Source organism: Heterocephalus glaber, unplaced genomic scaffold (genome assembly GCF_053883595.1).
Source record: "Heterocephalus glaber isolate CG9 unplaced genomic scaffold, H.glaber_assembly_v1.0 deba00001460, whole genome shotgun sequence".
NCBI classification, from domain to species: Eukaryota; Metazoa; Chordata; class Mammalia; order Rodentia; family Bathyergidae; genus Heterocephalus; species Heterocephalus glaber.
The window spans coordinates 10,272,096-10,344,184 of NW_028258307.1; the positions used below are offsets into that span (position 1 = coordinate 10,272,096).

The 72,089-nt window shown below is 38.6% G+C and overlaps 1 protein-coding gene and 1 pseudogene across 1 annotated transcript; both read right to left on the bottom strand.

Annotated features, from left to right (window-relative positions):
• Positions 1 to 14,943: 14,943 nt before the first annotated feature.
• On the bottom strand, positions 14,944 to 16,212 carry LOC101699697 (T-complex protein 1 subunit zeta pseudogene; annotated as a pseudogene).
• Positions 16,213 to 22,379: 6,167 nt separating this feature from the next.
• Positions 22,380 to 50,027, bottom strand: Lpl (lipoprotein lipase). The gene is made up of 10 exons (XM_004848254.4): positions 49,574 to 50,027; positions 42,205 to 42,365; positions 34,999 to 35,178; positions 33,524 to 33,635; positions 32,963 to 33,196; positions 31,479 to 31,721; positions 29,143 to 29,263; positions 27,431 to 27,613; positions 25,913 to 26,017; positions 22,380 to 23,897 (listed from the first exon to the last, which is right to left on the bottom strand). Coding segments are annotated over exons 1-10 (1,428 nt in total). The 5' UTR covers positions 49,662 to 50,027; the 3' UTR covers positions 22,380 to 23,896.
• Positions 50,028 to 72,089: the final 22,062 nt, after the last annotated feature.

Here is a 72,089-nt window from a genome sequence, read left to right on the forward strand (position 1 = left end):
TCCTTTTACTTCTTTCTCTTGTCTAATTGCTGTGGTGAATGTTTCCAAAACTATATTGAACAGGAGTGATGATAGTGGACATCCTTGTCTTGTTCCTGATTTTAGTGTGAAGGATTTCAGTTTTTGACCATTTAGTATGATATTGGCTCTTGGTTTTTCATAGATGGCTTTTATCAGATTGAGATAGAGACCGTCTAGTCCAATTTTTTGTAGGGTTTTATCATAAATGTGTATTGGATTTTGTCAAATGCTTTTTCTGCATCTATGGCGATAATCATATGGCTTTTGTCCTTGGCTCTGTTGATATAGTATATTGCATTTATTGATTTTCGTATGTTGAACCATCCTTGCATCCCTGGGATGAATCCTACTTGGTCAGGGTGTATGATCTTCTTGATGATCTTCTGCATTCTATTCACCAGTATCTTATTAAGGATATTTGCATCTATGTTCATTAGTGAGATTGGCCTATACTTTTCTTTTTCGGTTGGATCTTTCTCTGCTTTGGGAATCAAGGTGATGTTTGCTTCCAGCAATGAATTTGGGAGTATTGCTCCCTTTTCCACTTCATTGAAGAATTTAAACAGTAGTGGCAGTAATTCCTCTCTAAATATCTTATAGAATTCATCATTGAAGCCTTCAGGGCCTAGGCTTTTCTTAGTTGGTAAGTTTTTAATTATGTTTTCAATTTCATCAATTGATATTGGGTTATTTAGAATTTTTATGTCTTCCTTTTTTTTTTTGGTACCAAGGATTGAACTCGGGTTCTTCCACTTGCAAGGCAGGCAGTGGAACCACTGAGCTAAATTCCCAACCACTTTTTATGTCTTCTTTGTTCAATGTTGGTAATTCATACGTGTCTGGGAATCTGTCCATTTCTTCTGTGTTTTCCATCTTATTGGTGTATAGGTTCTCAAAGTAGGTATAGGTGATCCTCTGGATTTTTGCTGGGTCTGTTTTAATTTCATCCTTTTCATTCCTAATTGCAAGGATTTGGGACTTTTCTTTCCTTTTTCTGATAAGGTTGGCTAAGGGTGTGTCAATTTTGTTTATTTTTTCAAAGAAGGAACTCTTGACTTCATTGATTTTTTTTCCATTGTTCTCTTAGTCTCCATTGCATTGATTTCTCCTCTAATCTTTATAATTTCCTCCCTTGTATGAGCTTTGGGGTTGTCCTGCTCTTCTTTTTCTAGAAGCTTGAGGTTCAGCATCAGGTTGTTTAATGGGGCTCACTCTGTTTGTCTAATATGAGTATTCACTGCTATGAATTTCCCTAGTAAGACTGCTTTCATTGTGTCCCATAGATTCTGATATGTTGTATTGTTATTGTCATTTAATTGAAGGAAATGTCTGATTTCTTCTTTAATTTCCTCTGTGATCCATTGGTTATTCAGAAGTATGTTGTTCAATTTCCATGTGTTTATGAAATTTTTGTGGTTTCTTTTGCTATTGATCTCCAATTGCTTCACACTATGGTCTGATAATATACAGGGGATAACTTCAGTTCCTTTGCACTTACTTAAACATGTTCTATGAGTAAGTATGTGGTCTGTTTTGGAGAATGACTCATGTGCAGCTGAGAAGAATGTGTATTCTGATTTTGTGGGATGGAACACTCTGTAAACATCTGTTCAGTTCATTTGTTCAAGAGTTTGAGTTCTAGTATTTCATCAGTTATTTTTTGTCTAGTTGATCTATCTACTTTGACAGTGGGGTATTGAGGTCCCCACTACTATTGTATTAGTGCACATATGACTTTCCATGTCCGTTAGTATTTGTTTTATATAGTTCTCTGCACTAGTGTTTGGTGCATATATGGTTATGATTGTAATCTCTTCCTCTTGGATTGTGCCCTTTACAGTGATGTAGTGTCCTTCTTTGTCTCTCTTAATCAGTGTTGGTTTGAAATCCACTCGATCTGCAAAGAGGATAGGCACTCCTGCTTTTTTTGTGGATCCTGTTTTATGGAGTATTGTTTTCCACCTTTTACCTTTCAGTCTATGAGTTTCTTTTTGAATGAAGTGTGTTTCTTGTATGCAGCACATTGCTGAATCTTGCTTCTTGACCCTTTCTGCCAATCTATTTCTTTTGATTTGTGAATTGAGACCATTAGCATTGATGTTTATAACTGATATATATTGACTTATCATAGTCATAACTTTTTGTTTTTTCTGTATTCTCCCCCCTTGCTTTTAATTTCTTGTCGTGCCCGATGGGTTCATTCTGCTGGGCTTCCTGGGGTTGTGATCCTTATTGTCTTTTCCTATGACATTTTTTGGAGTGCTGGTTTTGTGTTCTTGAAGTTCCTATGGTGCTCTTTGTCATGAAAATATCTTATTTCTCCATCAATTTTGAAAGATAGTTTTCCAGGGTTCATCAGTCTTGGTTGGAGGCTGTTTTCCTTTATGGCTTGCAATTCTTCCCTCCAAGCTCTTCTTGCCTTGAGGGTTTGTGTTGAGAAGTCTGCTGCGATTCTGATGGGCTTTCCTTTGTATGTGATTTTTTTCTCTTCTCTAACTGCTTGTAGAGCTTTGTTCTTTTGTTGGGTTTCTGGAATTTTAACAATTATATGTCTATATGTAGAAATTTTTGATCAAGGCTAGCTGGAGTCCTATATGTCTCACTTATCTGTATGTCAAGTTCTTTTCCCCTGCTCAGGAAGTTTTCTGCCATTACTTCTGTGAACAGTTTTTGTTTGTTTGTTTGTTTGTTTTTGGTACCGGGGATCAAACTTGGGTCCTTGCGCTTGCGCAGCAGGCAGCAAAACCACTGAGCTAAATCCCTGGCCCAATGAACAGTTTTTTTTTATGTTGTCTGCACTCTTCCTGTTTCTTCATTGACTCCAATCAGTCTTACGTTATTTTTCTTTCCATCATCTAGTAACTGCTGGATTGATTTCTCGTGGTCCCTTACAATTTTGAAGCAATTTTTGTTTTCCTGGTCACTAATTGCAATCTTATCTTCTATATCTAAAATTCTGTCCTCACATTGGCTCATTCTGCTGTGCAGACTTTCAGTGGAGTTTTTAACCTCCTGGAAATCTGTTTGCATCTGTTTTATGGATTCCATTTGTTTCCTATGTTGGGATTCCATCATGTTCCTCAGCTCCTCTCTAGTATTATTAATCATGTCTTGCAGTATGAGCATAATCTCTGCTGTTAGCTGAGAAATTATTTCTGATTTCTTTTTTTCCAGATCCTCTTTTGTTGCCAGTTCAGGGAGTACAGGTGTTTTAGTGTTTCAGAGTGTTCCATTGCATTTCCTTTTGGGGTTGCTTTAGGTGATCTGGAAGTCTGGTTTTGAGACTTGTTTATGTGTCTTCTCATTTCAACTTGGGGTTGGCGGGTGAGGGATGTGTGTTGCTGGCGCCCGCATGGCTCACCTCCCCTGGGCTGGGAGTGGTGATACACCAGCCAGGAAGCCTCCTCCTCTGGATTGGGAATGGTGATATGACGGCCCAGAAGCCTCCTCCTCTGGGCTGGGAGCAATGGTATGGTGGCTCAGAAGCCTCCTTCTCTGGGTTCAGTACATTTATATTTGTACTCTGAAATTTTTACAAGAAGCAAATGGATGATGCAATCATTATCATCAAAGGAACTTAGTATCCATCTGAGAGATATCAATTTCTGGAAAAGAGAATGGTTTAGGCAATGCAGGGCCACAATAACTGTGCAGTATTATTTTTATGTTTCTAGGTTTCCCGGTATCTTCAGCATCTTTAAATCTTTCCTAACTAATCCAGATGAGGGGAAGGGCAGTAAGTAAAGACAGTGTTAGTGTGTACTGTGCCTTTGCATGGTTACTGAAAGATATCTCTCTGGACAGATGAATTGCTGAAAAGTGCTCCCTCCTGAACACAGGAAGACCATGCGATGGTCTTTCTGTCTACTCCCATGTCTGGTCAAACTTACTGGGGCACCATGATCCTTGCACCTTCAAAATTGCCTACACAGGATAGGCACCTAGTAAATTTAAACTGATCTTTCATTTTCCTTCCTTTGTCCCTCAAGTTGTTAATATCATTTGTCTCAACCCATCACTGCTGGATTGCTTGCATGCCAGAGCTGTTAAGGTTTGCTGAATGACTGATTCCCCAAATCAGGGCAGCTTACAAAAGCTGCTGGAGACCCCAAGGCATTAAAACTTTGCTGGGAAAGCATTGGGCCACCTTTTCCCACACTATGGATGGCAACTTTTCTCATCCACTGATTATCATAGTTTTTCTGTCTCAGTCTCAGGTGTGCATAGGGCCTGGGCTGCAGGAAAATAGGAGAAACACCCATGACAGTACTTGTTTCTTTTTTTTTTTCAAGTATCACAATGTTTATTGATAGATACAAGTATATAAAATCAGGGCATGAACATGAGTTGATAAATTAAGTAGACTTAATTTCAATACTATAATAAGAGGGACCAATTCAAATACTCACCATTTGTTTCACACCCACAAAAACCACTTCAAGGACATTAACGATCTCTAAAACTGATCAGTTTTGAGCAAGTAAATCATGTTTCTTTTCAAAAGACTTGTGCACTTGCCCAGGCTCAAGGATATTAAAAACTAGCACATAAAGTCCATTACTAGAGGTAGAAATACACGCAATATATTATTACGGCAACAACCATGAATTACAGTTAAGTATTTTTCTGTAACAACAAAATGGATAATCAAATATTGCAACAACTCAACTATTACTGGAGAAAGTACATTTCTACAGTATTCAGTGTTGCTATTCAGTTTTCTAACTTAAAACACCCTTTAACTGACAGCGAAAAAGGTCCTTGCAATAGACTGCCTCTGCTTGAGAACTTATGATGTAATTACGGCATGCTGCTAATATACTATCTAAAATTAAAGATACTCCTAAAATATTTGATGGTAGACTATGATTAAGACATTACACTACAAAATCCTTATGCAGAAGGAAATCCTAATCTGACGTGATTCTGCCTTAAATATTATGAAAACATTACAGAGGAATGAATTTTCACAGTGGTTAGGTCAAATGCAGTTACATCTTAGCAACAGTATGTTTTGCACAATTTAAGGCTTTGGCTGGTTCTTTAGTCAGCTTCTTCCTCTGATTCTTCTTCTGATTCTTCTTCTTTAGCAGTTTCTAGCCAAGTCAGCCACTGATTCACCTGGAACAAACCCTTGCCTTTTCCTGGAAACTCTTGGGTCATATCTTCTTTCCAAGCCAAGAAAGCATCCTCTTCAATAATTTCCATGTTATAGAAGTGAACAAAAATGCAGAGTAACATGTCTTTTGGGAAGTTGCTATTATAACAGTGCACTGCAGAGAGTGTACAGGGCACTGACCTGTAGATCAACATGATCATGAAGGAATTTCTGCATCACAGGCTTGAAAGAAAGCAGCAGTTGTTTTTCCTGCTCTAACTGTTCTTTGGGAAGAGCAAAGGAAGAATCCGTTTCATTGCTGGGTGGGCTTATTTAGCTAGAAACATACTGTAAGAAGCTAATCATTAAGATGTTCACAAATCCTTTATCTACATGAAGTTTGGGAGAGATGTTATCTTTTATCCATTTATTTATGGTTTGAGGGGATGGGTCCAACTTTATTTGCTTCAACAGTTCCTTCTTCAATTTGAGGAGTGGGATTAAGAAACTCAGTCCCTTTCCTTCCAAAATCTCCAACATTGACAGTACTTATTTTTCTTCTCTGCCCTGGCTTCTCATCCTTGAATCATTCTTGTGTTTTCTAGCTCTCTTGCCTTAGGAGGAGATTTTTAGTGACAATAGATTTCTGGTGGGCCATCTCCAAGTATACCAGATAAATTCAAACAATCCTAAACCTTGAAGGAGATTTATAAACCCCAATGGCATTGACTTTGAGATCAGATATGTGTTTGAATACCAACTCTCCCACTTCCTAGCTATGAGCCTAAGCAAAGGCACCTCGATTTATTCAATTTATGAAGTATCTATCTTAGAATGCCATTGGGAGAATAAAAAATCCCCTGGCCTAGAATGATGCTTGGTACATAGTGGATGCAGAAAAATGGTAGGCACTAATTTTATTAAAGCAACATCTGTGCAAGGACTGTTATGCTTGTGATAACAGATTTTAGTGGCAATGCAGCAGTAGAAGAAAACAGTTTGAGAGAAGCCCACTTAGAAGAGTATAGGTAGTCATCAAAGGAACTAAGACAATAGGTTGGGTATTGTTGGTAACAAGAGGCACGCGAGCAAAGATGTGAGGAATAGAATTAGAAACCTAGTTTGAACAAAGAAAAAGAATAAGAGCCCAGGCTAAGGGCTGTGGAGCTTCCATGTCAGATTGAAGAAAAATAATTGGGATGAAGTGGAAAAGTATGGAAAGCACAATGGTTTAATGTCTCTCTGCTTATCTACTCCCTTTGGACTTGAGAATTAAGCTGTTTGGTCTCCATTAAGAGCCTTAACAAGCCCCAGGATTGACACAGCTCAGCCTGACCCAGGGAAAGGTCCTGGGATTGCATCTGCAGTGGCCACATTCTGTTGGTGTGAGCCTGACTCTGCACATAACATTTTCAGCTCTAGAGGGACAATGATGTGATCTTGTGGGGTTGTTACAGGGTTAAGAAAAGAAGATATAACACAAGAGCCTAGAAATGTAGCCTCTGAGTCTCAGGTGCAGATCATGAACTAGTCTTCCTTGTTTCCTCTATGATGTGACTTTTACTCTGGGACCACAAAGACTAAGGGAAATTTCACCATTGTTGGCTTACGAAGCCTAATTTTACAAATCTCAGTATTGATCTTACACCTTTTGGGATTTCTCCAGTGGTGAGTTTCATTTGGGTTGTACAATCTTCTGCTTCATGTTTGATGGGAAAGAAATTGTTTCAGCTTAGTAATCAAGACACTGCTAAAGTTGCAAAATATTCTAAACTAATTGGAACTTGGTCAGAGAAATGGAAGAAGTCACCTAAAAGGTTGATCTCATAGAAGTATAGAATAAAGTAGTGGTTTCCAGAGCCTGCCAAGGGAGCACAGGGAAAGGAATGGAGAGGGAATGGTTAACAGATACTGGGGTGCAGCCCAACAGGAGGAATAACTCCTAATGTTCTACAGTACAGTAGGTAACTTTGGTTGACCACAATTGATTGAATATTTCAAAGTAGCTACCAGAGAAGATTTTGAATGATGATAATACAAAGAAACGATAAACATCTAAAGTGATAGATATGCCAGTCCCCCTAAAATGATCCTTATACATTGCATACAAGTATGGAAATGCTACACTGTACCCCACAAATATGCATAACTACCACGTGCCAATTAAAAAGAAATAAATATATACTTTAAAACATCATGTATTAATTGATTATTCCTAAGAATAAGCTGATACAGCGAAAGGGACCACTTGATCAGACTGAGAATTGAGAAGGAAAGTAGAAACTAGAGACAGATAAGGTGATTTTACTATAAAGGAGATTGGAGCAATTGACTGATAGTTGGGGAAGATTGAAGGGAGTTTTGTGTTGTTCTTCAGTCGGAAGCACACATGCTTGTGTGCTTATAGAATGATACAATAGAGAGATAAAACTTAAGGGGTGGAGAGAACAGAGATACTCTAGGAGCAAAGTCATTGTATAGGAAAAAAGAGCCTCCTCCTGCCCACTTTGTCTTTGCAAGAATTTGTATTATAAAGCTAGGAAATAGCAAAGCATCACTTATAGCAGCAGGTGACATCTAAGATGTACAATTTAGTAAGTCATGCACGTGATAATGAAACCATTAGTGCAATCAAGACAATGAGCTAATTATCCAGAACTCCCAGATGTTTTCTCAGTCTCTTTATAGTCACTTCCTTCTGTCCTTCTTTACTCTGTCTTCTGGCAACCACTGATCAATTCTCTGCCACTCTAAATTAATATGAAAATATTGGAGTTTTATATAAATGGAATAATGCAGTATATACTCTTACACTGTCTGACATCTTTCGCACAGTATAATTATTTTGAGATTCATCCATGTTATTCAAGGTATCAAGAGTTCATTCCTTTTTACTTTTGAGTAGTATGACTATGGTACAATTTGTTTACACATTCACATGTTGACAGATGTGAGCTGTTTCTAGTTTAGAGATATTACAAATAGAGTTGCTGTGAATATTCATGTATAAAATTGATGGACTTATGTATCATTTCTCTTCCCAACCTATCTAGGAATGGGTTGGCAGTATGGTATGGTAAATATTATGTTTAACTTTTTAAAAAACTGCTAAACTGTTTTCCAAAGTCAGTGTGCCATTTTATATTTCCATCATTGTTTATGAGAGTTGTAGTTGCTCAATACTATTACTAAGCTATCTAATGATCTATGCTTTTATTTAGGGGTATTTACAGCACTTACTGTTAATGTGATGGATACAGTTATATTTAAGTATAGCATGTGATTATTTGTTTTTTTATTTTCCCAAGCTGATCATTGTTCCCACTTCCATCATTTTATGACCCTTTTTGCATTAAATGTTTTATTACCTCATTTTATCTTCCTTGTCTTGTTATTTTATTCATTGCTTTAATTTTACCTTATCACAATCTTCATTTTAAAGATATTATATGACTTCGTTTGTGGCACAAGAACCTCACAATAAGAATACACAGTGCTTCTATTCCCTTCCATCCTCTGGTTCATTGTTGTCATTTGTTTTCATTCTACATATTTTATAAATCCCCAAATTACTTTCTTTCTCACCTTATAAAGATTTCAGCTTTATTTATTGCACATTCACTGCTGGCAACTGTTAAGTCTTCGAAATACAAGGCTTAGTAAACATAACTTTATCTTCAAGGACTGGCATATTCAAGAAATAAACCAACTGGGTAAAACATTGTGTGTGGAAGCATGTAACAGTAATTTGAATTAGAAAAAAATGACATTAGAGAATTTGGGATGAATACTTTAGCACAAGCAAAGGGTGAGAGACTCCCTTAGCACTTAGATGGCTTACAGCCATCTTTTTACTTCAGACTCCTCCAGTTCTATTTTTGTCACTTTATATTGCCACTCTTTCAGTGTCCCTGCCTCTAGCTCACCATATTTCTACTCACTAAAACTTTCAAACTTTTGTTTGGAGGAGCACTTTAGCAAAGGTATTTCAAAAGTGTGAAAATTTCAACTGCTCCCAATATTTCCCTTTTAGGAATTTTAGGAATTTACTTTTAAATTTGAAAAAAATCGCCAGATGAAATTACATATATTGAATGTGCACAACATGATCTTTCAAAGTATATGTACTGTGAAATGGTTAAATCTAGTTAATTAATAAATGCATTGCCCACATAGTCACTATCTTTTGTAGTGTGAACACTTAACCTCCACTGCCTTTGTGTTTTTCAAGAATATATTGTCATTAACTATAGTCATTGTACTGTACAGTAGATCTCTTGAATCCACTCCTCCTATTTTACTGTGTTTATATATCCTTTGACCAGCATCTTCCTATCTTCCTACCACCACCACCACTCTAGATTCTGGAAACTATCATTCTACTCTCTACTTCTGTGACATCAACTTTTTTTAAAAAATTAGATTCTACATATAAACAATATCATAAAATATTTGTCTTTTTATATCTGACATATTTCACTTAGCATAGCATCCTCCAGGTTTATCCATGTTGTCATGAATGACAGTTTTTCATTCTTTTTATGAAACACTGTGTATATACATATTATGTATAGTTCTATATACTCCATTTCTTCATCCAGTTGTTTGACAGTTCTTTTTTTTTTTCCCTCCCTTCACGCCCTCCACCCTTCCCTATTTACAAAGACTTTATTTCCATTTTTTCCATTTCTCAGCATTTTTTCCTTTCCCTTCTTTCCTTTCCCCTGCCCCTCCCACTACCCCTACCCCTTTGGACCTTTTCTTCCTATTTTACATTATCGATTATTCATTCTAATAATTGGTACACTTTAGGTATACAATATAATGACATTCATCATTGGAAATTTGCACCTTTACATAGTCTCTCTTGGTTCTTATTTTTCACCCTTGTGCAGCCCTCGCTTCAACCCCTCCAGTCCTCCCTATTTACAAAGATTTTGTTCCTATTTTTCCATTTTCTCATATTAATCCCATTCCCTTCTATCCTTTCCCCTAGCCCTTCCACTTCCTTCCCCTTTGCCCCTTTTCTTCCTATTTCACATTACCTATTATACATTTAGTCCTTATTTACACTTTCAGTTTCTCGCACCAAAGAAACTATTCGGTATTTATACATGTGTGTCCTATTTATTTCACTTAAGAGTATTGCCTCAATGTGCATCCACTTAGCTATAAATGTCTCTAATTTCTCATTTTTTATGGCTGAGTAGTACTCCATTTTATTAAAAAACCATATTTTCTTTATCCAGTCTCCAGTTGATGGGCATTTGGGCTGTTTCCAAGTTTTAGCTATTACAAACTGTGCTGCTATGAACATGGGTGCACATATATCACTGTGGTATGATTCTTTTAATTTTGGGGGGAAGGTCCCCAGCAGTGGACTAGCGGGGTCAAATGGGACTTCCAATCCTAGTTCTTTGAGGTATCTCCATACTGATTTCCACAGTGCTTGCACCAGTCTACACTCCCACCAGCAGTGGAGCAGGGTTCTTCTTTCCCCCCAGCCCCACCAGCATTTGTTATTGGTTGATTTCATGATAGCACTCATTCTTTCTGGAGTGAAGTGGAATCTCAGCATTGTTTTCATTTGCATCTCTCGAATGACCAGTGATGTTGAACATTTTTCCATGTATTTATTTGCTATTTCTACTTCTTTGTCTGAGAAATGTCTGTTCATTTCAGATGCCCATTTTTGGATTGGGTCTTTAAATTTGGGAGGTCTGATCTTTTTAAGTTCTTTATAGATTCGAGATAGTAGACCTTTGTCTGAGGAAGAGCAGGTGAAGATTTTTTCCCACATTGTGGGTTGTCTCTTCACACTGGTGGTGGTTTCTCTTGCTGTGCAGAAGCCTTTTAATAAGAAGAGATCCCATTTGTTGATTGTTTGTGCTAGTTCACAGGCAACTGAGGTTTTGTTCATAAAATCTTTTCCTACACCGATGTCTTCAAGAGTTCTACCTAACCTCTGTTCCAACTGGTTCAGAGTTTCTATTTTAATATTTAGATCTTTAATCCATTTTGATTTTAGTTTAGTGCATGGTGAGAGATATAGATCTAGTTTTAATCTTTAGCAAGTTGAAGCCCAATTGTTCCAGCACCATTTATTAAAGAGGCTATCTTTCCTCCACTGAGGGTATTTGGTTCCTTTGTCAAAGATGAGATGGCTGAGTGTGTCTGGCATGGTTTCTGCATCTTCTAATCAGTTCCACTGGTCCTCAAGTCTGTTTCTTTGCCAGTACCATGCTGTTTTTATCACAGTAGCTTTGTAGTAGAGTTGCAGGTTGGGGATTGTGATACCCTCTGCCATGTCTCTGTTACCTAGAATTGCTTTTGCTATTCTGGGTCTCTTCTTGTTCCAAATAAATTTTTGGATTGTTTTCTCGAGGTCTATGAAGTATGCTACTGGGATCTCAATTGGAATTGCATTAAATCTATATAGCAGTTTTGGAAGTATGGCCATTTTCACTCTATTAATCCTTCCTACCCAGGAGCAGGGGATGTCTGTCCATTTTCTGATATCATCTTCAATCTCTCTTTTCAGAGTGCCATAGTTTTCAGAGAAGAGGTCTTTGATTTCTTTTGTTAGGATGATTCCTAGGTATTTCAGTTTTGTGGATGCTATTGTGAAAGGAATTATTTGTCCTATTTCTCTCTCAGTGAGTCTGTCATTGGTGTAGAGGAAAGCCATTGATTTTTGTGTGTTGACCTTGTAACCAGCTACTTGACTGAATTTGGTTATTGTGTCTAGAAGACTTTTGGTGGAGTTCTTGGGGTCTTCTATATAGAGTATCGTGTCATCTGCAAATAATGACAATTTGACTTCTTCATTACCTATCTTTATTCCTTTTATTTCTTTCTCTTGTCTAATTGCCATGGATAATGTTTCCAGCACTATATTGAACAAGAGTGGTGATAGTGGACATCCTTGTCTTCCTCCTGATTTGAGTGTGAAGGATTTCAGTTTTTGACCATTTAGTATGATATTGGCTGTTGGTTTTTCATAGATGGCTTCTATCAGTTTGAGGTAGAGACGATCTATTCCAATTTTTTGTAGGGTTTTTATCATAAATGCATGTTGGATTTTGTCAAATGCTTCCATCATGTTCCTCAGCTCCTCTCTAGATTTATTAATCATGTCTTGCACTAGGGGCACAATTTCTCCTGTTATCTGAGAAATTATTTCTGATTTCATTTTTTCCAGATCCCCTTTTGTTGCCAGTTCAGTGGGTCCAGGTGGTTGAGTATCAGAGTGTTCCATCTCATTTCCCTTTGGGGTTGCTGTAGGTGATCTGGAAGTCTGGTTTTGAGACTTATTTAGGTGTTTTCTCATTTTGACTTGGGCGGGGGGCTGTTAGCGCCTGCACGGATTACCTCCTCTGAGCTGGGTGAGGTGGGACAGGGGCTGGGAGCAGCGGTAGGGATGGTGACCCAAAAGCCCTTTCCTGTGGGCTGGGAGCAGCTGGAGGGATGGTGACTGGGAAAACCCTTCCTCTGGACCAGGATCAGTGGGACTCAGTACCTTGGTCTGGTGGTCTGCTGTCCTCTGTGTCTTTGTAGTGTGGAATCAGGTGGCTGCCTGTCTGCAGCGGGGTGATTTGGTATCTTCCGCGTGACTCAGGACCTCGGTAGGGCGCGCACCCACCTGCCTGTCTGCAGCAGGCTGATTCCCCGTGTTCTGTGCGACCTGTTTGACAGTTCTTTTGAAAAATATCTGTTCAGGTTTTTTGTCCATATAAATTGGATTATTTATTTCCTTGCTATTGAATCTTTTGAGTTCCTTGTATATTTTGTATAACAACGCCCTACCAGATGTGTAGTTTGTAAGATTTTTTCCTACTCTGTATGGTGCCTCTTCAATTGGTTTACTATTTTCTTTACTATTCAGAAGCTTTTTAGTTTTATGCAATTCCATTTGTCTCCTTTTTGTTTCTTTTGTCTATGCATTTGAGGTTTTATCCAAGAAAATCTTTGTGCTGGCCAATATCATGGAGCTTTCCCCCTGTTTTAGTAATTTTATAGCTTTGGGTCTTATGTTTACTTCTTTAATTCATTTTGAGTATTTTTGGTATAAGGTAAGAGATAAGCATCTAATTCATTACTCTGCATGTGAGTAATCTAGTTTTCCTACCATCATTCTTTGCATGTTCTTTGCACTTTTGTCAAAAAATCAGTTGACTGTAGGTGTGTAAATTTATTTCTGTGCTCTCGATTCTATTCCTTTGGTTTATGTGTCTGTTTTTATATCAGTATTATGCTGTTTGTTTTGCATACTATAGGCTTGTAATATATTTTAAAGTCAGTTAAAAGCAATGTCTCTAGTTTTGTTCTTTTTGCTCAAGACTCCCTTGGCTATTTGAGCTCTTTTGTGGCTTCATAAACATTTAGGAGTTTTACAAAATTTCTGCAAAGAATGCCATTGGCACTTTGATAGTGATTACTTTGAATCTCTTGATCACTTTGGGTAGTTTGAACATTTTAATAATATTTATTCTTCTGATCCATGAACCCAAGTTATCTTGCCATTTATTCATATCTTCTTCACTTTCTAAGTATTTTATAGTTTACATTATATAAATATTTTACTTTCTTGGTTAAATTTATTTCTAAATATTTTTTCTCTTGTGGCCATTGTATATGGAATTGTTTTCTTCATTGTTTAGGTAGCTTGTTATCTTGTATAAAAATGCAACTAATTATTGTATATTGATTTTGGATCCTGTAATTTTGTTGAAATAATTTATTAAATCCATCAGCTTCCTATATGTAAGGTCAGTTTTCTATAAATAAGCTTGTGGAGTCCTTAGGGTTTTCTATATATAAGATCACCAAATCTCCAAAATAAGGACAATTTAAGTTCTTCCTTTCTGATTTGGAGCCTTTTCTTTCTGGCTTATAATTGCTCTTTTAGAACTCCCAGTATTATGTTGGATAGAAGTGTTGAAAGAGGATATCCTTGTCTTGTTCCAGATCTTACAGGAAAAGTTTCAACTTTCCACATTCAGTATGATGTTAACTGTGGGCTTTTCATATTTGGTCTTTGTTGTGCTGAATACGTTCTTAATTTTCTGGTCATTTCTAATCATAAAGGAATATTGAATGTTCTCCACACCTGTGGAAATGACAGTGTGGTTTGTGTCTTTCATTGTATTGCTGTAATGTATCAGCTTTATCCATTTGCATGCATTGCACCGTTCTTGCATTTCTAGAATGAATTCAACTTGATCATGGTGAGTGATCATTTCATTGCACAGTTGGGCTTGGTTTGGTAGTATTTTGTTGAGAATAATTGCATCTGTGTTCATTAGGTATATTTGCTTGGCTTGTAGTTTTCTTCTTCTTTCTTCTGTTGTGACCTCATCTGGCATTTGTAAAAGGAAGTCATAGAAATTCAAAGGAAACATGCTTTCAAAACCTTAAGTTACTCAAGTGTTTATATGAGCATGGACATCTAAACCTTAGATACCTAAAATAAGGAATTGTACAAGTCAATATATATTTAAAAGAAGAAATTTAAATTTCAAAGAAGAAATTTTAATAAATATTTAATAACAAGGTAAATAATATATGCTTATCTAATATGTACTTTTATATAATTTCAGTTAAATCAAAACATCCTGTTCATTAAGTAAAAATGACCTCTGGTATGCTCACACCTCAGTGAAATTTTTTAAATACCATAATTAACAATTCATAACTTCAGAAATTGAAAAGATGCCAGTGTTCTCTCCTTTTTTTCATTTGGGAAAAGAAAATGCCTTTGAAATTCATTTGAAGGTTGGACAAAAATTTCATAGCTGTATACTATGGATCACTGCGAAGACTTTTCAGGGATCTAATGACACAAAAAAAATGTCAAGTGAACCTTTTAGAGAAGACATTCAAGCCCACATGGCCCCATCAACCAGGACAGAGTTGGTGGCAATCACAGTGCAGGGGCAGAGAGGCTGTTTCTGCACACAATGCTTAAGCCACATGTCTACTTCTGCTGCTACTGTTAGCTCACCTGTGATCATGTCCACATCTACAGGTTAACTAGATTCTGAATGCTTTTCTTAAATTTAAACTGATGTTTCCCTAAAGGCTCAAACCAGTACTATTAGCAAGAATCTTGGAAATAATGAGCAATATGTCAACAAATGCTTGGATGTAAGCCAGCTTCTGCTCTTTACACTGGGATTATCTTTAATCAGGGCTTCTACCACTTCCATACCACTTCTGCTACACCAGCACCTGGAACCATATAGCCATCATCTGTAGCATTTCAAACAGCCCTCAGCCACCTCTAATTGCATCTTTGATTTGAATGACTGTGTACTTTCTTCATCCTTTGATCCATAATCTGACATTATGTGATTGTTACATTTCTCAATATTCTCTTCTGCCAATGTATATTCATAGACAAGTCCTGCATGTCCCAAATAGATCACCAAAAGAGTTTAGAACTTCCTAACACAAGCAAGAGTTAGTCTTTCCATGTTTTTCCTTTTAGCTCTCCAAAGAACTTTTATGCCTTCTTCTTCTAGAGCATCAAGGGAAAAGGGTCAGTTTGATTAATAATAACGAATCCATTATCTGAATCACTACATTTATTTATTAGTTCTATCATTTAAAACCACTCTGATACATTTTCTTTCAGATTTTACTACTTTCTCCTTCTGCACTCATAAAAAAGGCAGAATTCATTTCCACTTTTTCATATCCCAATGGCACATTATATTATACATGAGGATTTCCACAACTTCTACTTTTTTTTTTTAATAGAAGGATACCATTCTCTATAGTCCAAAACAAAACCTCTGATGAAGCTTGAATCAATTTCAGATTTATGCTTCATGTCCATGATCTCTACCATGAAGAGGCTGATAGGTTCATCTTATTTTTTACTGGCTAAAATGGAGCCCACAATAGTCTTTGTTGAGTGAGACATTAGCAAATTCAGCAGAACTATGCTGACGTAATAGAAGAAGAAGAGGAGCCCTAGCATACAGAATGCTCAAAACCAGTTCAGCCTGACAGGATGGGGTAATCTGAGTCTTCTGAATGCCTCACAATTCATTGTTACCGCTTTTGCTTTAAATAGTTAATTGCTTTTAAAAATGTAAATAAGAAAAGTACTTTTCTATTTGCCTAAATATGAGTAGATCCTGTGGTAGTCAGTCTTGAATCACTATGACAAAGTACCTGAGGCAGGATACTTATGAAACAAGGGAAGTTTATTTAGGTCATGATTCTGGAGAGTCTAGTCCAAGATTGGGCAGCCTCACCTGTTTGTTTCTAGTGAGGCTGTTAGATATCAATGGCAAGGGTGGGAAGCACATGTCAGAGCGAACTGTTCATGTCACAAACCAGGAAGGAGAGGGGGGACAGAGAGACAGATAGAAGCAGGCAGGGGGAAAGAGAGAGAGAGAGAGATTATCTTACAATCCTTTTCATGGGCAAACCTGTAATGACCTAAGAACCTTTCATAAGATCCGAACATCTAAATGTTGACTATTCCTGCAAATGACACCTGCTTGGGAACCAATACTTTAGCACACAAAATAACATATAGAAAGGTTTTGCCTCAGTCATAGAACAATATTAGTTCCTCTTAGGGAGACACTATCCATGTTTAAACCATAGCACTTACCATTTCCAGTGAGCTTCATTATGATATATAGATTTCATTTCTACTTGATAACATGTTTCCACCTTAAGGAACATTAGAATTTTTTGACATGTCTAGCTTTGTGAATTCCTTAGTGATGAATTCTTTCATTTTTGTTCGAGTGAAAACTTTTATATTTTTGTCTTCATCTTTGAAAAAATGCTTGTACTGGGTAAAAAATTATAGATGGTAGATTTTTCTTTGAGTACTTTAATGGTGCTACTTGAGAATGCTCATTCTTTTTCGTCTTTCTTTTCTAATTGCTTTCAGATTTTTTCCTTCCCATTTGTTTTCAGCACCCTGATTATGATGTGCCCCTCTTCCTGTACCTTAGTTTCATTGAATTTCTTGAGTCTGAGAATCTATAGTTTTCATCAGATTCGAAAATGTTTTCACCATTTTATCACTGCACATTTTTTCAGTTTCTTCAAACCACCCTGTCATGTGAAGTCTTCACTTACTCATGTAATAGGCCCCTTCAAATTCTCTCATAATTCACTGATACTGTTTAACTTTTGATACTTTTCATTCTCTTTTTCATTTTGTATAGTATGCCTTCCAGCCCATTACTCTTTTCTTCTATAATGCTTGGTTTGCCAGTAATTCAATCCACTGTAGTTTTCATCTCAGACATTATAGTTTTCATCTCTAGAAGTTTAAATTAAAAAATAAATCCCATGTTTTTATTTACCATGCTCAATTTTATCTACAGTTCTTTTAATATATGGGATATAGTCATTACAATTATTTTAATATCCTCAGCTACTGATTTTATCACTTGTGACATTTCTGGGTTTATTTTAACTGACTGATTTTTTTCCCCGGTTATAGGCCATATTTTCTGCTTTTGGCATTCCTGATATTTTTTGACTGGGTACAGTGTGAATTTTACTTTGATAGATGCTCAAAATTCTTATAAATATTCTTTAGTGTTTACTTTAGAGCTAATACTGTTCCCCTAGTGAAGCAAAACCCTTGTGCTTGTTTTTCCTGATAATCCATAATTGTGAGGTTTTCTAATCTGTAAGAGGATAGACATTATTTTTAGGCCCGAGTGAGCCAAAGGAACCATATCATATCCTTTATTCCTTTTAGTTAGTTCTCTCCTGAGCCTTTGGTTCTCTCTCTCTCTCTTCTCTCTCTCTCTCTGTCTCTTCCTTTCTGACACACGTACACACAACACACACTCCAGTACTCCACCTGAAGTCTCCAGCTTTTATAGTTTCTCAAAAGCAATGAAAGAGATTAGATGAAATTTGGAATCAAAAGGCCTGGATTTGAGCTGAAACACTGGCCTCTGCTGAGATGTAGAGGCCCAACAAAGAGCTGCAGGAATACAACTAGGGAGTCACATTTCAGAGCCTTCTCAAAGATGGCTCTTTCTAGAGATAACTTTCCCTCAAGTATATCTGTGAAGGAAGCTTTCTAATCATGGCTGAGTGCTGATGAGAATATTAAGAAAATCAACTGGAAGATTTTTTCCTGTTGAAATTCTGCTGCAAGGATACATTGCAAGACTTAAACAAATTCCACTATCCCAGACCAGAGCAAATCTGTAGTCTAAAGCAGCTTATGTGTAGGGTGGCAATGAGAACATCCTGGCACAGACAGTGCATTCCTTACATGCAGGGGGCAGAGTCTGAATGCTGATAAGGTGGTGGGAGGCTTAGGGTACCTGAGAAGTGCTGGTAAGAGTAACATATTGGATAGTGTCATTATGCTGTAATAATTCTGAGTACTAAATGTCTTTCCCTAATGAACAAAATAGATGCTGTGTCTAAACCATTAGTGACTTAATTGCCTCTAAATACCTTAAGAGGTCAGAGGCTTGTGAGAAAAGCCACTTGCCAATGCAATAATTTTAAGTTCATCTCTTCCTATTTTTTCCCTTCACATCAAAAAACTTTCCATATTTCTCAGATGAGAGCCTAGGCCCAGCTCAGCTTTTCTTTGGGTTGTTCCTTATCTCTGTGTTAGCCAGGTTGAGCAAGACAGAGTATTTACCACACCCAGCACAATGCCTGGAATGTGGGAAGATATTCACTAAGCAAGGCTAGCTCTTCTGAAATAATGACTGGCTTTTTTGTTCCTTCACCCTGCCCTGCATGTGGATATCCATAAAGACTGCACGGGGCTCTTCAGAAAGCTCCCAGCCTGGGACGTGAGGACTGCACAGTGCAAGCAACTGTAAGCCTGCCCCTCCTAGAAAGGAGACTGCCCAGTGTGTGCAGTGATGTTACTGGATAGGTGCTGGAATGGCCAAGGAGGGCCACCAGCTCAGACCCAAGGGACTTCCAGACCAGCAGACTCTTGTGAGATTTTGTGTGTGTGGAACCAGTTTTTTTGGAGGGCAAAGCTATTGGGGAGGAAGAAAGGAATTTAAATTACAAGTTAGTTGGTTATTCTTAGCCCCAAATCTCACTGGGATGTCAGTCTGACTCTTACCTATTATTTATAATCCTCTTTTTGTGAAAGAAGCATGCTACTTATAAACAAAAAAAATGAACAGTCACAAGAATAAAAACCATGGCACTGATTATCTATTATCTTTCATCTTACTGAAGGAAAGATAGAGAAAAAAGGAGGTTCCTTTCCCCTAGGTCTTTTAGAATATGGTTTTCTAAATGTTTGCTTTATAAGGAACAATTGAGGACTCCTCTACTGTGTAAAGCAAACTTCATTTTAGTTATCTAGCTGCACAACAAATTACCCCAGTGAAGACAGTCACATTTACTGTGTCACAGTGTCTGTGGGATGAGAATCTGGGAGCATTTGCTAAGATGGGTCATGGTCTCCACTGAGGTCAAAGCTGAGCTGTGGGCCACGGTCTCTCTCCCTGCAGCTTAGCAAAGTCTGAAGGAGCCACCTCAAAGCTCACTCGAGTGGCTGGAGCAGCTCTGAGGCTCCAGTTCTGTGCCACACAGGCCCTCTCCATGGCGTAGCTCACAACATAGCTTCTCTCCACAGAGTGACTCAAGACAGCATGAGAATCGCCCCGTGGAAGCTGCTCTCCTTCGGAACCCCGTTTTGGGAATGAGATGCCACATTCTGTGTGCACAAATCACTCTGTGAGGACCAGGTAGGGTGGATCACTTTAGCCATTTGGCAGCTGTTTACTCTCCTTCCCCATTGCTCTACATGCAGGCATGGTCTGCAGACAGGAAGTTAGTCTTCTAGGACAGCATGCAAATGAAATGAAGATCTGAGATGTGATGAACCAGTCAGCACCCGTGGTTCAGAGTGACTACTACTCACAGAGGAGATGAGACAAGATGGAGGCCAATCTATTCTGAGTCCAAGGCGCATGTCTTCTGATAGTCAACCCATCATGCTGTCTGTACATGAAGCAAACTCATAATTAGGCACGAAGTTTCTAATGTGTTTAGAAGGCAGGTTGATGTAAACCAAGTGGGACGCTGTGAGTTACTAACTAGTAAGGAACACTAGTTCCCTGTGTGTTATTAACAAGCTCTGCAACATCAGCCAAGTTACTTAACTTCTTTGGACTTATCATATCCACTAAAAAAAAAAGGACTGTATTTGGTGATGTCTACTAATACTGTACTGACAAAAACTTGTATTTGATGATACCCTGATTATAGTAGAACTTGCGCAGGGAGATTCAGAGTACAATTGGCTGTGTAGTTACCCTTCTAGAGTAAGGGAAATGCTTCACAAATGGGCCTGGAGTTGAGTTAAGGTTAAATAAGACATTTTAAATGCAGTGAGGTTGTGATAACACTCACTATGGCAAACTGCCATGTGCTGGACCCCTGAGATAGACCAATGCAGGGTTAGTGGGTGGTGGCTAATCCTGCAGATTCCTGGTTTAGTGGCAAGAGAGGGACTGCCATGCAAGTACAGTTTTTGTAGATCATAGATGCAGCTTGTGGCTGTGTCTGTTCTCACAGATCAATGTGCATGCATTTCTAAGAGCCTTACTGAAGTAAAATTGGCCACAAACTCACCTATCACACATTATATAACCCATGGTTTTAGAGTTGTGTGCAATCATCACCAAAATCTAATTTCCATCATCTCCAGAACACTTTCGTATCCATTTGTCATTAGTTGTTTTTCTAACTCCCAGGCTCAAGCAACCACTCAAGTATTTTCTTTCTAAGTTTGCATTCTCCGGAAATTCTTTATAAATGGAAATAGACAATATGTATTTTTTCTTTCTTTTTTTGCATCTGGCTTCTCATACATGATAAAAAGTTTTATTGTGTATCTATACTGTAGCCTGTTCTCAATAGTTTATTCTTTTTATTTCCTAATACTATCCCATTGTAAGAATATACCACATTTTACTTCTCTTTGATAGCTGGTGGACATTTGGATTGTCTCAAATGCTCATTATGGAGTTGGGGGCTGTTATGGATAAAGGTGCTATGAACATTTGTATAGAAATCTTTGTGGACCTATATTTTTGGACCTATACTATAGATGCTATATTCTTGGGTCTATACTTAGTAGTGGAATGACTATATCACAGGATTAAGCTCTATGGTTAACATAAAAAAAAAGTCATACTGTTTTCCCCAGTGGCTGCAGCAGCTTATGATCCCATCAGTGACACACATAGCTCACATTTCTCCATGGAAATTGTCTCTTTGATTATGTCATCTGGCCCACCAATGCCAGCTCCAGAAGACACTATCTTAACTGACAATGAAATTTTGGGTCAGTGGCTACTGAAACAACTGTAATTAGAGCTAAATTATTCATACCTGTATTAAGAAGCAATTCCTACTTAGTAACCTGAATGAGCTACTACTCCTTTTAATTATTGAGGCAACCCAATGTAAATTCCTATCCCAAACAGTTTCTTTTACCACATAAGTGCCACTGGCAGTGCGACCACAGAAACAAAGAAAATGTACACTACAAAGTGGCCAGAGATATTTTATATTAACCTAACATGTTATTATGAAAAGGAAAATCTTATATATTTTATTCAGGAAAAAAATAATTTTCCTCTATAGTTAGCTTAAAGGATATCTAAGGCTTTGAATAATTTTATTCAAATATGAAAAGACAAAATGCACACTAATTCTTCAAAGCTATATTGCTTACTAAGTATAGCAGTTACTCAGTCAAAACTGACTGGATGAATCTGCCCTAAGAATAAATTTACTTCTTCTAGGGGGCTAAAATGATACAAAATAATGACTTAGTGTTGTAATAAAATTCTGTCAATTTTATTAAAAGCAGATTTAATTTCTTGACATAGTTAAGTAAGTTTCTTTTTTTTTTTTTAAAAAAATGCCCATTTCATTGTATCATTTCATAAGAGTAAGTTGGCTCAGCAAGACCATCATGGATAAAGACACATACAAAGTTAGCACCACACATCTATAAATGCAGATGACTGTTACAAACTTTCCAATATGTACAGGCTCCCTTACACATCCACACAAATATTTACAGCTAATAAATAAAATATAAAGCCCAAGCATCATTGATACATATTGCTATATATATATAGCAAAGTCTATAAAAGCTAGAGTTTCCAGTGGCATGCACTGATTTGCCACATCTTTCAAGTTTATGCACCTTTGATCAAAACCCAAATCCAGAAAATCAATTAATTAGCAATAAAGGGGATGCCAATGACAAATCATACATCATTTTATTGTTGAGAGAATTCATTCCAAGCCTGATGGAGTTAATCACAGCATTTGGGCTACATTGTATAGGTATAATTATCTTTCTCCAATAAAGGGCTGATGCTCTGGCTCATCTGGAATTATTTCTACTCCAATATGACTCAATACATCCCTTGACTGGTCAGGTTCCAAATCATGCTGAATGACAAGTATACATGTGGGGGTTCATATGTGAGTATGTGTTCAGACACCCCACACTTTCACAGATTGGATTCCCAGCAATAACCTCTGAGACGTATGACTTTATCATTTTGCATTAACATATAGAAAAGCATTCTGAACATATGAGACCTAGCTTACAAATAATTGTTCACTCACTCTTGATTAGTTGTTAAAAACAATGATAACAGCCCTGCTGGCACTTCGTGTGGCTACGGCAGTCAAGGATTCTCTTCCTCACACACAATGGTTTATAAGCATTGCTTATTCATAGATCCCAGGAACATTTCTTTTTTCACTTAATAAAAGTGGTTCTTGTCTAAAATTTGTACTTTGCATGAAGCAATATTTGAACTTGAACACATACAAGCCAGAAATAAAGAGCTATGACTGAGCCATGATCACAGTAAACCTGAAACTAAATAGTAAGTATCAGATAGTAAATGATTCTAAACAGATATAGACAATTTGAAAAATCTGAAAATACAAGTATGATTATTTTTCTTTTTCCATAGTCCAAATTATGCATCAGCTGAGGATTTACAGGTTCATTTTCAACATCTATCCAGAGAACACTGTTAAAATATAATATTAATACAAAGAAAACAGAGGATAGAGAGATTAGGAAATAAAATCACATGTAACTTTGTCATGATGCACGTCAGGGGGCCAAAGCTCGGTACTTCATCAGCCCCATTCATTCTCCCTCTCTCCTTGTCACATGATTTGGTTAACTCCTGGGCCACATCCCAGTGGCAAGAGAATCATTCTAAAAGATCAGATATTTTCACTGCTAAATAAATGGATCTGAAATGATCATGCTACAGAAAATTATTTTCTATATTCTGACTTGAGGAAAACTTTGAGAAGGCTTCAGTCCCCAAAACCCAGAATTTAATTAAAATAATGGTTTTTAATTAAAAATACTATTTTAATTAAAATAGTGGTTCTAACGAATTTTCGACCATAGCCAAACCAGCCACACGAAGAAGCCATATTTTACTATGGGCACAAACAATTTTTTTCCTCAAGGGACAAAGCGCAGTGCTTTTTATGTCTATCATCTTTTAATGTTGGAGGATGTGCAATTTGGCCACTAGAGTCCTCGAATTGAATTAGCCAGTTTTTAGTATTTGAGATTGTCTCTTAATTTAACTAAGAAGGGTATAGCTTGGATTAATACTTAGGGAAATCAACTTTTAAACACCCAAAGCATTGGACATCTTTCATAAAATTCACTTTGTTCGCTTCATTCTTCACAGAGTTCATATGCTAGTCTTCTTTCTGCATACTTGCCCAGTGTCTGAAAAAAAAAAAAAACAGAAGGCAATTTATTATCTGCTTAGTGTTTTACAATACCTTCCCCTCTCCACCATTTTAATGATACTAAAAAGTGTCCAACTGGAAACTCAGAGTCAAAGTTATATGAACAAACCTGGGGAGATACTGATAATGAATCAGAGGAAGTGACAGGCCCCTAAGAAAAACAGACACTAACATCTGTGCAGCCTAGCCCTAAGAAAGGTACCATTTTCAGAGGACAGAGCCAAGTGATTTCAAAAGTTAGTGGCATTTCCTACTTCCAAAATTTACCTAATGAAAAGCCCGTTTCATTCTTTTCTTGTGATATGAGACTTTTGAGGAGTTAGCACAAGATGCTAGAAAAAGGGTCTTTTGTTTAACAGATTTCTGGTCACAGTGGAAAGAAACCTTAGAAGATTATTAATCTGATTCATAATTACCTCCTAGTTAAGATACATTTTTAATAAGGCTGCCTAAATACTGTTTCAGTAATCCTGTAATTAGACAAAGATGCATCATGATACTTTTTCTGTTGGAGTCTGGCAATTTATATGAATAGTATCACCAGAGGTGAGTTACAAAGAGCTGGAGTTATTTCCTGATTTGGGTGGCTTTGTTTTTACATTCATATATGGATTTAAAATTGCAAATAGTTTCGGAAGAAGGTGTATATGTGTGTTATTTGTGTGTAATTTAAATGCTTTCTATAAATTTTCATAGGAGAGTCTCCTAAGAACTGAAGCAAATGTGAAATTATCTCATGTCTCTGATGAGGGAAAACAAAGTAATGAACCCCTTAGAAGAAAAATGTCCATTTACATAAGAATTGAATTATTCTTCCTGGCTCAATGCCAGTAATCTCTTCCATCTCAAGTCATTCAGATGACTTCACCTTGTCATTCAAAGTGTCTATATCATAATTCCCTTTTTATAAAAGATGAAAAGTATGTAAATATTATATACGTATAAAGTATGAGTCAGTCAAAGTGTTAGTTGGAGTTGCCCACTAGCCATAGGATTATAGCAATTTTATTTTCTTTTTGTCTATTTCTCTTAATCTACTCATAGGGAGCATATATAAATTATGTTATGAAGTAGAAATTTAAATAGGGATATTCTACATTGGGTCTTTAATATACATTTTCTGTAAAGGGAATTCTTACTGTGCTTTTGTCTATAAAGCTAAGTAGGAAAAGTTAAAGCAAAAGTGTTTGCTTTTTCTGTTTCCAGATGACACTGTGGCCAGTCTTTGCCATTGTCACTGGCTTGTATGACACTATCTAATATTTCTCCTCTTTGTACATGCAACCCATTAGCACTTGGCACCTGTGCAAATGACATGTCCCAAGAACTCAGGAGGGGATGGGGACGGTCACATGCTTGGTCTCCACTTAGAACTGACGTTCTGGAAAGATTCTGCTGACAGCTGCCCTGGGGATTAGCCTTAAAGGTCAGATAGAAACAAGCCAGCAGTTGTTCTGAGATAGAAAGAAGAAGAGTCCCCCACTCTCTCATCCTGCTAGCTCCCCATCTTTGGGGGTCTGGTGGTGGGTTCTTGGGCCTGTCCCTTTGATTCTGTGTCCTGGAGTATGCTAGTGCTTGGAGAATCAGATTGTGTGGCTTAAGCTGATGCAATGAGATATTTTTGTCCCTGGAAACATCCTGGGAAGTTGCCATAGCTGTGGTTGCAAGTACCTACCCTGTGGTACATGATCTGCAGATGCATGTGCAATGGTAAAAGAGGTACAGAAGTGGAAAAAGAAAAAAGGGAGATTTGCTTTGAGAAGTAAAATAGACCCCAAATTGTTCACTAGGAATGAAGGCCAAGACAAAGAAAAGAGAGAGGTATTGCAAAAAAGCAAATGGGCCCATCTGCTATCCAAGCAGATGGGCTAAGAGAAGTGGCCTGGAGGCTCTGACCACAAGGCTCAGCTCAGGCCGCTGGCTACAGGTGAAGAGCGGAGCATGAGGCTGCCTCCTGCAGAGGCTCAGAGACCTCTGGTCCAAAATGCTTACCAGCCAGACTTCTTAATCAGAGACTTGTCGTGGCATTTCACGAACACCGCAGAGCCCTTTCCCTTCTGCAGTTTCGACACTTTCTCCCGGGAACAGAACATCACCCTGTGGGAGAAAAAGAGATGTGAACATACCATGTAGAACAATAAGAACAGCTGTTCTGAAATGTGCTGACCTGTTGGAGCTAAACAGGCCCTCCATAATCATCCTGGCAAATGGTGTTGGTATTTCCAACAATTAACTCTGGCCACATCTCAGTTAGAGGGTTATCAGAGAGCCTACTTCAGTTCAGCAAATGAGCAAGCTAACCAATCTAGGGAGGCAGGCAGACAGCTTGAAACAGCCTTAAAATCACCACTCTCTGACCAAGAGATGACACAAGAGCAACTTCACCTCCTCTCAGTGTCCACATTAGTGAGGTAGGGACTCAGCCTTTTCAACTGGCCCTGCTGGAGGTTGAAGGTTCTACGCAGCTTTTCCATCAACCGCATTCTTTTAGTATAAAAGCAAATGATGAAAGAGAAATAATTTCTCAATTCCAATTTAAGAGTTATTTTTATTAATGGTAATCACCTACTATAGTGTGCAAAATCTCTGCACATTTAGGATATAAGTTTGAAATCCTAGAAGGCTCTCTGTACCATTCATTTCATAGATACATGTGGGACAGAGCTGAGGAGACAGGATGAGATTTTCTGAGTCCAATCTTCTCGAAGAGGCTGGTTTCAAGACTTTAAGTCTCGAAGTTAAATTTCTGAGATTTGTCCCATAAACCTTCTGTGCTTGCAAGAAATAGTGCTAAATGAATGCTGAGATTTTAAACTTCCAATCCCAGATCTCCCTCCAAATAACTGTGACCAATTCAGGGATTATATTTTCTTTCTTGAAATGCACAGATCCTAAAGTTTCAGCATCTCTAATCTAAAACTCTGAAATCCAAAAAGTTCCCAGATCGAAAATTCCTTAAGCACTAATATGGGACTACAGTTGGAAAATGCCATACCTGACTGCATATGGGAGGGCCACAGTCCAAATGCAGGTGCACTGGAAATATTGTGTAAAACTGCCAAGGCTATGTGTGTAAGGTGTATGTGAAACATAGATGAATTTCATGTTTAGACTTGGGTCACATCCTTAAGATATCTCATTATATCTACGCAAATACTCCAATATAGGCAACAAGCCAAAATCTGAAACACTTCCGGTCCCATGAATAAGGGAACCCAACCTGCATGACTTCCCCAGTATGATAACAAAAGAATAATCCTGGGCTGGGAATTTAGCTCAGTGGTGCTGCCGCCTGTCTTACAAGTGCAAGGTCCTGAGTTTGATCCCGGTCCCAAAAATCAATCAATCAATCAATCAATAATCCTAAAACACAGTAGGTATAATGATCCAGGATATGCAGTACACATGAGATGTGCTGAAGTTTCATCTGAATGTGAAACCTCCTAAAATACCATCCCTGAGCAAACACATTAGCATCTCAAGTGAGTGGGCCAAAAGCAGTAGACTCACTTCTTTTGCGTCTCTCCTGCTTTGACTCTGATCCTCTCGATGGTGAAGCCAGGTCTGCTCCACCAATTTGACCAGGCAAAGTAGGAGTCACTCTTCCACTTGAGCTTCAGCATTAGGAGCTCTCCAATGTCCACCTCCGTGTAGATCAGGAAGGAGTACGTCTTATTTGTGGACACTTCGGGTCTGAATAACAATTCCACAACTTTGGTTAATTCTGGAAATCAACTTCTCTTGCCTTTTTTGTTCCCCCAGAATGTAAATAGCTTTATTGTTTGGGAGATAGTTTTAAAATGCAAAAAATGTACAACAAAATACTCGAGATGAACTTCAAAGGCATTTAGTATATTGTAAAAGTGCCTCTATCACTTTAATGTCCTTCAGAATTTATCCTAACATGAACTATGTAATACACTTCTTAAGAGAAAAAATCCACTAGCTCATCATTAAGAGACACTTTCATTTACATGCATTCCTCTGCAATTTGTACTGATATGTGAACATATCTCTACTTAACTACTAGCAAAGCATACATAGAGGGCCGGGGATTTAGCTCAGCAGCACCGTGCCTGCCTTGTAAGTGCAAGATCCTGAGTTCAATCCCCGGTACCAAAAAAAAAAAAAAGCATACATACAATTCTCTATTTTTCTTCATTTTTTCTTTTCCTTTTTGCCATGCTTTATCTAGTTTTCTGTAGTTATAATTTTTAAAGACTACATTGGTTTTATTGACTTGATAAACCACAATTCATTTAACCATTGTCTTAATATTAGATGTTAATATTAGATGTCTTAATATTAGATGTTAGTTTCTAATTTATGCTATTATATTTTTTAAAAATTGCTATTGTGTGTGTGTGTTACTGAAGATTGAACCTAGGGCCCTCACTCTGAGCTACATCCTTCTCCCATTTTATTTTGAGACAAGATTTTTTCTACCTGTAAATGTCCCATGCTGGGCTTAAACGTGCAGTCAAACCTGCTGAGCCTTCCAGCATGTCTGTGTTATCTATTTCTTTAGGATAAATATTTTTTAAAAAGATTATTCCATTCCTCGTAATTATTTATTACATCTATGGAGAGTTACTGCCTTTCTCTCTTCCTTACTTTGAGGTTCTAACAATGAATGACCATCCTAGTGTGGTAAAGTGTACTGCCTCACCACCTTATCAACATTGGGTATTTTAGAGGATTTGTTCATTTAACAACTATCAAAGTATCTCAGAAAATTGTCTTAAGTTTGTATATCTTCGATCCATTTTAGGAGTAATATTTTGTCATGAGAATTTTACTACTTATATCTTCTGTACTTATTATATTAACATCTTGTCAGTCTTGTTACTATTTATATCTTCTATATTCATTATATTAACATATATTAATGCAATGGCTTCCTGTTACTGGTATTTAAAAGTCAAACCTCTTGATGAAATTTAATTGCTTCATTTATTTCATTTGTATAAAAGAAATATGCAGTTATAAACTGACAAAGAGAAAATACGAATGGTATATGAAAATGAATTGATCAGTTGTAAAAATGTTTCTCTGAAAGATAAAATACAGCAAAGACCTCAGCTTTGAAATTCCAATTTCTTAAACTAGAGACTTGTTTTCTAGGTGTCCAAGTCCACTTCTGTTTCTCAGACTCAGGGTCATGGCAGAAAGTAGGACCATGGCCAACCCACAGGCCATGGGTACACCCCAGGGCTACTCACAGGGTGAAGGCGATGTTCTCACTCTCGGCCACCGTGCCATACAGAGAGATCTCGAAGGCCTGGTTGGTCTGCGTGTTACTTTCAGTCCCAGAAAAGTGAATCTTTACTTGGTAATGGAAGACTAGAGGGGAGGAAATTGGAATACAGGCTGATTAGTCTTCATGGAAACAGTCCCCAAACAATCAGGCACTTCAGACTGAAAGAACATATCTCATTAGCACCCAAACAGGAAATGCAGGTCTTGAATGTTACTCTCTTTCAGAAAAAATGTGGCTGTAGTAGATGGGAAACCCAGGTGTATCTGAACTGCCAGGCAGTCCCAGACTGCAGTAGTAGGGAAGGCAAATCAAAAACCCCCAACCCCAGTGATGTGTTCTCTGTGACTTCCACCTGCCTTGGCCATCTTGTCCCTTAGTGTCTGTACCAAGCCTATTTGACATTTCCTACTGCATCACCTTGAGGCCATGCTCATGCTGCTTCTCATTTCATGGTTATGTCCACACTCCCTTCCCTGACAGTTCCTACAGGTCAGAGGATTGCATCCCCTTTATTCCCCCATCTCTAGCACAGGAAGACACGCATGGCTCGTGACCAAGCTCATTTCACTGACCCAGCTAGCGAGGCCCTGAGGATTGTCTTGAAAGCCAGTTTCCAAAGAGCTCTGGTTTAGGGAGAGCCTGTGGTATGAGGAACTTAAACCTGTACATCTCCTCTCTGCTTCCCTCCATTTCTACTCCAAACCCTGAGCAAAAGGCACTGGGGAGAAGCTTCAAGGATAGGAAGGCAACAGCCTAAACACAGCTACTGTGATGGGGAAAATTATTATGATGCAATTTTTGGGTCAATTTTGGTCATTTTTTTCTTATTTGTGCTTATTAAATGCACTTTCTTTTAGGCTGGGACACATATTTCTTTGCAGGAAAGATTTATAATAGTGCATACTATATTCTAATGCTATTTTGAAATTTATTCTAATGAAAAAAATTTCAATACAATTTGTCTTGGGAGCTTTTGATGACAATCGCTATTTTGTTTGGCTACCATTTCTTTTTGTAATAAAAATAACTACCCAGGTACTAAGCAAAAACCAGAAAAACAAAACTAAACGTCCTGAGTTACTAAAAGGTAAAGCGAAATCAAGTTTAGGATTAAACAGAGTTCTTGCTGGCAGCACACAGACCACAGCAGGAGAGACTCGGGGTGCCCAGGTTCCCCAGGGGACTCTGACAGTCCTGAGCAGAGATGTGAGATGCGGGGCGAGGGAGCCTCCTCCGTGCATCGCACACACACCCTCGTTCTGAAGAGACAGTGAAACTGAAGATTTCCTCATTGCCTAAAGGACAGATGCTCCAATTTCTATGCCACCAAATGCACTCTATTCCGCAGAGTCCAACAAACTGACTTGCAAGCAGGCACAGGTGGCAGATATATTTTATTCCAGGAAACTGTTCTTTAATATCTGCCCTTCCCTCAGGCTCCACAGAAGCCAGCCTTTCTGAAATGATTTATTTCATTATTCCCTCTCCAGTTTCTCCTCCATTCCTTCAGGTCTTGTTCTAAGGAAGAGGTTAAGCTTGAAATTCAAGTGAAACAAGTTTATGGCAAAATGGACATATCTTTGTGGTTTTGGTATAGTCTTGCCTCCCAGGTACAGTTAAATTTTTTAATACAGATGGTTTTTTGCCTTCCTGTAAAGTGAACTTCAGAAGTAGCAAACTTTTAGGGCTGGGGGTTTAGCTCAGTGGTTTCGCTGCCTGCTGCGCAAGCACAAGGACCTGAGTTCGATCCCCGGTACCAAAAAAAAAAAAGAAGTAGCAAACTTTCTGAAAAGGACCCAAGAGTCAATATTCTAGGCTCTATGGACAGTATTGTCTTAGTCTCAACTACTCAGCTTCCACTCTGGTGGGATGAAGGAAGCCTTAGATAGCATGGAAGTGAATGTGCGTGGCCATGTTCTATGAAACTTTATTTATAAAAGCAGGTGGTAAGCTGGATTTGGCCCAGGGGCCATGGTTTGCTGACTTCAAGGTGATGTTCCAAATTAGCTGTGAGCCCAGTACAGACAGGCTGGCTCATGTAATGTTTAAAATTACAGAGGAGGGTAGCAAGTCCCAGAAGCAAATCCCAGACTGGGCACTGGAGCCTGACTGGCAATGAGAATAAGGAGCATCAACAAAACAGACCAATGCAACTCCCTCTATCAACAAAAACCAAGTGAGGACTCAGGGTTTAGTGACTGCCCTTCATCAACTCTCTTCCAGTAGATAGAATCAGCGCATATAATGCAGCAGGCAAGATGAAAACATGACTCACTGGCTGTCCTTTCTCCAGCCTACCTTTGTAGGGCATCTGGGAACGAGTCTTCAGATACATCTTGCTGCTTCTTTTGGCTCTGACCTTGTTGATCTCATAGCCCACGTTGTTGCACCGGTTCTTTCTGCAACTCAGGCAGAGACCTTTGTCAAAGGCTTCCTTGGAGTTGCACCTGTAGGCCTTACTTGGGTTCTCTTCATTCAACAGGGAGTCGATGAAGAGATGAATGGAGCGCTCATGGGAGCACTTCACTAGTTGGTCCACATCTAGGGCAAAAGAGTCACAAAGGGAATTTCAGTTCTGCAGCAGTCACAGTAGATGCATCATTTTGCATGTCTAAACTAGGGCAGATGTGGCATTAGAATAATGACCCCAGCATCTGCTTTTATGCATCTAAGATTATAGATCTTATTTTATTTATTTATTTATTTTTGGTACCGGGGATCGAACTCAGGTCCTTGCGCTTGCACAGCAGGCGGCGAAACCACTGAGCTAAATCCCTGACCCTATAGACCTTATTTTATTTTATTTCCCCCTGTTGGCAGCTGCTCACCTACCTCCAAGTTTGTCAAAGCTCCAAGTTGGCAGGGAACTTTTGACTTTTCTTCTATGAGTATGTTTATGAGCTATCAGGGTAGAAGGTACTTCCCCACAGTTTATCATGTTCCCCTCTTTTATATTGAAAATAACTAATAGTTGTAGGTGTTTCTAGAAACCTACTACTAGAAACCACATTGCAAAGGGTGTAATTGTTAAGTAGATAGTGCTTTATCATACATATTATGAATAATTGAGGGTTATGCCCCACTGATGTATTTTTTACATCAAATGAATTCTAGAAATAATCAGCAATGTCCTAAGAATGGATTTATTGCCATAAACTTTTATAACACTTAAAAACAGAGCTCTAAGTTCTATAATATGCCCAAAACTACTGTGCATACCAACCACAGGTAGGTTGTGGTGTCCATAAGACCTGCAAAGAGCCCTTAAAAATCATAAATTTGCCACAAGCTAACATGATTATTGAAGCAAATATTAAGCTAACATTAAATTAATTAACTAATTAACATCTGCTACATTTTCAGAAAAATTCAAATTCACTCTGTTAGGTTTCCAAATATATCTAAATTATGAAAATGCATAGCCAGATAACACTGTACAAGCTATGACAGAGACCAGCATAGTTTTCCAGTACTGAATGTAGTTTACAATACAACAAACAGAAGGTAAGTTGGCTGGCTGGCAAGTAATTATGCTGAATATAGTAGAATGCTTCAGAAACATGCTTTGTACAAATGTGTATAATTATAGTCCTTTTTTCCCCTTAGTGCTAAGGATGGAAACCAGGGCCTTCTGCATGCTAGGCAAGTGTTCTAGCACTGAGCTACATTCCCATCCCCAGATGCGAATCTTAAAACTACATCCTTTTCGGGTAGCAGTTGGGATACTAGGTCAGTAAGGATTAAGAACAAAACCACATTTAATTGACTTCTAAACCACTTACCTCCAAGGCCCCTCTCTGCAATCACACGGATAGCTTCCCCGATGTTGCATCCGGGTTGAAAAGTGCCTCCATTGGGATAAATGTCAACATGCCCCACTGGTTTCTGGATTCCAATGCTTCGTCCTGGTGACCCCCTGGTGAATGTGTGTAAGACATCTACAAAATCTGCATCATCAGGAGAAAGGCGACTGGGAGCTTCTGCATACTCAAAGTTGGGGCCGGCTGGATCCAGGCCTTAATGGGGAAAAAATATACATAGAATTTACTTTCTGATGTGAGAGGTGACAAATTATGTGAACCCCACTACCACAGCATAGAACATAGGTAGGAGGGGAACACTTGTCAGAGAACAAGCGGGCCTTCTGCACTTCATTCTGCTCTTCTGTGCTACAGCCAATACTTGGTGAACGCAGGGGAGCATGAAGCCGTATCTTACTCCATGAGATAATCATGCCAGGCAAATGCCCAGAAGAACACCACACACATTACTCCGATTCTGTTTCAGAACATTGGCCACCCAGACTCCTGGGATAAGATGAATGAAAGTGCTCTCTCTCTCACCTGTAATTCTGTTGACCTTCTTATTGGTCCGACTTCCAGCAATGCCAGCAGCGTGGGCTCCGAGACTGTATCCCAAGAGATGGACATTGTCCACAGGGTAATTAAATTCATCCTTTGGAAGGAAAAAGAAAAGTTTTTATAGTGTGTTCTCAAAGATATCAAAACTAAAAGTAATAAAATGAATATAAACACTGTTTTCCAAACTATGGGTACTATAATAAATTAATTTTACAAACTTCAATTTTATATTACAGATAAGAAAAACATACTCTCTAGTGTTGAGAGTTTTCTCTTTATCTATTTTTAAATTTCTTTTTTTTTTTTGGTACCGGAGATCGAACTCGAGACCTTGCGCTTGTGAGGCAGGCACCGGAACCACTGAGCTAAATCCCCAGCCCTCTTTATCTAACAACAGATTTAAACTTTTCATACATCTGAAATTATGCACACATATAAAATGTATGCAATAGATCAATATGCATTCGTGCATATACAGTGTATGTGTGCACATATATATTAACTTGAACCTATTGTCCCCCACTCTAAATACACTGCAACACTTCTTGAAAGTTAACCAAGTAATGACTTATAATCAGAAAATTTGACAGTGAGAAGAGATCAGGGACACACATAGTCCAGGCCCTTCGTTTAACAGGCAAGGAGCTTAGGCCTAAGGATGTGATCTAATTTTTCCCAAGATCACTAACCCGATTAGGAAGAAAAGAATTTTTGTCTTTTGATAGTTTGTCCAATACTCATGGCTTATTATTTTTAGCCCTAATGATCTCACTTAAATAATTTGCCCCTGTCAAAACAGTAGCTTCCTTTCAACCCCAAGTAACTTTTCAAAGGTAATTTTCAGAGCATGATCCACAAAAGCTGGCCAGCCTCTGAAGGTGGGTAAACCCCACAGCTGAGTCAGATCTCTGAGCCTTGAGCCAACTCGTAGCCTACATGCCTTCCCAGCCATTATCCTCCCAGCTCAGTTCCATCACTCCCCTTAAACCGCAAGGCTGGACAATCTATCTCTAAACAAAAACATGGATCCTTAATCCAACTAAGAAGTAACCATTGTTGACATTTCAATCAGAGATTGGCATTCTAACAGGAGGCAAAGGCAAGATACAATTTCCATGTGCCAGCCAACTGGTGGGGAAGGACTTGGCTGAGCATGCCATCTTCCCTGTGTCCTGAAAAAACAAGCTCTTGTTTGCTCTGCCCACTTAGTTTGTGATCTCAGCAGATCTATTCACTGAAAATATCAGACCAAGCAAGGCAGAACTATTTATTGCCATGGTAGTCTTCTCATTATTATCATAATGCTGCTTTTGGCCAAAAAATAATCTCCATGCTCATCCTGAAGATTTGGATTGCCCTAGAAAATATCTAAGGGAAAAGGGAAAAAGACTAGTCATTTTCCATCCCCAGCCAAGAACTCTATTTGGGATCTGTAAGGCTCCTTCTCCAGGTCTTACCTCCATCCAGTTGATAAACCTGGCTACATCTTCTCCCACCAGCTTGGTGTAGCCTGCAGACACTGGATAGTGCTGCTGGGCCCTCAACAGCCAGTCCACCACGATGACATTGGAGTCTGGTTCCCTCTTGTACAGGGCAGCCACAAGTTTCGGCACCCAACTCTCATACATTCCTGTCACCTAAAGAGATTGATACACCATTTCTTAGAAGAGCCACCTACAACTTGTTACAGATACAACCTCTCAATACACCTACATGAAATGACAAAAGTGAACTTTCAGGAAAGCTCACTGGCTCCGAAGGAAAAGTCAAACCCCAAAGCACGTTCAGCTTGTGCCTTCACAGAAATCTATGAGTGTGCTAAGGGGGGTGCATTGAGCTCAGGGACTGAAAACTGGGGTTTATTACACTTTCCATTTTAATCGTGGTTTTTTTTTTTGGTTTTTTTTTTATAAATTCAGTAAAGTTGCAATAATTCATACTATTAGAAGGAAAGATCAGCCTGAATAAATCAAAATTTTAGAGTAGAATTACAGGCTATTTTTAAAGAAATTCAGTTTAATTGCTTTCAGTTAGGCTAGTGTTTCCCAACAACTGTTTTGGGAGGTAGAAACATTTTTTATAAAGAATCATTTTTTTTCTTATGAAGAGTAGCCACAGTAATGGTTACTCGATTATGTACTAAAATGGACAAAGAAGAGTCTAAAATTCACGTTTAAGATGGTTTTCAATAGGAGACCCGTAAAACCCAGGTCATACTTAGCGTAAGCCCAATAGGAAAATAGGAGTCTGGATTCACAAACTAAGGAACTTCACTTGGAACCTTGGTCTCACATGGTGGGTTCTTTCATTTTGGTCCTTTTTTTTGCTCATCAATTAACTAGACTCAAATTGCCAAAACATTCGCTCCAGCTTCACTCTTGACATTAAATGCACTGCACCATCTTCTACCACTTTGCTGTGCCTTGTGTTGGAGATATCAGGAGGTGCTGAGTCCAGTCCCATGGCTTCCATTCATTATTTTTGTAAACTACCTTCACCTTCCCAGGCCACCAATAGACAAAGGGGTTGGTCTCAGATGATCTCCAAGTTCCCCTCCACCTCATAAATTTCTGTCTGTGACTGCACTGGTTCCCAACCTACCAGCAGTGAAAATGCCAGCTCTACAGCTATTTTAAACATGGAGAGAAAACAAAGACGAAAAAGTGTAAAGGTGGTGTTAGCCCACTAAGAGGTTATTTAAGCCTTCTTTGCACAGTCTCAGGGAGACTGCTTCAGGCCCAAGTGGAGAGTGGGTCTCTGCAGGAACCAGTTGGACACCCAGTGAGGGCAAAACCCTGAGAAAATCCTCCTGCTCCATCCCCTTTAGCCCTTTCCTGGCTGGGGTGCTGGCTGCCCTTTGCAGCTACCTTTCAGATCCAGGGGGATGAGGTCATTTGTGCAGAATGCAGTCTCAACTGTGACTTGTTTCAGCCACCTGGAGGGCCTCTGGCTTCACAGAGAACCCTGTACTTGTAGCAAGTACCTCCAAGCAAGCGGCGAAGCTCCAGTTCAGCTGTGTCTGAGCTGAGTTCTGGGATTCACCATATGCAAGCACAGCATTCTTGGCATGTCCTCACTTCACTGTCTGTGCCCTTGAGTGGCCCAATTGCTTATCTCAGATAAGGCAGGAAAGTCCTGTTCGCTCCAGGCCTCGCTGCTAAACGTTTTTACATTATCAATGTTTCCAAGTTAGGCAGTAGGTAAAAGGGCAAGTAATCTGATTTACTCCTACTGGAGGTGATACTTACATTAATTAGTTAGCAACTAATCTAACCACTTCTCTCTTTCTTTGATTCAAGATAAAATCCAGATAAAAGTAACCCCAAACAAAGGACATGAAAACTCTCCACAACTTAGAAAAAGCTTTATTTTCTAGTGTTTCTTCTGAGGTTAATCAGATCAGTACCACCTTTAGAAATTGTTGATGGTACAGTCAGACATGCCACTGACCCAAAGCCCTCCCAGCCCCCTGTACCAAGCAGGCCAACAGCGCCCACAGGCAAGTTTGTGAGATAAGCCAAGATCAGCTGTCTGGCTCTGTTATCATCACAAACCAAACAGCTCTGGGTGATAAGGAAACTCCTTCTCCTGGCCAGCAGCCTGGAGTCTGAGCCCAGCCAGAGCCCAGCCACTCTGAACATCAGGACATACGATGTGAAGAATGTAAGTGGCCTGAGTGGGGCCCCAGGATCAATGACAGGAACTGGAACTGTGTGTGGATGCTGGGCTCCTCGTGTCATCTTAGTGTGAGAAGAAATCATTTTTCAAATATCTGTAAGAACAGAATGCTCTCAGGGATAAGAAGGAGATGTCTGGCCCCCTGGCACCATCCCACGCTCCTAGGGCAGAGAAGCTGAGCTGGTCCCAGCACCTGGAAGGAAGCTCCCCTGCTGCCATCCCATGCTCCTAGGGCAGAGAAGGTGAGCCGAGCAGGCTCCAGAAGCACCCCCACCCAACCCCATGGAAATGAGAAGACACGTAAACAAGCCTCAAAAACAGACTTCTGGATCACCTACAGCAACCCCAAAGGGAAACCAGATGGAACAATCTGATACTCAACCACCTGGACTCTCTGAACTGGCAATAAAAGAGGATCTGGGAAAAATGAAATCAGAAATAATTACTCAGATAACAGCAAAGATTTTGCTCATGGTGCAAGACATGACTAATAAATCTAGAGAGAAATAAATAAATAATAAATAAATAAATAAATAAATAAATAAATCTAGAGAGGACACAGATAAAAAAATAGAGGATCTGAGGAACATGATGGAATCCCAACATAGGAAACAAATGGAATCCATAAAACAGATGCAAACAGATTTCCAAGAGATTAAAAACTCCATCGAAAATCTGCACAGCAGAATGAACCAATGTGAGTATAGAATTTCACATATAGAAAATAAGATTGCAATTAGTGAGGAGGAAAAGAATTGCTTTAAAATTGTAAGGGAACACGAGAAATCAATCCAGCAGCTGCTAGATGATGCAATGAAGAATAACATAAGACTGATTGGAGTCAATAAAGAAAGAAGAGAGAGTGCAGATGACATAAAAAAAGCTGTTCACAGAAGTGATGGCAGAAAACTTCCCAAGGAGGGGAAAAGAACTTGACATACAGATAAGTGAGGCATATAGGACTCCAGCTAGCCTTGATCAAAAAAATCTACACATAGGCATATAATAGTTAGGATTCCAGAAATCCAACAGAAGAACAAAATTCTACAAGCAGTGAGGGAAAAGAAACAAATCACATACAAAGGAAAGCCCATCAGAATCACAGCAGACTTCTCAATGCAAACCCTCAAGGCAAGAAAAGCTTGGAGTGATGTATTTCAAGCTCTAAAGGAAAATAGCCTCCAACCCAGACTGATGTACCCTGCAAAACTATCTTTCAAAATCGATGGAGAAATAAGATACTTTCATGATAAAGAGCACCTCAGGAACTTCATGAATACCAAACTGGCACTCCAAAAAATTTTAGACAATACCCTAGGCAAAGACAATGAGGACCACAACCCCAGCAAACCCAGCAGAATGAATCCATTGGGTGTGACAAATTAAACGCAAAGGGGGAGAATCCAACAAAAAGAAAAAGTCATGACAAGGCTTTTGAAACTTTTAACTTCATCTCCCTAATGAGTGTATAATTCAATATTATTATTGTACTTATTAGTATTTTTCTGATTCTAGAATTGCACACCATTCCTTGTGCTATACTGGTTATTTATCATCTTCTTATGTCGACTTTTTAATTGGGTTGTCTATTAATGAGCTGTAAGAGTTCTTTATATATTCTAGTCATAGGTTATATGCATTGTAAATACTGTCTGTTTAAGGACTACTTTTCATTTTAATGATGTCATTTAAAGTTCTAAATATTGATGGAATCTCATTTATCAATTTTTTTCTTTTATACATCATGTTTTTTGTATCCTTAGTAGTTCTTGCCTACCCTGAATTCATAAATATTTTCCCTTATAATTTCTTCTTAAAGTTTTATACTTTTAGGCTTTCATATTTAGGTTCATAGATCCCTTCAAGTTATTTTCATGTATGGAAAAAAAGGGTTGAGGTTAATTTTTTATATACGGATACCAGGTGTTCTAGTGCCATTTGCTGAAAACACTATCTCTTCCTTGGCTCTTGAATTGAGTTTATAGTCCATAAAATGCTAATGTGAAATAATCTTTCAAAACTCAGTGGACCATATATGTGTGGTTCTATTTCTAGATTCTCTGTTTTATTCCAATGATCTATATGTCTTTCCTTACACCAACACCGCCTTTATTACTGTAGCTTTAGAAGAAGTCTTAAAATTAGGTACTAAACATCTTCCAACACTGCTTTTTGTCTTTTGTTTTTAACTTTTCTAGGTCCTTTGTACTCCTACATAACTTTTAAATTTCAATATCCAATTCTTCATTTATAGCAAGTATACACAGACCTGAGTTTTTATATATACCTTGTGTTTTCTAATCCTGCTAAATTCAAATACACTCCTAGAGATTTCTTACTATTTTCTCTGTAGATGATCATTTCATCTACATATAAAAATTTTACTTCCGCCTTGCCAGTCCTATCTTTTTTTTTTTTTTTTTTTTTTGGTACCAGGGATCAAACTCCGGTCCTTGAGCTTGTGCAGCAGGTGGCGAAACCACTGAGCTAAATCCCCAGCCCTGCCAATCCTTTTTGGTTGGGCCTAGGTTTCAACGTTTAATGGACAGATAAAGAGTAAACATATCTGCCCTTGTTCCCCACCTTAAGGAGAAAGCATTCTATCTTCTCCATTCATAGAAGGCACTCTCACTGGAAGTATGGAGTACATGTCTTTAATCTGTTGAGAAGGTTCTGTTCTACTTCTAGTCTCCTGATAGCTTTTACCATGAACAGCTGTGGAATTTAGTCCAATACTTTTTCTCCAACTAGTGACAGGATCATATGGCTTTTTCCTTTCCTCTGTTAAAATGATGACTTTTGGGGGTAGATCCTCCAATGCTGAACCAACACTGCCAGCCCTATAACAAAACCACTTTCTACATCCTGCCAGATCTGACTTCTAATAGTTTGTTTTGTTAAACAAATTTCTATCTATATTCATACTTTTTTCTTCTATTATCTTTATCCAGGTTTAGGATTAGCCCAATGTTGAGTTCCTAAAATGAGGGGAGAAGTGTTCCTTCTTTTTTCTTCTTTAATTGTTTGATATAATTTATCAGTTAAAATGTATACGAGCCTGCTGTTGTCATATAGGTAAGTTTTCAAGCTAGGAATATACTTTCTTTAATAGGTTCTATTCAAATCTTATATTTCCTCCAGAGTTAGTTTCATTAATTTGTCTTCCAAGGTACTTCTTAGAAGTTGTCAAATTCATGTCAAAAAAGATTTTGGTAATATGCTTTCTATATCTTTTTAAATTCTTTAAAATCTGTAGTAATGTCTCCTAGATCTTGATATTGTAATTTAAAAAATGTATAATTGATATTGTGTAATAGGAAGAAAAGGTCTATAAGAGCAGGGGAAGTGGGAGGGGTAGGGGAAAGGAAAGAAGGGAAAAGAAAAAATATGAGAAAAGGAAAAAAATGGAACCATAGTCTTTTCAAATAGGGAAGAGTGGAGGGGGTGAAGGGAGGGCAGGGGAATGAGGAAAAAAATAAGAACCAAGATACTCATGTAATGGTACAAGATCCCAATGATGAATGTAACTGTATTTTATACCTAAAATGTACCAGTAAACTTAATGGGAAAAAAAAAGAAGGAGATGTCTGGGAATATTCAGTTTATTCCTACTGCAGAAATGTTTCTATTAAGCTGACACTTTTTAAAAAAATGTTAAATACCATATTGCATATACAGCCAGAATGCTTCTAAAAACACCAGACTCCTTTGTTCTATTTAAACCTCTTAAAATATGAAAAGATTAATGTTAGGAATTCAAAATTTTATCATGAGATATGTAATTTATTATACTAACTCCAGGAAAGTGTTGTATTCTATCAAAATAAACATCTGTGTAAATTCTATTGACAGCTGCCTTTATCTCCATAAAAATTATAGCAATTCTTCTATAATGTCAATAACAAAGACACTTTAGGTTTGTAGGAAAACAAATCAGGAATATATATATATATATATATATATATATATAAGCTAATTCTCATTAGAATTTAGTATCTACTACAATATTCACAAGCTTTGACATAATATATCATTAACAATCTGTTTTATAGATCCTTTTCTTTTTTTACTTCTTTTTGGTCATACTAAGGATTGAACCTAGGCCCTTGTGCATATGCAGCAAGTGTTCTACCCCTGATCTACATCCCCAGTCCTTTATTAAAATTTAATTTTGACATAAGATCTCACTACATTGCCCAGGTTGACCTTAAACTTATGATCCTTCTACCTCAGCCTCCTGAGTAGCTGGGATTACATGCATGTACTACCACACCTGGCTATAAATCCTTGTTAATAAACAATACAATCTGCTCCCTAGGGATTAAAAAAATTTAAAAGCCAACTAAAGTATTTAAGCAAGAACTGTATCGTGTAAAGTGACATTTGGCATATTTAGAGAGGAGTACTTTATAAATATTCCAAACAAGGAGATTTAACTGCAATTTGCACTTTCCAAACCTGGCGTGACTGTTCCCTGGCCAACCCTCTTCCTTCTTTAGACAAGCTCCCTAAAGTTTAAACTGGAGACCACTGGACCTGTGGGGAACTAAGGGAAGTCTGTCCAAGCTCTTTTGGTGAAGAGGTCCATGCTCCTTCCTCTGCTCCGGCCTCTGCTTACTCCCACGGGTGACCTTCTTCAGGAAAAGACTTTCGGCTCTGTGTGAGGTGCAGTGGGGTCACACCACCTTACACTCACTTCCCACAGCCATGCCCTATGTTTTGCCCTGCAGCTGAGCAGGGTCTCCTTTCTACCTCACAGGAAGGCTGCTGTGTTGAAATAACTGTAGGCATTGTCCCAAAGAGGTATTCATGAACCCGTAATACTAGATTCCACCCTGGCTTCCACCAAATTGTCTTTATTCAGATGTCAAGCAAAGCCGTCAGAGAGCAGACAGAAATGTGGGGTGCTGTCCCACCACTGGGTCCCCAACAGTTAGGGCCTGGTGGGCCCCAATCCGTGCTTTCCTGCAGAGCAGCTGTCTTACCGTCCAGCCATGGATCACCACGAACGTTTTGCTGCTGTGGTTGAAGTGGCAGTTAGCCACAGATTCTGTCACTCCAGGAATGAGGTGGCAAGTGTCCTCAGCTGTGTCCTCGGGGGTCCTTAGGGCAAATTTACTTTCAATGTCCATAAAATCTCTTCCTCCTAGTGGAAAAGGAAAAATTGGATTGGTGGTTAACTGGAGGATTGTTTTTATTTACTGGAATGGTATATTTTAGGTTCACAAGTAACTACTCCCGATGCTATGTTTGTTTCTACTGTGTTTTTGTTGCTGTTGTTGTTGTTCTTTGTATGTTTTTAATGAATGTAGGTTGCAAAAGAAGGACAGATGCTCCCATTGTGGCAAGGTGGGTGGAGATGACTTTGATAGTGAAGCAGCCCTGATCCATCTGTTGTCTTCCAGCCTCTTCAGCAAGCTACCACTGAGGGTGGGTATGTGTGTGTCTGCAATTTCATGCAAGTAAACTGCTGTTTGGGGGTACCTTAGTTAAGTCAATCTTTTCAGAAGACATGAACTTGGGGCCGGGGATTTAGCTCAGTTGTTTCGCTGCCTGCTGCGCAAGCGCAAGGACCCGAGTTCCATCCTCAGTACCAAAAAAAAAAAAAAAAAAAGAAGAAGAAGAAGACATGAACTTAAGTGAGTTGGTCAAGGTGGGAAAGACAGGGAAGACCAGAATCCAGGTCTCACAATTCCAGTCTAAACCTCATTCTTTCAGGTAATATTCGCTCATTGCTCTTATACTGTATAGTTCCCCTTATTTTGCCTTCTATGTCACTTCCTTTAAATCTGATTACATAATGTGTTTTCCCACAATATTATAACATTAGGCTTGTTCAATGGAATATCATTTCATTTTCACTAGAAAAAATTTTAAATATTAGCCAAAAGAAAATTGGGAACATGAGGAAGATTTTATATGAAATTGTTTCCACCCCATAGAAATATGCACTGGTATCATTAGTGGATTGTTCAGAAACCTGTGCAGTAGATAAGCCCTAGCTAATTCTTTCCCCAGCTATTTCTTGTCCTGTTTATGTCACTAGAATCTTCCCCACAAAGCCAAAGCTTAAAAGCTGCAGCAAAGCTGGTTGTAGAAAGAACCACCTTTGGTTCTTAACAGCTAATGCCAGACTGGATAAGGACAAACACAGAACTTAGCTTTTGAAACTATGGACAAGAACTCTAAATGTTGATAAATCTTCATGGGAAGTTGTACATGGTACATAGTATATCACACCGGGCACTTGCAGTAAATGACATTGCAAATGCAATTAGACTCTTCACAAAGCCAAGCACAGTCAGAGGGAAACTGTATGACAGGAAATTATCTATTACTTGTCAAGTTTAAAAAGTGAAAAAAATCCTACTTTTTTATTATTAAAAGGTAATAACTTATAGATTTGCCATTCAAAACTTTTAGGAGGTGGATAAATAAGGTTACCAGGAACAATTCTAATTTCCTCATCTAAATGTATTCCTTTTTCACAACCCAAAATTTGAAATCTGTAATTTCAGAATGACATTGCAAAACTTAGGCCATGAAGAAGGGGTAAGACATTTGAATCAAGCTCATGTAATTAGCTGGCCTGGCCAATGCTTTCCTTTTTTCAATAAATAGTTCCCCAAATTCCTTACACAATATAATAATATGTGCCTCAGTTCATGAATGCTTCTGTTCGTGAATGGGAGTGTTGGCAAAAATTTGCTTCTGTTTGCAAACTCTATATCGAGTAAAGGACAAGACTGCAGCCATCTTTCTCAGAATCACTGGAATGAATTAAGTTCATGAGCTGAGGTAACACTTTATTGTGATTGCTTGCCAAGTGATTCATTGTATGCAACAAGTTGGTCTCACACATACACACACACACACACACGCACACACACACACATACATGCAAGCACCCCTAAACTACCTAAAATGTAGGAGATATTTTTTCATGATTATATTGATTAGAAAGAAGTGAGTTTTGTTACAGTTGCTAAACCCTCTAAGATCTTTTATTCAAATAAGAATCTGTGTGAAATTACTGATTCTTCAAACTCTTTTCATTTCCACACAGTACAACTGTCAAATCCCTCCATCCACCAGTAGTACCCTCTGCCTCTCGTTTTAAGACACAGACCTCTTCTTCCTTTCTAACTAGAAAGTGTTGGCTTGATTAGTTAGGGAAAAAGAACATTGCATATTTTTAGTCTAAGTTTGCTTTCAGAGCCCAAAGAAGTTCTTTTATTTTTAGAAAGTGTCTTAGAAAATGTAAAACTAATCTCACTTGTTCCCACATCTCTCCACCTCAAATAACTCGTACCTCCTCCCTACCAGTCTTATTTTAACATGATTGATTATCAGGCTTTTAAAAGTAGAGATCTATTGTTACACTGTCATCTAAGACAATTGCTTTGTACAGTTCCAGAGATGCCATTCACTTTGGTCTACCTTCCCTGGAATTGTGCAACTTGGTGACCCTGGTATTGATGGTGGTTTTGAAATGACCAAGAAAGTTCTCTGAAATCACTAAGGCTGGCTTTGTGTATTCCCATGAAAAAGAAAACAGAAAAAGTCTGTTCACTCTGCAGATCTTCTATCAGATTATATGTATGGCTCACTGACAGCTTCCATTTCCTACAACATTACTGTTGGTTCTGTTGCTTGCGGAGAAAAATAGAAGAAAATTCATACATTCTCCAGCAAATCTGTATTTGGAGACCTTTAAAGGAAAGGATTTTTCATTTCCAGTTAGAGAGGAAAATAATGTGACACTGTACTATCTGATGGTTTCACTGCTATGTCAGATATGAAGTCATAAATCTTATTACATTCTATCTGGTGTCCTAATATGAGATTTTATATCGCCTGTGTTTGCAACCCTTCAAGGATATTGCAGAACCCTGAAGATTAATGTACTTCTCCAAATCTCTGTCATTCCTCACCCACTGATTTAGGCCCGTAGAGACAGGTGGGAAGAGGGACCCACCTGTGGGTCAGTCCATGTGCTTGGCTGTCTCAGTGCATGCTAGGATTGCTACTGGGGTGGTGCATGAGCTGACCCAATGAAGCTGCTACTAAGGAAACTGTTGTTTCCCACACATGGCACTGATATTAGTGACTCCACACTTACCCAACTGCATTGTCTGTTACCAGATACTTTAGAGATTAAGGCCATGATAGAATAGAGGAAAAGAAAAGGAAGGAAGGAGAAAGAGAGGAAAGGAGAGAAGAAAGGGAGGGAGGAAGTGGGGAAGGGAGGGAGCCTGAGGTATAACCATTTATAAAGGCCTCCATCCTGAATTTGACTTAGCACGTCCATGTCATTTGCCAACAGAGCCCCTCAGACATGTTCTTATGCAGCACTAGGGGGAGATTCTGGGGTACCACAAAAACTAAAAGTTAATGCATTTGGGGCTATGTAATCTTTATTCCTAAGTTTCTAAACAGCTAAAAATCTGAGTGTGTAAACAAAGGGATCTTGTGAACTGGTTAACGGAATATTTTCCTTGGGTGTCATCATGTAGATATATCTAAATTCAGATTTTCTACATCGAAATACGAACTTCTTGTATTGATAATCAGAAATTAACTTTTTGAGAGAGATGGCAAATAGAAATATCTGGTTGCTTCAAATGAACACAATGAAAGTCAATTATTACCTTGCTAACAATTGTTTTTATTGGAGAGAAGTCTGAATAAAGTGTGGGGCTCTATTCTTTGAATTAAAATGTAAGTACTAACTCCTGCTTTTTTCCCACCATTGTTAACTTTGCAAACCAATTTTTTTCAAAAAGTAAATTACTGGTTTCACAAAAGCTATATCATGGATGGAGGGGCATTGAGAAACACTAGATTCAGAGTCATTTACCTGTCCTCACTACTATCCCTCCAGAAGTGTGACCTTTCATGTTATTTTCAAGCTTCTGTAGACTTATGTATCATGCTTAAATTAATCTGAACCAGAACAGTATTGCATAGAAATAGACTTCATCATCTGAGAGAAACACACATATGAACTAAACAAAAACAAATATGGGGGCTGGATTAGACCAAGTGTAGCCATGCCAGATGGGTCATCTTTTTTATATTCCACTGCCAGTTAGCAAGGGGGATATTTCCTGTTATTCATTCAAAAGTAAAAATCACTAAACTACCCAGCATACAATTTGATCATTGTGAGAGAACAGATTGGGAAGAGCAAAAGGAATATGTTGACACAGTTGAATGAGCTAATTTCCAGTAGAACATTAAATATATATTAAACTTTATATATGACTCTCTTGGGTGATCATATATATGGCATGGTCACCCATTTCGGTCTTTCTTCCTAGCAGATATTTATTTCCCCTAGAAAAATGAGCACTCAAAGGCTATCACTCCATAAAAAAGCCCCCCATTTTCAAAATCGCCTCAAGATAGCAATATGAGGTCATATATTCCAGCGAAGAAACAGCCCACAGTGAATTTCAAACCCAGCTTCTTGAGTAAACTGGAGCTCTAATATATTACTGCTTCCAAAACTAACAAAGCCTTCAACTTTTGCCATGAGAGAATCTGACAAGAACCACTTGTCAAAAAGATGTACTACCAAGGGCCAGGGATTCAGCTCAGTGAGTTTGATTTCTGGTACCAAAAAGAAAAACAGGTACTACTGAGTTTAAAAAGTGTCATTGATAAAAAACATTTAGTTCACTGTGGTGATAAGCTATGTTTAGCGAACTGAATGGCTCCAAAACTTTACATTGATATTTGCTGTCCTTGCTATGGAAGTTGAAAGATATATTGTGAGTAAATTCAAATGGTATCTACCCAGATATGAAAAATAATGATACTCAAGTCTTGAATACTTTCCTTACACTTTGGGACCCAAACTCATCCCCAACCATCATTCTGATGACCAACACATCTTCACATTTAACCAACGCAACCTTGTGAGTCATAATGTGGGGATATATGATGGTACAAAAAAAAGTGGCACATTTCAAGACACTTTTTAAAAACAATGTGACCCAGTAGAAGCACTAAATTGTATAGTCCAATTTCTCCTCCATAATACAGCAAGAATGTAGGGCTGAGCTAAACATACACTGTTTCAAAGAAGGTGGAAAACATTCCCCATTGCAACTCATTCCCTTTACCGGACTCCCACCTTTCAGTACCACTGTTAATCAGTCACTCCCTTGCTGAGCTCTACTCCAGCGACACTTGCTGTTTATCTCTCATCAGCCGTTGTGCTTAACTCAGACATTAGCCTGGAAATTCATTATGGCCTGTGAAATAGACTTGCAGGGACTGAGCAGGAGCCCCATAGACTCCCCTCCTATCTCTTTAGGTTTCCTGATTGGGGCCAGGAACCCTGTAGTGGTCCGATCCAAGAATAAAGAACCTGACAGCAAAGCCTCTAGTCTGCACACTGTTCCTAGAAAGAAATCAAGTATGATTAAGGAAACTCAGAGCCCGAGGGAGGAGCCGATCACTCCCCAAGCTCCACCCTTCTCACCTTGGCACCGGTGCACTGCAAAATGAATTCCTCTCCTCTTCGGGAGAAAGGGCTGGAAAGTTGCTCAGATGGGAAAGGCATAACATAAAGAGTGGGTGGAGCAAAAAGGGTCGGAGTGAGAGGGAATTATATCAAGTCTACTTAGAAATAATCATCCCTAAGACATTTTACAGCTGGGAAAATCACAAGTTGGTTAAGATCCAGTTTAATTAAGTAGTCACTGACGTGCCCATTTTAAATCAAAGAATGAGAGAGGCCCCAGCGAGTTTTCAGTCCTGTCAACTCCTGATTTTAGAGTTGAGGAAGCTAAACTCTGAGAAGTAACACCTACTAACCCAAAAAAGTTAAGATCCGTGAACTTTTAAAAGAACTCAGCACAAACTTAAAATGTGGTAACACATTTTCTGTGTATGTTTTCCAATGCCGAAAATTGGGCTGGTCAATTTCCTGCTTCTGCCTATCAGATTGTTCTAGAAGTCGCCTTGGACCGTGCCACATTGTACTGGGGTCCGGCTTCCGGGGCACGAATTAGTAGTTTGTTTTACCAGTTCTGGGTATGGATATAGCGCTACCGGAGGTGTAGAATTCCCAGCGTCCCCAACACGATCTGATTTTTCTAAAAAACAGTATTTGTCTTTGTATCCAATTCTGCTTTGATGGAATCTCTTCCTTTCTCATCTACCTGAAATTGTTCACAACTTAATGCAGAAATTTAAAAAAGCTTTCAGGCGCAGTCACCGTCAGACTGGACTCAGATTTGAACCCCTGCGGTCGTCCGCCTGGGAGCACATCCCAGGGACCCCACCCTGGTGCCAATTCCCCACCCGCAAGAAGAGGAAATGCCGTCCTTTTCACGACTGGCTCCAGGTGCATTTTAACTTGCTCCCGTGTGTCAGCTGAACCAAGGTTCAAGGACCTAGGCTCGCGACTGTGAGCGGGTCTCCTGCTGGGCTTCCCGCTCCGCCACAATAAAGAAAGTCCCCTGCGGCCCCGGAGGTTTTCGCCCGGGCCAGGCGAGCGAGCAGCGCCCGGGTGCGGGCCGAGGTGACGCCTGTGACTTCTCCGTGGCGCCGCAAATCCCACGCGCTCGCAGCCACCCCGCGGGGCCGCGCGTCCCTAGCGAACCTCCGCACTAGGACTGGAAGGACGGCGGTGCGGAGCCGGCACCCCCAGGTCATCGGCCTGGGCGGCTGGTCGCTGCGCACGCTTTCCAAGGACACGCTCTCCGCTAGCGGCATTCAAGCGTGGCGTCAGGAGGCTGCCTTGGGCTCGAACTCGGGCTGCGTCCCTGGGTCTCAGCGCCACGTCCCCCCCCGCCAGCACCCTAACTCTCACTCCCGCCCCCAGGCCAGAGCGCGGGGTTCCAGACAGCGACACCGCCAGTACAACTAAGGATCGGACAACGCCCCCCCGCCCGTGGGGGACTTCCCCAGGCGCTCCCGCTGCCTGCCCAGACTTCCAGCGGCGGGGGCCCTGCGCCGGTCACCTCGGCCCGCACGCCCTTCATTCCAGCCCTGACCCCCACGGAGAGGTTACTGCCGGTCGCCGCCACCGCGCTCTCCTCCCGCCTTCCGCGGCCCGCGCACCACAGCCCCGAGCCTCCCGGTGGCCGCGCCCCGGAGAGGGGACAGCGCGGGAACCCGGGGGAGAGAAAAGGCGGGAAAGGGAGCGCCGTCCGCCGTCCGCCGCCCCCCGGCTCCGACTGGATCCCACTCTGGTGACCCCTCTTAGGACCAGTGCCGGGCTGGGAGTCTCCACGTAGATGCACATCCCAGAAGCCCCTTCCAACTTCTTCCCAGCCCCAGCTGAGGTGGAAGCTGGCCGGGTCTCCAGGTGGAGGGGAGTTTGAGAGCAAAACCTACCGTTGGCGGCGGCTACCCCTCCCCGGGAGGCGGTCAGACTCTGGAGCCACGAGCCCAGGAGCACCAGGAGCAGAGCCTTGCTGTCCATCTCGGCGCAGCTCTCGGGCCGGAGCTGCGCGGGCGGCGGGTGCTTGGGCTGAGCGGGAGGCGGAGAGGGTTGGAGCCGCGGCCGGGCTCGGGGAAAGTGGCCCTTTAAAGGGGAGGGCAGGACAGCTAGAAGGGGCAGATTTCCTCCGAGGGAGGAGGAAGCAGAGGAGGAGGAGGAGGAATTGAGTCTGACACCGTTTTCACTCCGGGGCTGCTTAAGTGACTGGAAATATGCAAATAAACCTCATCCGCTATTGGCTATAAACTCATAAATTGGGGGGAGGGCCCTAAATTCACGTCCAAATATTTGAGCAAACTGCAATGAAGATCAACCCTGCCAGCGAAAAGAGGGGGAAAGGGCAGAGAGGGAAACGTGCTCCTGGCTCCTGCTTGCCTACCCATAGGGGTTTACTCCCCAAGGCTCCTTGTGTGGACACCAAGTAGATCTACATTGATTTATTTAAATCCTCAACAACTGCCAGTTTGCCAAGGAGAAAGAAGTGTTCTTAAACTACGTTTGGTCAACAATTTAATTCACTTCTCTTCGGATGGATCCTGATTGTTAACTTGCAGTGGCGTCCCCTCCCCACATAAGTCAACAGGGACCCACAGCGCTCCGCAGCTTGCGCTGTGCACAATGTGGTATTTTAACTTTAGCAAGACAGATTAGCGTGTATGGTGGAGAAAAGCACACTTGCTCTAATTTCTAATTTTCACCTCATGCAAATTATCCTCAAGGATAATTTCCATCGAGGAAAGCACTAACAACATTTTATGGTCAGAGTCAGAATATCAAAGCCAAACAATTTTAAAACGATATTGAGTTCTAAATGAAAGAAGAGAGTCACAGAAGATACATGTTGTGTGGTTCCAAATCTATAGAGGAAGAAAGGAGAGTAGTGGCTGCCTGGGGCTCAGGAATACAGGAGAGGTTGGATGGACTGGGGGATGTTCTAAAGTTACATCACTGGGATGGTTGCACAACCCAGGAAATGTACTAAAAACTACTGAATTGTGCTTTTACAATGAGTGAACATTAAGCTATCTTAAAAAGTGGATTGAGCCATGCACATAAAATAAGAAGAAAAATAAAATCACATTGGATACTGTGCCTTTCTGCCAAAATGCTAAGAATACTTTCAGATGAAAAGGATTTACATTAGCTGTGAAGGACAATTAACTCTATACTTCCTGCCTTATGGATGCGAACCTGGCTCATAAAATCAGAACTTCCAATTCACTGTCTTTACTGCCCTGAATATCCTCGTCTTTCCCTCCGTAACGCACACGCACAATGTACATTTGTAGGTGAGGATGAAAGGCGATGCAATTTAAACTAGGCTCAATTTTAAAGTTTTCTCAAACAGTAAAATAAGAGCTGATAATGCCCCCAAAACTTAAAGTTTGCCACTCTGTGGAACAGAGCACTGTCTTTAAATTGGTGCATGCAGTGCCACTACACAATGTATTGCAACTATTAAACAATAGTCCACATTCATTCTGTCCTCTGAAACATGCAGAGACTCTTGAAATCTGCCAAGAATCAACCCCACAGAACAATTTAGAAGTGGCAGAACAGACCACCTGGATGGATAACTGTGACGTAGATGTCCTCCAGGATGAACTCACCCGCAGCAGCTGGGCCTGGGCAGAGCACATCGCTGGGCTGGCTCCTCTCCCGAGCCAGTGGTGGTCAGGTGGGTGTGGCGGCAACGCTGTCTCCTGATTGGCTGCGCCGAGAGGGATCAGGCGCCTGAGTTCTCACGCAGAGGCTCAAATGAGCTCAGGGTCAGGACTGCATGTGCGTTAGAGAAGGGAATCCTGTCCAAGCTTTGACAAGGATATTATTTGGCCAAGGATAGCCGGAGGCTTGCTTGGCTTTTTCCAAAAGCGATACTTCATTTGTAAGAGAATTTTTTTAAAAAATTAACGATGCTAAGCATTTTATAAACGTTTAAGAAAGCATTATATGTAGGGTATGGTATTTGCACCTGATAGACAATTAAAAAATGTGTAAGTAAAAAATTTAATATAGGTACTTAGTGAAACAACTGGATTTCCAGATATGAGAAAACATTATCCACCTATTATTCTGACTGCCCACCTGCCATTGGCACACACTGGGCACTTTTCATCCCTTTCTGCATTTAATCATTACAAAAATGCCAGAATTAAATAATATTCTCACTGTACAGATGAGGGAGGATGAAACTCAAAAAAGCTTAAATAACAGTAACCATAAATCATAAAGTGTTTTTTTTCTTTGATGGTCACAGGAAAGAAATTGTATTTAAATACGATAAATTTTAATATTGCTGTAATTGCAACATTGCCAGAAAGACTGGCAAGCAGATGGGGTTTTTTTTGTTTGTTTGTTTACACGCATATTTTAGTGCAGATTTCATTTTGCAGCTTCCTTGCTAAGCTAAAACATGAAATGTCTAAATGGACTTGAAGAGCATCAGTTCAGGGGTGGATCTGGTCTCTATCATAAAAAATTATATTTAATGCAGGAAAAAATATAGTTCATACAAATAAAATGTACAAATGAAAAACTATCAATATAAATTTTTAAAATTTATTGACTTTTTAAATAAGAAAAATCTGAACCAAGATGTTTACCAAAAATTACTGTTAAGGAACTTCCAGCACTGTCCACCACAGTCAAGCATTGTTACACAGTGGACAGAGAGAAGAAATGCACACTGATCTGAACAGAGATGGCAAGGGACATGTTATATCTGTGACACCAGTGAGGGGAGGGATGAAGCCCAGGTCATCAGCTATGATCTGGAGCCTTAGGATGGAACTTTTCTATTGAGCAGGTGATGGGTGGAGATACTAGAGTTTCAGTCCCCTTTTTTATTCCAGAACTCAACAAAACTATATTGAAGAATCCCAAATAACAAATATCAGGAATATTCAAGTCAGACACAATACAGTCCATTTGGTAAAGTTGAGTTTTGAGGTCTGGAAAAGTTAAAAGTACAAGTAAAATTTTACATTTAGTCGATTTCCTAGTAACCTTTCCTAGTAACCTGAGTTAAAGAATCAGTGCTATTTTGTTTGCTTGCCCCAGGAGGAGCATCATGGAGTGAGGGAAGAATTGCTCCAAACAAAAAGTTATCGTAAAATATTCCAGACAAATTTTAAGGATTTTAGTTGTCTAATGTTAGACACACAATTGCCTCTTCCAAAACTAATTTAAAAAACCAATGACAACAAAATATACATACACAGATATATCTTAAAGAGAAAGAAAAAATCATAGTTTAAAAATCATATTGAAAAGATTTGTCTGAATAAAGTTAAGAAGAGAAGTAAAAGATAATTTTTAAGAAGAGAATTTTTAAAAATCTGAAAACCAGTGTATTGCAATAGAACATCCAGGAACAAGGCTTTCTGATGAGAGGAAGAGGATGAAACATCCCGGACAGAGCTGCCACTGAACAGCCACAGGGGACAACGACAAGCCCCTTCCTAGAAGACAGCTCGTAAACCCTAAAAAGGATGCCCCACGAATAAAACAGACTTGATAATCTATGTTCTTTTACAAATAGGTTTCCCCTTTTTTCAAAAGACAAAATTAAAAAGTCTGAGTCCATGTGAGAGGTAAAAGGAGAGTCTCAGTGAGACCTACTGAATGACTTGACTGCATCACGAATTCTTCCTGCTGAAGGTTTCACAGAGAGAACTTTAGACCCAGCATCCCAGGCCTGGCTGGAAAGGAGCTAAGCTCACTTAGCAGAGCACATGCGTGAGGTGCCCCCTGCTGACTTGCTGGGGACGCTGTCAACCTCAAAAAAGCCATTTTTAGAGGCTTGAGGCAGAAATGACTTGATTCATTATTGAGCTATAGTGTTGTTATTTGAGCTTTCTCATCCCTTTTGCTGGATCACGTTATGTGAAGGGAAGGGGTTGCTCTTTCCACCTCTAGGGTGTGTACCAGAGCATCCAACGGTGCAAGTACTTTAAGAGGTTCCTAGTCAATAGGTGAATCAGTAACGTGGAGTAAAGGCAATCTAGTGTGAAATGGGGAGAAAACGGGATTCTTTATTTTAAATTTTCACTAGATTGATTAATAAGGAATCTTCAACTACAGGTATGCAGACACACACACACACACACACACACACACACACACTGTGCCAGAGCCTAGCTAGGCAGACCAAGACTGTACTAGAGAAATGGAGGCCAATCTCATTTGATAGGCAGCTTCGCTTTTACTCTCCTTTCTTCCTAATAACTCTTTAGTTTAAAAAGTAACGTGTTGCTGACCAAAAACAAAAGCACAAAGGTCAAAAACAAAATTTCAAACTAGTAGTTAAAAGTGTGAACTATACCTAGTTGCGTGGATTTGAGTCTTTTCTTTCCTTTTTTTTTTTTTTTTGATAAGGTTGGCTATGGGTTCGTCATTTTTATTTAATCTTTCAAAGAACCAACTCTTTGATTCATTGGTTCTTCAAATTTTTTCTTAGTATTCATTGCATTAATTTCTGCTCTGATCTTTATAATTTCCTCCCCCCTATGAGCTTTGGGCTTGACTTTTTCTAGAAGCTTGAGGTTCAACATTAGGTTGTTTATTTGAGCTTGCTCTGTTTTTCTGATATGGGAATTCACTGCTATAAATTTCCTTCCTAGTACTGTTTTCAGTGTATCCCATAAGTTCCCGCATCTTGTATTGGCATTGTCATTTAATTGTAGAAACTGTCTAATTTCTTCTTTAATTTTCAGTGTGACCCACTGGTTATTCAGGAGGGTGTTATTTAATTTCCATGTGTTTATGGGGTTTTTGTGGTTTCTTTTGCCATTGATTTCCAATCTCATTGCACTATGGTCTGATAATAGGCATGGGATAATTTCAATTCTTTTGCATTTATGTAAGCATGTTTTAGGAGCTAGTATGTGGTTTACTTTGGAGAATGTCCCATGTGCATCAGAAAGTGTATTCTGATGTTGTGGGGTGGAAAACTCTGTAGACATCTACTAAGTCCATTTATTCAAAAGTTTGGTTCAGTTCTGATATATCTTTGTTGTTTTTTTGTCTAGTTTATTGATTTGTGACAGTGGAGTATTGAGGTCCCCCATTACAATTGCATTAGTGCTTATTTGATTTTTCATATTTGTTTTATATAGTTAGGTGTGCTGGTATTTGGTGTGATTTCATATGTTACACAAGACAGTTTGTGACAGCTAAATGTTAGAAACAGCCCAAATGCCATCAATCGGTGAATAGATACAGGAGATGTGGGTTTTTTATACAATGGACTACTACTCTCTCATAAAGAAGGATAAGCTTGAGACATTTCTAGCTAAATGGATGCACCTTGAGACCATACTCTTAAGTGAAATAAATTGGGGACACATGTGTAAATACCACATTGTTTCTCTGGTGTGAGAAATTGCAAGGGTAAATAAGGTCCAAAATGTATAATAGATATTGGGAAATGGGAAGAAAATGTTCAAATGAGTAGGGGAATGGGGGTGAGGGGGAAAGGAAGGAAGGGGCAAGAAAAAAAGAATGGAAGGGGAAAAAATGGAAACAAAGCTTTTGTAAATAAGGAGGAGAAGAGTGGTCGAAGGGAGGGGAGGCGAATGGGAAAAGAAGATAAATCATGTACAGGTACAAATTCCCTATGATGAATGTTATCATTATGTATATCTAAAATGTACCAAAAAAATAAATTAGATAAGTAAAAAGAAAAAGTGTGCACAACCAAACACAAGTCTTTCTCTGACTGCAGACTTCCCATCCCCATGTCCTTCTCCACACCAAAGGGAACCATAAGTTTTTTTATTATCCTTGCATAAAAGCCTATGCAAATACAAGCATAAATATGTATGCAAATGTGTGCTTGTGTGTACATTCAACCACAATATATAGCTCATTTATATAGTAATGTGAAAATGTCATCAGCATTGTCTTACAAATTATTTTTTCACTTAATAATATATCTTAGAGATAAGCTCATTGTATAGAGGTCTCTTTCTTTCTTTTGACAGCCACATAAGATTTCTTTATACAGTTGTACCATCATTTATTTAATCAGACACAAGCTCTGCTAAAATGAACAAAGACAATTTCTATTAAATCGTTGCATCAAATACATGAGTATTTATCACTTTAATAAGTAAAGCCACTTGCCCTGCTATGAAACTGCACAAATTTATATTCCTACCTGCAGTGTAGGAGGGTGATTGGTTGTTAACATTCTGGCTATAATATGTATTACTGAACTATTTAATGTTTACTAATCTAGCAAATGAAAAATAATCTCTTGCTCTGGCTTTTATTTTATATAGCAACAACAATAATAATTGCTGGCCTTAATATAGCACTGACTATTGCTAGGCATTTTTCCATATGCCTTACATATATGAACTAATTTAACACGCAACAGCCTTGCACACTCGGATATAGAATTCATCCATTTAAAGTGTACAGTTAAATAGTTTCGAGCATATTCACAGGGTTGTGCAACCATTCCCAATCTTAGAACACTTTAATCACCTCCAAAGAAACTGTGCTCCCATTAGCTGTCGCTCCACACTATCCACTCCTCTTGTCCCCTGCAGTCTTGAACTGTTTTCAGTCTCAGTAGATTTAACAGTTTTAGACATTTTATGTGCCTGGAATCATATAATATGTGATTTTTTTGACTGGATTCTTTCACTTAGCAGGTTATTTTCAAGGTTCATCCATGTTGAAACATGCATTGTTACTTTATTCTTTTAGATTGCCATATAGTATTCTTTTGTAGGGATATGATAAATTTTATTTATTCATTTATAAGTTGTGGGCATTAGGGTTGTTCTCACTTTGTTTGCTTTTCAATAAACTTCTTTCCTATGTATTGGCAAATTTTTTTGTGAGTAGTATTTTTGCAGTTCTCTTGGGTATATATATGTAGGAGTGGAACTTGCTGGGTCATATGGTAATTAAGTCTATGTATAATGTTTTGAGGAGCTGCTAGACTTTTAAAAGTTTTTGCCCATGAAATTTTCTAGATTCCCCTCTTGAGAATTCATCATCAAGTTCTTTTGTTGCAAAGCAGCGTGCATTTCTTAATTATTTTAGTTATAATATGATATTATTTTATGTCTAGTGCATGAAATTTTAGCCTCCCAAAAGTTAAAAATGAAATCTCATTCACAGTCTCCATATTCTTATCACCAAATACACAGCCGGATACCACCAGAGTGAGGCACTCAAACATTGGCGGGAACAATTGATTGAATAGACAAAAGACATACAATATTAAAAGGTGAAAATAGATTTATACCACAAGATATTTAATTATCTTAAAAATTATGTTCTAGTGTCCTTGGAAAAATGGTTAAATGAAAGACAGGATTAGAAGGATGAAATTGAATTTATTGTGGCCTGAAGGAAGTTTATATATAAATGGGCACGACAGGGTGACCTGATTCATAAATGGAGGAAATTCAAGTAGTCAGAACCAAATAAAGAGGGCTCAGGTTTTTATGGACATTTGTAATTATATAGTAGTGCTTTTTGCTTTCATTATATGATTTGAATGTGTTAAAGCAACTGATATATTTTCACCAGTGCCTTTTTATCCTACTTGAGTCAATATTTTGGCACAAAACTAAATGCCATTTTTATGAATGCTTATCAATTTTTTGTCATTATGGGTAAAGTCAGAGTGCTGTTTTATCCAAAAATTATGTCTATGTTCAGTACCAACTCCAAAACTTTTCACTGAAAGTATTTAAATAGTCTGATAATCATACAATGTGTCACATGTGAACAGGCTTAACAGTTTTACAGCCCGATTTGAAAATTTGCCTGGGACTGGTCATGATCTTCAACCACCTAGGAAAATTAGCACACAAATTGATCCTCAGAATTTTGTCTAAAACCTCTGCTCTCTGAACTTGCACATCCATCTTTACATTTCCTTTCAGGACACAGGAATTGGGTGCACCCTTGTCCAAAATTCAACACTGCCATCCCAAGGTTACTGTGTATTCTCTCCTAGACCTGTTCTTTGGTCCATTTCATACTGTGAAGGTCAATCCGGCTGATATATTACTTAATTCCAAAGGAAGAGCAGCAGAAACCTGCCAGGACCTTGGGCCTAAATTATTAAGGGCTTTCTCTGGAGGCTTTGAGCCCAATTTGTCTGCTTGACTGTCAGGAGGAAAAGGCAGGCTCAGGTGCTTAGTCCTCCTTCCTGAGTGAGTTGGTCTTTTCTGTCTCCGTCTTCAGCTCTGGTAGCTTCTGTGAAAGCAAAGCTCATTAGAGCTGCATAAAGAAGATTGAGAGCAGGTAACCAGGTCTCCAAAGAAAAGAGGGCACAGAAGTTGGGGCTCTGGGTTTATTCTGTGTGACTGGGAACTTAGCTCCAGGGATCACTTTGACATCATCAGTCTCAGATATCCTAAGGGCATACCCTGTTCACTCAGGGAAGATCCCATAAATCCCTACCTGTCATGCCCTGGTGCTGGCTTAATTTGGCTGCTGAAGGTTGACTGCTAAATCTTTGGGAATTTTGCAAGCAGCATGATAGCACTGGTAGCTTGAAATAAGCCTCTGAGTGTTGAGTGTTTGCACCATGGAAGTCATCAAACAGTACAAACAAAGGCTTTTGTCCCCTGAAGAGAGCTGGCTATTGCATCTATGCCAGATTCCTGCTTGTAAAACTTTGGATGCAAACCAGGGATTCTCAACCAGAAGTGGCACCTGGGGGATATTTGACAACTTCCAGTTTTACTATTACTCAAGATTTCTTGGTTATTTATGATTCCATATGAATTTTAATATTTTTTCTATTTATATAAAGAATGCCATCAAGATTTTGATAGGTTATTCACTGAATACATAAAATCACTTGTGTAGTGCTATGGTTCACGTACGGTTTGAGTTAGTCTCCCACAAGTTTTTGTTTGTTTATTTGGTTGGATTTTTTTGTAGTTCAGGTTGGCCCTGAATTCACTATGTAGCCCAGAATGGCTTCAAACTTGTGGTGATCCTCCTGTCTCAGCCTCCCAAGTGCTGGGACTACAGTTTTATGTGCTAGAAACTTGCTCCTCAGTGTGTTTGTGTTAAGTTGGTGGAAATTTTAAGAGATGGACCTAGTGATGAACTTTTTAGAGATGAGTGCCCAAATTGCAACCCAAAACCCACTTCTTTATCACAAAGTGCCAACACTGCAGTTAAAGCTGAATACCAAAGATTTAGTTTAGAAAAAATAACTCATACACCAACATCTATTGTCTTAAAAGAAAAATACAATAACAGAGCTTTCAATGACATAAATAGCTTTTTAAAAATATTATTTTATTGGTACATTTTAGGTATACAATATAATGACATTCATCATTGGAAATTTGCACCTTTACATAGTCTCTCTTGGTTCTTATTTTTCACCCTTCTCCTGTCCTCCCTACAAGCCTTCCATCCCTCCCTATTTACAAAGACTTTGCTTCCATTTTTTCATTTTCTCATATTAATTCCATTCCCTTCTTTCCTTTCCCCTACCCCTCCCACTGCCCCTTCCCCTTTGCCCCTTTTCTTCCTATTTCACATTGTCTATTATACCTTTTAGTCCTTACTTATACTGTCAGTTTCTCACACTAGAGAAACTATTCAGTATTTACACATGTGTGTCCTGTTTATTTCACTTAAGTGTATCGCCTCAATGTGCATCCATTTAGCTATGAATGTCAATAATTTCTCATTATTTACAGCTGAGTAGTACTCCATTTTATAAAAAATCCACATTTTCTTTATCCAGTCTCCAGTTGATGGGCATTTGGTCTGCTTCCAAGTTTTAGCTACTACAAATTGCGCTGCTATAAACATGGGTGCACATATATCACTGTGGAATGATTCTTTGAATTCTTTGGGGAAGATACCCAGCAGAGGAATAGCTGGGTCAAATGGGACTTCCAGTCCTAGTTCTTTGAGGTATCTCCATACTGATTTCCACAGTTGTTGCACAGGTCTACATTCCCACCAGCAGTGGAGCACTGTTCATCTTTCCCCACAGCCCCACCAGCATTTGTTATTGGTTGATTCCATGATAGCAGCCATTCTTTCTGGAGTGAGGTGGAATCTCAGCATTGTTTTCATTTGCATCTCTTGAATGACGAGTGATGTTGAGCATTTTTTTTCATGTTTATTTGCTACTTCTACTTCTTTGTCTGAGAAATACCTGTTCATTTCAGATGCCCATTTTTGAATTGGGTCTTTAAATTTGGGAGGTCAGATTTTTTGAAGTACTTTATAGATTCTAGATAATAGACCTTTGTCTGAGGAATAGCAGGTGAAGATTTTTTCCCATGTTATGGGTTGTCTCTTCACACTGTTGGTGGTTTCTCTTGTGTAGAAACTTTTAATAAGAAGAGATCCCACTTGTTGATTGTATGTGCTAGTTCACGGACAACTGAGGTTTTGTTCATAAAATCTTTTCCTACACCAATGTCTTCAAGAGTTCTACCCAACTTCTGCTCCAGCCGGTTCAGCGTTACTATTTTAATATTTAGATCTTTAATCCATTTTGATTTTAGTTTAGTGCATGGTGAGAGACATAGGTCTAGTTCTAATCTTTGGCAAATTGAAACCCAATTTTTCCAGCACCATTTATTAAAGAGGCTATGTTTCCTCAGTGAGGGTGTTTGGCTCCTTTATCGAAGAGAGATGGGTGAGTGTGTCTGGATTTGTTTCTGCATCTTCTAATCTGTTCCACTGGTTCTCAGGTCTGTTTCATTGTCAGTAACATGCTGTTTTTTATCACAGTAGTTTTGTAGTATAGTTTCAAGTTGGGCATGGTGATACAACCTTCTAAGTCTCTGTTACCTAGAATTGCTTTTGCTATTCTGGGTCTCTTCTTGTTCCAAATGAATTTTTGGATTGTTTTCTCAAAGTCCATGAAGTATGCTGCTGGGATTTCAATTGGGATTGGATTGAATCTATGCAGCAGTTTTGGAAGTATGGCCATTTTCACTATATTAATCCTTCCTACCCAGGAGCAAGGGATGTCTGTCCATTTTCTCATATCCTCTTCAATCTCTATTTTCAGAGTGCCATAGTTTTCAGAGAAGAGGTCTTTGATTTCTTTTGTTAGGTTGATTCCTAGGTATTTCATTTTTTTGGATGCTATTGTGAAAGGAATTGTTTGCCTGAGTGAGTCTGAGTGAGTCTGTTGTTTGTATAGAGGAAAGCTATTGATTTTTATGTATTGACCTTGTACCAGCTACTCTACTGAATTTAGTTATTAATTCTACAAGAATTTTAGTGGCTTTCTTGGGGTCTTCTATATAGAGTATCATGTCATCTGCAAATGATAATAATTTGGCTTCTTCATTTCCTATCTTTATTCCTTTTATTTCTTTCTCTTGTCTAATTGTCGTGGCTAATGTTTCCAAGACTATATTGAACAAGAGTGGTAATAGTGGACATTCTTGTCTTGTTCCTGATTTGAGTGTGAAGGATTTCAGTTTTTGACCATTTAGTATGATATTGGCTGTTGGTTTTTCACAGATGGCTTTTATCATATTGAGGTAGAGACCATCTATTCCAATTTTTTGCAGTGTTTTTATCATAAATGCATGTTGGATTTTGTCAAATGTGTCTTCTGCATCTATTGAGATAATCATATGGTTTTTGCTCTTGGCTGTATTGATATAGTATTACATTGATTGATTTGCACATGTTGAACCATCCCTGCATCCTTGGGATGAATCCCACTTGGTCAGGGTGTATGATCTTCATGATGATTTTCTGCATTCTATTTACAAGTATCTTATTAAGGATTTTTGCATCTATGTTCATTAGTGAGATTGGCCTATAGTTCTCTTTTTCGGTTGGGTCGTTCTCTGCTTTGGGGATCAAGGTGATGCTTGCTTCCAGGAATGAATTCAGGAGTACTGCTTCCCTTTCCATTTCATTGAAGAGTTTAAACAGTAGTGGCAGTAGTGCCTCTCTGAATGTCTTGTAGAATTCAGCAGTGAAGCCATCAGGACCTGGGCTTTTCTTAGTTGGTAAGTTTTTAATTATGTTTTCAATTTCATTGCTCGATATTGGGTCATTTAGAATTTTTAGGTCTTCTTCATTCAACTTTGGTAATTCATACGTATCTAGGAATCTGTCCATTTCTTCTGTGTTGTCCATCTTATTGGCGTATACGTTCTCAAAGTAGGTATTGATGATCCTCTGGTTTTCTGCTGGGCCTGTTGTAATTTTACCCTTTTCATTCCTAATTGCATGGATTTGGGCCTTTTCTTTCCTTCTGCTGATCAGGTTGGCTAAGGGTTTGTCCATTTTGTTTATTCTTTCAAAGAACCAACTCTTGGCTCCATTGATTTTGTGTATCATTCTCTTGGTCTCCACTGCATTGATTTCTCCTCTGATCTTTATAATTTCCTCCCTTGTATGAGCTTTGGGGTTGTCCTGCTCTTCTTTTTCTAGAAGCTTGAGGTTCAGCTTCAGGTTATTTAATGGGGCTTGCTCTATTTTCCTAATATGTGTATTCACTGCTATGAATTTCCCTCATAAGACTGCTTTCATTGTGTCCCATAGATTCTGATATGTTGTATTGCCACTGTCATTTAATTGAAGGAACTGTCTGATTTCTTCTTTAATTTCCTCTGTGACCCATTGGTTATTCAGAAGTGTATTGTTCAATTTCCATGTGTTTATGAAACTTTTGCAGTTTCTTTTGCTATTGATCTCCAATTTCATTACACTATGGTCTGATAATATACAGGGGATAACTTGAATTCCTTTGCACTTAAACATGTTCTATAAGCAAGTATATGGTCTGTTTTTGAGAACAACTCATGTGCAGCTGAAAAGAATGTGTATTCTGATTTTGTGGGGTGGGACACTCTTGTTAAATTCATTTGTTCAAGAGTTCGATTGAGTTCTAGTATTTCATTACTTATTTTTTGTGTAGTTGATCTCTCTATTTGTGACAGTGGGGTATTGAAGTCTCCCACTACTATTGTATTAGTGCATATATGACTTTTCATTTCCCTTAGTATTTGTTTTATATATTTGGGTACACTAGTGTTTGTTGCATAGATATTTATGATTGTCATCTCTTTCTGTTGGATTGTTCCCTTTACAAGGATGTAGTATCCTTATTTATTTATTTATTTATTTATTTTTTGGTACTGGGGATCGAACTCAGGTCATAGTGTCCTTCTTTGTCTCTCTTAATCAGTATTTGGTTTGAAGTCCACTTGATCTGCAAAGATGATAGCTACCCCTGGTTTTTTGGGGGGGTTCCCATTATGTGGAGTATTGTTTTCCACCCTTTAACTTTCAATCTATGATTTTCTTTTTGAATTAAGTGTGTTTCTTGTATGCAGCACATTGTTGGATTTTGCTTCTTGACCCATTCTACCAGTCTATTTCTTTTGATTGGTGAATTGAGACCATTAACGTTGATGGTTATAACTGATACGTATTGACTTATCATTGTCATGACTTTTTCTTTTTGTTGAATTCTCCCCTTTACATTTAATTTCTTGCCATGCCCAATAGACTCATTCTTCTGTGCTTTCTGGGATTGTGATACTCATTGTCTGTACCTAGGATATTATCTAAAATTTTTTGGAGTGCTGCTTTGGTATTCATGAAGTTTCTATGGTGCACTTTGTCATGAAAGTATTTTATTTCTCCATCAATTTTGAAAGATAGATTTGCAGGGTACATCAATCTGGGTTGGAGGCTGTTTTCCTTTAGGGCTTGGAACACATTACTCCAACTCTTCTTGCCTTAAGGGTTTGCATTGAGAAGTCTGCTGTGATTCTGATGGGCTTTCCTTTGTATGCGATTTGTTTCTTTTCTCTAACTGCTTGTAGAACTTTGTTCTTCTGTTGGGTTTCTGGAATCTTAACAATTATATGCCTATGTATAGATTTTTTTTGATCAAGGCTAGCTGGAGTCCTATATGCCTCACTTATCTGTATGTCAAGTTCTTTTCCCCTCCTTGGGAAGTTTTCTGCCATCACTTCTGTGACCAGCTTTTGTTATGTCATCTGCACTCTCTCCTGTTTCTTCGTTAACTCCAATCAGTCTTATGTTATTCTTCTTTGGATCATCTAGCAGCTGCTGGATTGATTTCTCGTGGTCCCTTACAATTTTGAAGCAATTTTTGTTTTCCTGGTCACTAATTGCAATCTTATCTTCTATATCTGAGATTCTTTCCTCACATTGGCTCATTCTGCTACGTAGACTTTCGATGCATTTTTTAATCTCCTAGCCATCTGTTTGTATCTGTTTTATGGATTCCATTTGTTTCTTATGTTGGGATTCCATCATGTTCCTCAGATCCTCTATTTTTTTTTAATCTGTGTCCTCTCTAGATTTATTAATCATGTCTTGCACTGTGGGCACAATCTCTCCTGTTATCTGAGAAATTATTTCTGATTTCATTTTTTCCTGATCATCTTTTGTTGCCAGTTCAGGGATTCCAGGTGTTTGAGTATCAGAGTGTTCCATCTCATTTCCCTTTGGGTTGCTGTAGGTGATCTGGAAGTCTGGTTTTGAGATTTGTTTATGTGTCTTCTCATTTTGATGGGGTGGGGGTGCTATTGGCTCCCATATGGCTCACCTCCTCTGGGATGGGAGTGATGGAACAGCAGCTGGGAAGCCCCTACCTCTGGGCTGGGAGTGGTGGAATGGTGGCCTGGAAGCCCCTTCCTCTGGGCTGGGAGTGGTGGAAAGGTGGCCCAGAAGCCCCTTCCTCTGGGCTGGAAGCATAAATAGGTACTTTTTTTTTTTTTGTACTGGGGATCGAACTCAGGTCCTTGCGCTTGTGCAGCAGGTGGCAAAACCACTGAGCTAAATCCCCGGCCCCATAAATAGCTTTTTATTGAAAGGTAAACATTTGCATTTGACATGCTTTTGCACAATGTAATCTTTTCTGTTGTGTGCATGATGCTAATTTGTCAAACTTTGGCTCATACTTTATTAGATTGAGAGCAACACAAGCAGTACTCAGGTCACCTGTTAGTCTGTTTCTTGTATCATATTTGATATAATTCAAAGCAGAAAACAACTGCCCACAAGGATAAGATAATCCAAACAAATAAGAACCTCAAGCAAAGCATCTTTCCCAAAGAAAGTAATGCCAAGTGCTTTCATTGACTTAAAATTACTTGATAGAGAATTCCACACTTCAAGGATTTCATTTTCATAACTGTGTTGTCCTTTGTCATCCTTTTACACTCTATCTTCTCAAGTGTTACATGCGGGTCATGGAATTTATTTTTCCAGGTAGAAGTTTCTTGAAATTTCAATAGCTCCATTTCCAGATTTTCAAAATCTAACCAGTGTAACCAGCAAAGATCAAGTTCTTCAAATATGGCTTCATCTGGAGAAGTAAAAAAACACAGGGTTGTCTCCATCTTATGGAATGGTAAAATCTGTTACTAAAATTCTCATTTGAAGCTGCTACAATGCTAGAAAATTCCTTGTAGCTGATAGCTTATAGAATTGTCTGCAATATTGTAAAGCTTTTTAAATGCACTTTTAGATTTGGCAAATATTTCTGCTGCCCACTTTCAAGGTCTCTTTCAAAAACCTGCAACATTCTCTCAAATGTTTTGATATCATAAAACATCCTTTCTGCTGTTTTCCCTACACCTTGTAATCTTTTGTTCAGTACATTGAAGTGTAGTGTAAAATCTATAAAAAACACAAGGTTGTTAAGCAGTAAGCTGTGGCTAGATCTGTCCCTTTTCATTCCTAAACAGCCTAATTTCATCCAAGCAAGCTACAAATATCTCAAGGACTTACCCTTTTTTCAGCCATCAGACATTATTGTATATGAGTAAAGTATTATACTGTGCCTGAAGCTCATCAAAAAGTACTTCAAACTGTCAAAAATTAAGAGCACAAGCCATGATGTATAGCAATACCTCAGTTCACTAATGCTTCTGTTTGCAAACAATTTGGTTCACAAACAAAAATGTTCTGCAAAATTTTGCTTCCATTCACAAACTCTGCATCAGATGACAAATGACCACAGCCATCTTCCCCATACAAACACAAATGCAGCAATCTCCCCCCAAATTTTAAAACAAATTAAGGTCATAAACTGAGGCACCACTGTAATTTACCACTTTGGGGACATCTTTGAGGGTATTGTCTAATTTTTTGCTCCTTTCCCTGGCACAAAGGACTTTTTGATGTATAATACAATGAAACTGAATGACTAGATATTTTGCTTCTTTAACAAAGAACTGTAGGGGCTGGGGATTTGGTTCAGTGGTTCTGCCACCTGCCTCGCCAGTGCAAGGTCCTGAGTTTGATCACCGGTACCAAAAAAAAAAGAAAAAAAAAAAAGAACTGTATGAAATCAGACGATAACCCACCATGCAAGGTGCTCCATCACTAGTAACTGAAACCACTTTTTCTGGTCTTATGTCAAAAAAAGCCTCCATCATAGCATTGTAGATATCTACCCTTGTGTTCGTCCAAGCAAAGACACTAGTTTCACCAGCTCTTCTCTCATGATGTCACCAACAGCATAACAGTGGAATTGGGATTAATGGTGGAATTGGGATTAATGGTGGAATTGGAATTCATACTGGATTTGGATTTGAGATTGGAATTGGGATTAATTGGGATCAGCACTGGAATTTAGATTAGCTTTGGAATTGCAATTAGTCCTGGAATTAGGATTAATTGGGATTAACACTGGGGGATTGGCATTGGAATTGGGATTAGCACTGGCTTTTGGATTAGCACTAGAATTGGGATTAGCATTGGATTTGAGATTAGCACTGAATCAACTAATCCTAATCCCAGTGTTAATCCCTATTCCAGTGTTAATCCCAAACCCCACAAATTTGAAGCTAGCAAAACTATGTTTTTTAAAAAATCTTCTCTTTTTCTATTGCTCAGCCTTGAGTTTTTTGTTATAGCATCAAAATGGACTCATACAGAGAATTCGTATCAACAGTGGGCTTGTTGCTAGAGTGATACCTGAACACATGAAACCAGCTTTGGAACTAGGTAATGGGGGAGCCCACTTTTCCATTTTTGGAAGAATTTGGAGAAGTTGGGTGAATTTCAGAAGCAGGCTAAACATGGTCTGTATTGCTCTAAATGGAGCATTATGAATAATTCTGCTGAGATCTCAAAGAACAAGACTAGGATTAGAAATTGAAGAAAAGACAATTCTTGGCTGTGTTGAGGTAGTGGAACCTTTAAGAGCTTATGTCTGGGGAAAGTTGGTAAGGTTATGGGTGGTGCTGCTCTTGAAAAGGATTCATATGAATCTCTCCAGATCCTAGAGCTCCCACAAGACTGAGTTGCTCTAAAAAGAGCAAACTTGGTCTTTGAATCTCTCTGGCTTCCTGGAAGTCTCCGCCTTTGATCTCTTCTAGCCATTGTGATACCAGCTACCACAGGGCCCTCATCAGAGCCCAAACTGATGGAACCACATAGTCCTAGACTTTTAGCCTCTAAAACTGTGAGCTAAGAGACTTCTTTAATCATCCAACAGCAGGTATTTTTGATGTAGCAATAGAAAACAGACTAATACAGGTTGTATGGACATTTCAATGATAGTTTTTTCATTCACGAACACAAGAAGTCTTTCTATTTATCTGTATCTTGTTTATTTTTCTTCATCAGTGTTTCATAGTTGCCTGGGTGCAAATATTTTACTTCTTTGGTTAAGTTTATTCCTAAGTGTTTTATTCTTCTTGTTGCTGTTGTAAATGGGATTGTCTTCTTAATTCTCCTTTTGGGTAGTTCATTGTTACTGAATAGAAATACCACTGATATCTGTATGTTGATTTTGTATCATGAAAACTAGTGAATTTGTTTTTTGCTTAACTTCTTCAATAAAGTACTAGCAAGCTAAACTCAACAACACATTAAACAGATTATACACCATGGCCAGCTAAGACTGCTCCTTGGGATGAAAGGATGGTTCAATATACACAAATCAATAAATACGATACATTAGTAGGGTGAGCGAAACCATACAATTATTTCAATAGTGTAGAAAAGGCACTTGAAAAAATTCAACATTCATTCAAGATAAAACCTTTAAACAAAATAAATGCATGAGGAAGTTAACTCACTGCAACACAGGTTATCCATAAACATACACAACTAACAAACATCATAATCAATGGAGGGGATTTGAAAACTTTTCTCTAAGATCACTACAAGGTAAAGGTGCCTACTCTCAGCACTTCTGCTCAACAGAGCACTGGAAAGCCTAACTAGGGCAACAAAACAAAAGAAAGAATGAAACCAAATCACAAGGAAGAAGTAAAGTTATCTTTGTTTGCAGGTGGTATGAACGTGTTTAGAAAACCCTAAATACTCAACAGCAGCAACAATGAGAAAACTGAAATTGTACACCGCACGTGCCTCTACCTTCCGGAGCCCTCAAGAACAATGGACTCACTCCCATGGCTCCACTCAGCATCGTGATAGAGAATCTTTGCAACAGCTCTGTCCCTACAGGAGGCCTGTCCTGTAAACCTAGCACTCAGGAGGCTGAGGCAGGAGGATCAGTGTGAGTTTGAGGCCAGCCTGGGCTACATAGTGAGTTCAAAACCAGCCTAAACTACACAGTTTTGAATGTAATTTATATGTGTGGGGTTAAATAGTAGCTATTGCTAGAATGATTCAATGTTCTGCACTAGGAATCCTAGTTCATGCAAATAAACAGGTAGATATGGAGACAATTTTATAATAGTAATGTCATTCTGTATTTAGAAATCCTTCCTATGTATATACTAAAAACTATAAACTATTCTACCATTAAAATGATTTTTAAGAATCATTTGCTTACAAGTGGATTAGGTCCTCCTGTGCTTTTTTTTTCTTGCATTAGAAAAACATAAATTAGACAATTTTTTACCCAGTAAGTAGAGTCATTTATTCTCTCATCACCACATACCCATATTTCGAATTGTCCCAGTTAGTCTTCCAAAAGATCTTGTGCCCCATGATAGGTACTCGGTAAATGGTAGTATTTTTGACACTATTTGTGGTTCTCAGTTTCATCCTCAAGGGAAGGAGCAAATCCCTACTACACCAATTTCTTCCTGCCTTTTCTGAAATAATCATACCAAAAATTAATTCCATTTCATTGGTCCATCCAGACCTACCAATAATTCCTATTTTCTCTTCTTAGTACTTCCAAATCTTAGATATCTTTTCAGAAGTGGAGCATTACAAATGAACCCATGTGAGATCAGGTTAGCTAAGTATTGTTTCATATATATATTCCTTTCTAAAGTCATGTGGTCTGAAGCAGATTATGCTCTTTCTGAGAACATCAGTTCTGATTTACAATTCTGCATTAAGCTATATCTACCTCATTGATGACTATTTAATTACATTTCTAATGACATCTGTGCCCTTGTACATGTTAATCCTCATAGTATTTCTTGCCTCCTGATGGGGCTTAAGCTGAATTCCTTGTCTAATAAGAATTAATACATTGCATTTCACGGTGATTTGGACTAAATTTCCAAGAAAGGCAGTCTCAATTCACAATGCCTCAATTTTGATCTCAAAACTGAAGAGAGAAGAGGAAAATAACATTTACCTTGGACATGAAAGAAATGGTATTTACATAACTAAGATTATAATCAACTGCTTTACATGCTTGGTCATTAGTTATTTTTAGTATCATGGATTTACTTATAAATAAGTCAAGGAAAGAGGAAGAAAGAGATGAGCTACATTGAAAAAATATCAAGATAGTGGACTTAACATTTGCATAAAGGTACAGCATTGAAATATTGTATTGTGTTTTGTGCATTTTCGCATATACAAAATCCATACAGCCAAAGCAAGTTAAATTTCATGTTACAGCAACTTCTAATATTTGTATTGAGTTCCATGGTCATCACATACTTTGTTCACATTTACACTGTATTTTATCGTATGATTTGTCATAGGAGGGACTATGAGTGATGGTTCTAAATTTATTTTTTACTCTTAGTGCAGCTGGATATAAGTAAAATGTTTTGAAGCTTATCAGAAACTCAATATACTTTTTTTTTTTTTAGATTGTGCTATTTTTGGTTTTGGGTTTTTTTTTTCCCATTAAGTTTATTGGTACATTTTCCATATAAAATACAGTTACATTCATCATTGGGGTCTTGTACCATTACATGAGTATCTTGGTTCTTATTTTTTTCCCCTTCCCCTGCCCTCCCTTCACCCCCTCCACTCTTCCCTATTTGCAAAGACTTTGGTTCCATTTTTTCCTTTTCTCATATTTTTTTCCCTTTTTTCCTTCCCCCTACCCCTCCCACTTCCCCTGCACCTTTAGACCTTTTCTTCCTGTTACACAATATCAATTATACGTTTTTTAAATTACAATATCAAGGTCTAGGAGACATTACCACAGATTTTACAGAATTTAAAAGGATATAGAAAGCATATTTCACAAATCTGTTTTGAAATAAATTTCACAACTTCTAAGAAGTACCTTGGAAGACAAATTAAAGAAACTAACTCTGGAGGAAATATAAAATTTGAATAGCACCTATTAAAGAAAGTATATTCCTAGCTTGAAAACCTACCTATATGTCAACAGCAGCCTCATATACATTTTAACTGATAAATTATATCAAACAATTAAAGCAGAAAATAGAAGGAACACTTCTCCCCTCATTTTAGGAAATCACAATTCTGTTAATCCTAAAACTGGATAAAGATAATAGAAGAAAAAAGTATGAACATAGATAGAAATTTGTTTAACAAAACAAACTATTAGAAGTCAGATTTGGCAGTATGTAGAAAGTGGTTTTGTTATAGGGATGGCAGTGTTGGTTCAGCACTCAATATGCTTTTAAAATATATAGGATTAGGGTTGGGGAAATAAAAATACAGGAATAGTAAGTAAGAAAAGTGACCCATCTAGAAAGGGTTGTGAGGTTGTGTGTGGGTTGGGTGTGATTAAAATAAGGGGTGAGTTAAAATTGTAAATGGGGCTGATTTGCTATATAACTATGTACAAGTTTGTTGAGATAGCTGTCCCATATTTTGTATATTGGAATAAAGATTTCTATAAATTATCTTAACTAAAAGTAAATACTCTAAATTAAGTTCCACTTCTAAGTCATGTGACTTCTGTCTTAGAAATTTAACCAACTACAGGAGCCAGAAGGCTTAGGAAAGGCGAGGGAAGTTGTTGTACTATATGGGTCTTGTGGCTTCTAACTATCAATATAGGTTGTTTTCTTTCTTTGATGGCAGTAGGAAGACCTCACTTTCATAATATACTACTCCTGGTGTTTTATTTTAAAGATACTTTTCATTTAAGATTCTCTCATGAGGTGTTTGGCTTGGAGCTGGGAGGCTAAGGTCCTCAGGTCCTGGCTCTTCAGTGAACTTAACTGTGTGACCTTAGACAAGTCACTTAACCTCTCTGTGCTTCAGTCTCCCTGTTTTGTAAAATGGGAGTAATACCTACCTCACAGGGTTGTTGTGGGGATTAATTAGAAATAATGTCTGTAAAGCATTTAAGGTTCTTGAAGAAGGTGCTCTATAAATACAAAATAATATCTAAAAAAAAAAAAAGATAGTGGACTTAAGCCTATGTATATTATACTAAAAGCCAATTCACTAAATTAGAGTCTATCACCCTATGGCCCAATTAGCCTGTGACCTATTTATATACATCCCAGTGAGTGAAGGGTGGTATTTACATCCTTAAAGGGTTGCAAGAGAACAAAGAGTATGCATAAGGCTGTCTGTGGCCTTCAAGGACTAAAATAGTACGTGTGCCCCCTTACAAAACTTGATTACTGACCTCTGAACTGAACCCTCCCCCTGCGATACTACTTGCCATGGAGGAAAAATATAGCTGCTATTAAATCATAAAAGAAGAGCTTCAGACAACAAAATGGCCCAAGTTTCGGGTAATGTATTAAAGTGATGAATTAAAATCAGGTATTTTAAAGTTTTCCTCTCTGTCTTCTAATTCTTACTGTGCTCTGGTTGTTGTTGAGTGGGGAACCCAGGTAAAGTCATCAGAGAACTAATTTACCTGTCTCCATAGATATAGAAGCTAGGAGTTTTATATTTATTCAGTAAAATGAGAGCTAAAACAATTTCATTTTCTAAATTTTCCACTTCCTGAATCTCAGCTATGAGCAGAAATAATGCAAAATATCTAAGGCTTGCATCACAGTTCTGGTCTATTTCTTCTAATAATACACAGATTATGAAAAGGTATTATTTGTGATATTCCTACACCTACTTATCACCTCATGAGGGAAGTCTTCTACATTTTTGTTGAGACTTAAAAGCATTTAATCCCAACACAGCTGTATTTGGAACAGTACTCTTTTACTGATTTTCCTGAACTCAAGAGAAAGTGTTCATGTTGGATAACAATCAAGACAAAACAGTTTACTCCAGTTCAGGCACAGATTCAACTGTGGCAAACAAGAATAGTGACTG

Excerpts from the sequence above, each read along its gene's own strand:
- Lpl (XM_004848254.4), bottom strand. The coding sequence starts at position 49,661 with ATGGACAGCAAGGCTCTGCTCCTGGTGCTCCTGGGCTCGTGGCTCCAG. Across the intron at positions 33,197-33,523 it reads GAAGGTCAACAGAATTACAG|GCCTGGATCCAGCCGGCCCC; the intron begins GTGAGAGAGAGA and ends TTCCCCATTAAG. Across the intron at positions 31,722-32,962 it reads TGCAGAGAGGGGCCTTGGAG|ATGTGGACCAACTAGTGAAG; the intron begins GTAAGTGGTTTA and ends CTTTTGCCCTAG.